At 36.9% G+C, this 72,089-nt stretch overlaps 1 protein-coding gene and 1 non-coding gene across 3 annotated transcripts; both read right to left on the minus strand.

Annotated features, from left to right (window-relative positions):
* Positions 1 to 26,263: 26,263 nt before the first annotated feature.
* Positions 26,264 to 41,578, minus strand: LOC145044284 (agamous-like MADS-box protein AGL27). Of its 2 annotated transcripts, none has more exons than XM_078993164.1 (7): positions 41,147 to 41,578; positions 27,355 to 27,445; positions 27,195 to 27,259; positions 27,029 to 27,122; positions 26,853 to 26,894; positions 26,710 to 26,751; positions 26,264 to 26,589 (listed from the first exon to the last, which is right to left on the minus strand). In XM_078993164.1, the coding sequence occupies exons 1-6, from the start codon at positions 41,335 to 41,337 to the stop codon at positions 26,731 to 26,733; spliced, it is 504 nt and encodes a 167-aa protein (XP_078849290.1). In that variant the 5' UTR covers positions 41,338 to 41,578; the 3' UTR covers positions 26,264 to 26,589; positions 26,710 to 26,730. The 2 variants fall into 2 exon arrangements, with proteins under 2 accessions (XP_078849290.1, XP_078849289.1); XM_078993163.1 differs by having other exon boundaries at positions 26,264 to 26,573; positions 41,147 to 41,577.
* Positions 41,579 to 61,572: 19,994 nt separating this feature from the next.
* On the minus strand, positions 61,573 to 61,679 carry LOC145044460 (small nucleolar RNA R71). Its single transcript, XR_013681410.1, has one exon. It is a non-coding gene; the product is annotated as a small nucleolar RNA R71 (small nucleolar RNA).
* Positions 61,680 to 72,089: the final 10,410 nt, after the last annotated feature.

Here is a 72,089-nt window from a genome sequence, read left to right on the forward strand (position 1 = left end):
GCAACCAACGAGTGCAGACTATGAAAGTTGTCGATATAATCAAATCAACGACTTTCCTTTGGTTTAGGCACAAAGGTGGGCACGAAGATCTCAACTGGTTCGACTCGAATGTCATCGTGTTTAAATTCTTCAATGTTTCTTTATTATAATTTTCTTTTGGTCCCATGTAATGTTTTTCTTCTCCTAGTATCTTGTTAGGGGCGGTTTCTTCTTTTAATATATTTCTTTCGTTTGCTGGTTCAAAAAAAATATTTTTACTATTTTAATATTTATTAATATAATTATTATATTAATAATATTATATTACAATTATCATCCCTAATAAATTAAAATAATTTTATCATTTATCAGCTTCTAATAAATTATATCACATGGTTTTTTCCTATTATTTCTATTTTCTTTTTCTCATGTTATTTTATTGTTTTTTTTTTCTTAAATTCTACATAATATTTAAATATAATAATAAATGCATTTTAATTTTATTAATAGATTTTTCTTCTAAATATTTGTTTAAATTTAAAAGAAAAAGAAAACTTTAATTTTAAGAATTCAATATTTTTCTAACTTTTTTTAATAAATTCAAACTTCAAATGTTTAGAATTTCATATTTAACTTATTCTAATAAATCTATATAATACATTGGTTTCACATTTATTATTATTATTATTATTATTATTATTATTATTATTATTATACTTTCTAATTTTGGTGTTCCTGATAGGTAAATTGATGCTAAAGTCAATACTGAAGACGATTAAGTTCCTGAAGAATCACTCAGATGATTCTATACTCACTAGAGAAGACAATGAAGCAAATTCATCATCAACCTCGAGAGTAAATGTCAAAAGAATACAAAATGCGACTGATTGTCAAGTGAACGAGGAGCACTTGATTTCTTCATCTTATAATGAAAGACAGAATTCGATTTATCAATCTCAAGTTGAGGGGGAGCTATTGGCTACTCAAGCTGGTGTTCAGGTGGAGCATCAGAAAACGAATCCATTAGTTGAGGGAGAGCCAAGTAGATTAAATCATGATGATGATGATGATGATGATTATGATCAAAGTAATGAATTCCTTGATACTAATGACAATATCTCTATTTCAAATGAATTATTAAAAGCAAAAGAAACATACGATGATGCACATTTGGAATTTGATTATGCATTTCCTCTGATGGAGAAATGGATGATGGATTATCCAAAAGAGTAAATTCTTGGTGCTCTAAGTTCCAGTGTTTTGACACGAGCACATATTCGAGCCAAAAATAAGGTTTTAAATGTTCATCAAGAATTTTGTATGCTTAATGTCTTTATTTACAAAATTGAACCAAAAATAGTCAAGAATGCATTAGAACATTCCGATTGGATTATTGCAATGCAGGCTGAACTGGTTGAATTTGAACGAAACAAGGTTTGGAGGTTGATTCCTAAACCTGATGATGTTTCGATAGTTTGTCTAAAATGGGGTTTTTTTTAAAAATAAAATGGACAAAGAAGGAAATATTGTTCGAAACAAACTAGATTAGTTGTAAAAGGTTGTTGTCAACAAGAGTGAATTGATTATAACGAAACATTTGCTCCTATCACAAGAATCAAGGCTATACGAATTTTATGGCTTATACAGCTCATAAGTATTTCGACGCCTACCATATGGATGTTAAGTGTGCATTCCTTAATGGTTTTTTTGAAGAAAATTTTTATGTTGAACAACTACTTGGTTTTGGCAATGATAAGTTTCCTAACCATTGCTATATTCTTGAGAAGGCGGTTTATGGGTTAAAACAAGCACCTCGTGCTTGGTATTAGACTCTTACCAATTTTTTTGAAAATAGTAGAATTTAAACAATGATCAGTTGATCCCACTTTATTTCGAAAGAAAGTAGGGGATCATCTAATGCTTGTTCAAATTTATGTCGATGACATTATATTTGGTTCAACTGATCCTTTGTTGTCAAAAAAGTTTAAGGAACTAATGAAGATTCAATTCGAGATGAGCATGGTGGGAAAGATAAATCATTTCTTGGGCTTAAATATTCGTCAAAGCATGAAAGGAATTTATATAAAACAAGAAAATTACACTCGAAAGCTGCTTGAAATATTTGGAATGATGAATTGCACGAAAACTAAAGTTCCTATGACAGTCGGAACTCGCTTAGGTCCTTCATTGGATAAGCCAGCTATTGATATCATAACATATAGAAGCATGATCGGTTTGTTTTTGTATTTAACTGCAAGTCGACCTGATATAATGTTTTATGTGTATAATTGTGTCAGGTATCAAGCAAATCCAAGAGAACCTCATCTTACTACAATGAAAAACATCTTTTGTTATCTAAGTAGTACAAAGACTCTTGGTCTGTGGCATTATTTGAAAACAAGATTCTTTATTCAAGCTTTCTCATATGCGGATCTAGGGGTTGTTAATTAGATTGAAAGAGCACAACAGAAGAATGTTAATTTCTAGACGGGAAACTTCTGAGTTGGCAATCAGAAAAGCAGACATGTGTATCAATTTCCACTGATGAGGTTGAATACATTGCTGTTGCAGTGTGTACATCTCAAGTTATCTGGATCCAAAGTCAACTACGTGACTATGCGATTAAAATGAAGAAAATTCTATTGTATTGCGATTCTCAAAGAGCAATTCTCATATGTCATAATCCAGTTCAACACTGGATAACTAAACATATTGCTCTTCGTTACCATTTCATCAAAGATCATGTTGAAGATGTGAATATTGAGGTATATTTTGTCAAAACAACTTATCAGCATGCTGGTATTTTTATAAAACCATTAGATGAAAAATCATTTTTAAGAATTTTAAATGGATTAGGAATGATGGAAGCTTGTTATGTTCCACATTCTACATAATTTGTCTTGGATTTAAAGTGTAAATATATTGTACTTACTTTTGATTGTTGGATTAACTTTTGATTGTTTATATAACTTTCAACTAGTTGGTATAACTTTCAAGTGTTTTACTAACTTTCGTTACTTTTTTATAGTAGTTCAGAAGTTACTGTTCACATTTAGCATTCGCATGCCTTTGCATTCAATTTTCCTTAGATCTATTCAGTGCCCATCTCGTGTATGGAGTTAGTCTTTTGATGGAAAATACATGTCTTTGTTGAGCATCTGTCTTTGGGATATTTCTTTGGAGATCAGAAAACAGTGGTTCGCATGCAGAGTATCTATTATCTCTAACAAACAACCAATGTTAGTAATATCATTTTTCTTGCTTGTGTCTTTTTGTCTATAAAATTCAAAAATCCAAAAAGATTTTTTTTTTTTTTTTTTACATTTACAAAATTAAAAATCAAAAAATATTTTTGTTATGTTTAACTTTTCATTTTAGAAAAATTGAAAACACAAAAATATTTTCCGTATTTTTTGGGGAGCTTATTATAACAACGTGTTATTCTTTCGCATGCCAAATGAGCAAATTAAAAAGGAACATGTATGATACAAAACTTTTGTCCTGGTTAGGTGTCCTTAGAAGAATGTTGCAACATGTTGTCCACAAGCCTCATAGACTATTTGTGTTCGAATCCTTAATGAAATTTTCACACAAAAGTTTCTTCCTAATTAGGTTGTATTCACCATAGTCAACGAGCTACCTTTCTCTTTTCATGTTGAGTAAAGACATTTCTTCTAAGTCAAATTTTCACAAAGATACAATGAGTCTTCGTATCAAATCTTTTCACCCAAAATTTATAACACGATCACACACAGTGTCACATGCCCAAGACATTTCTTGTCGAAACCAACTAGGATATATGTATATCACAAATTTGTGTTTATGATCCTAAATCATTTTACTTAAAACATCTCAACTTAAACAACAAACGGTGAACATTTTATGTTCAAGATTTTAACGGAACATTTGTTTCACTATACCACTTTCGATGTTCAAAATCTTATTTTCATTTTAATTGTGAGATCATAACGAAATGTATTCTTCCCAAGTTGTTTCTACCCAATATATATATAGTTTTTAAATATTCATGAAATGAGATTTCCATTTGAACATCTTTCTCTAGATTTCGTTACTTCAAAATTTTCAAAGCTTACTTGTTCTTGACTACACTGGTCATCTAAGTATTTTTGCACAATTATTTACACTTATGTCAAGTTGTAAATTTCTATGAAGATGAAACCACCCATGAACCTTATGTAAAATAATCCCTTCGATACTCCTCAATGAGTTTTCAATTGTAATTCATGGGAAACCATACAAGCAATTCATCATCTCTCTTGATGTCGAATGAAGCGTATCTTTTCCAGGGTTATATTTGCGTTTATATCAAAGATTCTTTGATATCACAATGCCAAAATTTTCCTTTTTTTATTCTGTCTTTTCCTTTGGAACACTTATGCACTAAAATCCTTGAGTTTTTTAGTATTACCGGCTCGAAACTTAGATTTTTCAAAGTCTGGAAAATGATTTCTCTTATCCTTCCCATATGTGAATGAGTCCAATCTTCGTAATAAAGGATGGTCCTATAGTTGTATTGAAAGTCATGACGGTTCATTTTTATTGGGAGATGCGGAATATATGTTGGATGGGACTGTAACACCGTAAATTTCAAAACAAATTTTTTCAAATTTTTATAAAACATAATTCATTTAATATTCAGAAAGCAACCACATTTAATTATCCAATTCATGTAAATACAAAATCCCAAGATCTCAAATCATAACTCCCATGCGTGTGTACTGATCAAGACGGCGCCTTCCCGCGATCGTCACTAGTACCTGAAACAAATAACGTCAAACACTGTAAGCACGAGTTCCCCAAGATACCACATATAACACATATTAGCCACTCGAGGCTATAACTCTGTGGGTCCGTGCACCCAAACTCTATGAACCCTCAGGTTCTAACTCTGTAAACATGCACAACATAAATCACATAGAAATAATGCGGTACAACATATAACATACATAGCATACAAATACTCTATCACATAACTTTGGCTACCTACTCAAGGTAAAGTATAGTGAGAAGACTCACCTCGCGTGTCTCGATAAGTCGTGAATCCTGAAATCACTAGTGCTCGATCTCCCGAGCTATAGTCCTCCTAAATCACAATACATCTCTAATTAATACTTTCCCAACTAAGGTTGACTACTCTTTAACAAGTCAACTTAGGTCAACGCTGGTCAACGGTCAACGGTCAAATTTGACCGGACTCGGCAAGTGCACTATAGCGACTCGGCGAGTCTGAGCGTATACACTGATTTCCCTGAAATCCTCCCTTGACACGTTGAGTATTCTCCTAACTCGACGAGTTCCACTGGCATGAGTTGTGGGGCCACCATGACTCAACTCGCCGAGTCTCAAGCACAACTCGGCGAGTCCAGCTTGACTCAATCCACCTGTCCACTCAGACTTCCCCCTGACTCACTGAGTCAACCCTCCCCAACTCGGCAAGACCACTCGATGTGTGGTCGGGCAACATTCATACTACTCGCCGAGTCTGTTCTACGGACTCGGCGAGTCCGTGCCATGCAATGACTCAAACTTGCTCATAAGGTCAGATCCAGTCCATTAACCCATAGATCCAGTCCTTCCAAGCTTATTTAGCATGTAAAGTCACTATCTTGATGCACATACAATCTCTATATGACCATATATGATGTTTTTATCTCAATTACTACAACTCAAGGTCATAAACTCCATTGCTATGCATAAAGCTTGATGAGTGAAGCTCTCTGGACCTCTATGGATCCAGATCCAGAGCCTCAACACAAGAGGGGAACTATTTGGCATCAAATCAACCCAATAATGTCCATAAGAAACCCTAAATCCCATTATACTTCACAAAACAGAAGATAAGCCGAAATCATACCTCTAGATCGATGATATAAGCTTCAAATCCACAGAATAGCAACCTCCTTTGCTTCCTCTTGCCTAGAATCTTCTCCTTCTTTGCTAAATGACACAAACAATGGTCAAGTATGCTTCCTTTCTCTCTCAAAACGTTCAAGCACTCAAGGGTTTCTCTCTAAGGGTTGGGTGAGCACAAATGACGGCCATAAGGCCCTTTAAATAGGTCTCAATCCCCGGAAATTAGGGTTTCACCACACAGCGTGGACTTGCCGAGTCCACCCTTGGACTCGTCGAGTCCGGATGCGAACCCGTGCCCAAATCCGCGATCCTACTCGGCAAGTTCGAGCTCCAACTCGCCGAGTCCACTCACAATTCCCAAAAATAAGCCAAAAATAAATACCTGGAAATTCGGGGCTGTTACAGGGACAGTTCATGATTTTCCCGAGGCTCGAGGCAAAAAGTGATCATCACTTTTATACATGACAATTTTCTATGGTGACGGTTGAGTAATCAATATTCCACGTGGCGATATATAATCGGGCAACGGTTTGAATTTAAACTTCATGACAGTTATTTAAGGAAACTGCTCATTCTAATTCCAATTTTATGCTCTCAAAATTTTCTCAAGAACCCTAATTGTGTTGTATTAGTGTCTAAGTCCATAACTATTTTGGTATGTACTTGACCCGATGGTGCATGGTCCTTTTGGGTTGCCTTCACCAAAGCAACTTGATATGATGAATTATGGAGAGAAAGGATTAAATATGATTTATTAATATATATTATGAGAATAATATATTAAAGGAGAAATCATATTGTTTAATTAATATTAGTCAAGAATTAATTGGTAATTAGTTTTGTGACTAAAAGAGATTAATTAAACTTAAGGGACTGGAATTGTAATTATAAGATAATTGTAATTTGGGCTATGGATTGCCTTATATTAAGGAGTGGACGAATTCTATGGGAAAGCCCATGAGGAAATCTTCCAAGGTCTTAAGGAAAGGAATCTATGGTTTGCTTAGGGCTTAAGCATCAAATTTAGGGTTTCCTTGTTAGATAACCCTAATAGCCTCACTATATATAGAACCCTTATGACCCAAAAACGTGGGTAAGCATCCTTCTAGGGTTTCACACGTTTTTGGGCAGCCTCCATCCTCTCTCCTCTTCATCCTCTTGCTCTTGGTGTTTGTGAACCATTAGAGGAGTGACATTTGTGACTCTAAGCTTTCTAAAGTCAATACAAGGAGGATTTGAGATTGTTATTGCTACATAACAATCAAGGTATGATCTTAAACCTATTCTCATGTTAATATGATTACTTGAATGCTAGAATTAGGGTTTATAGTCATGGATAACTTGCATGTACAATAGAGAAACCTAGATCCAAGCATTAGGGTTTGTATGAGCACATATGATGTTCTTATGACCAAAACCCGTCAGTGGTATCAGAGCCTAGATTGGTTTCTATTGTATTGATGCTTTGTATGATTGAAAAATTCAATTTTTGTGTTTTTGGGGGCTGGACTCGCTGAGTCCATAGATGAACTCGCCGAGTTCATGCTGACTCGACGAGTCCATACCTAACTTGGCGAGTCGGCTGGTCAGATGGTGGGAAAACCGGGATTTCTTGCTGTTTTTGCTTAAGGATAGTCGCCTTATCATATTAGATCAATATAAATCTGATTTTATGATATATTTGACTATATTCTTGATCTAATTAAAGATATTTATCAATTAATAAAATATTTGTTTCCTTTTGTGATAATTGATTAATTATTTTGATTAAATTGGTAAATTGTTTAGCAAGAAATCATTAAATAAATCAAATATGGATAATTATGTAATTAAATGTTAATTTAGATTATTTGTTATTTGATCCTTGTTGTTATGAAAAGTTTCATATTTTCCCCTTTAGGTTTTATAGTTTAAATTTGAACCCAAAAGTTTTGTTGTTTTTGAAATTTAAATAGTTGAAACCCTAATGTTTTAAAAAAAAAAGGTTTCAAAACTTGCCCTCAAGTTTTGGAATTTAAATTTTGATTAATATTTTAATTTTGATGTATATTTAAATTCTAAACCCTAATGTTTTGAAATGTTTCAAAACTTGCCCTCAAGTTTTGGAATTTAAAAGTTGATTAAAAGTTTAATTAGGAATGTTAAATTCTAAGACCCTAGTATTGTTTTGAAAAAGTTCAAATCACACCCTTATGGTTTTATTAATTAATTAAGGAGTATAATTAAAAGAGGTTTAATAAATCCATAATAGTTTTGGTTTAAAATTTAATCGAATTAAAGGTATAATTATTAAATTTGACTACTTAGTATTTTCAAAGTGTAAAATACACCCTATACTATACATTAAAAGTCTAACATTATATATATGTATGAGTAAAAGTCAGTCTTACCGTTAGTAGGCCTCATTCACGAAGCTGGTCTATAAGGGGTGTTTAAGGAAATTGCCTATAAAATGGCGATTGAATGGGTATCCACTCTTACCTACCGCACTCTTGACTAGTGGAGGGTCGTTAGCCGAACGGGTAGGATAGGACGAAACCTTCCATTATAAGTATAATGAAATACAAAAGTAACTAAATGTTTTACAAATTCCAAATCTTAGTTACTTAGGCAAAGTGAATTGATGCAATTCCATGAGATTACACTTTGTGCCCTTGCGAAGACGTTAGTGGAGCGTGTGTGGTTTACCAGCACACTAAATGGTTCTAAGCAAAGGTAGCAAAGTGTGACTCAATGTTTGTCATAGTTCGGTGGAGCGTGTGTGGTTTACTGGCACATCGAATAGGTGACTGTAACATGTGAGGGCACCATGTAAGTTTTCATGGTTATTCACACCCGCTTTGTGATCCTCGGCATCCCAGTCACAAACAAGAGGGGCATATCGAGATTTAAACATGCCATTGAAATGTTCAATGAATCTCTAAGGATCTAGGAGTTTTCACAGGTTTAAAACTTAAATTTCTTTTTCGTTTTCATGGTGGAAATTAGTGAATCGTCATTCACTTACCTTCAAATATTCTGCAATCAAGGTTACGACATCCCTCTCCCGAGTTGTAGAATATTGTGTTGGGTCCTAGCCTTAGTATCTCATTTGGGTGATTTACTAAGGACTCAATCAATCAACTAACTTGAATTCGTTTTCTCCCGTGTTGTAGATGTCAAAGTTCAACAACTATGGTCTTCCCAAATCCCGTGGAACAAGCATTCCACATGAAGATGGTATTCCACGATTCGATCAAGGAACAAGAAATCATGCTTCACTTCCTCCACCTCCTCCAATTGTTCTCCCTAACCCACAAGATCGAAGAATTGAAAGGTTCAATATTACTAAAGCCCTATTGGAAATGAAACATGAAGATGGTAAACCCGTGTGTGCCCACATTCTAGGAATGAAATCACACATTGATAGGTTGATAATGTTGGGTGTGTCATTGCCAGATGAGTTGGCTGTGAATTGGGTTTTGCAGTCACTTCCTGAATCATATAACGAGTTCAAAAGAAAGTATTATATGATGGATCATGACGACAACCTCATTGACCTAACTTACATGCTCATTGCTGCTGAAGCAGAAATGATTTGGCGAAGCAATGGAGCGTATTTGTTAGGAAAGTCAACCAACCATGCTTCCGAGGATGTTCTAGGAGAACCGACCTGCGTTTGCTGCCAAAAGAAAGGGCGTTGGATACAAGTCTGCCCAAAGAGCCTGAAGAGTCCAGAAGAAGGGAGAGTTAAAGTGTATGGCTGTGCTTCAGGTAAAATCCACTATCTAACTCCGTTAAGTTCCTATTCATTGATTCTTAATACATGATGTGATAAGATTGCATTTGAATGTTTTGCAGGATCGGTGAAAAGAAAGGAAGCTTGGTGAAAGAGCAAGATGAATCTAATCAGGAGGAATGGATCTTGATCGCATGGACTTGAAGATTAGATTTTGAGCTTAGGTAGTTATGATAGAGTTGTTAGAAATTTTCCTTTTGAAATACATAGTTTTCAATGGATTTTGCATTGTAAGGACAAATGTTTTCCACTGCTTTTATAAATAAAATAAATTTTTGTTTGACTTATTTATTTAGTTTTTTTATTTCCTTGCAATGAAATCGTTATGAGAATTGGTCTTTGCATATTTCTACAGCAAATGGATATGATTCTTATTTATGGTGTTTATGGAAAAGTCGAGAATTACCAAATAGGGAGAGTTTCTCATGGCCCAAGTTTCAATTGGACAGAAATTTGGAATCATGCAACTTGGTTGCACGAAGAATGAGAAATTTCATATTTGGAAATTAGACTAATTCATTGATAAAGTGTTAAGTGAGGGACTAGGAGATCGAGTACACAAAGTTGTGTGTTGTTCAAAGTCCACCATAAGAGTAACAAGATATTCGTCATGGTTTACTAAAAGTTTAGTAAATATGATTATACTCATAAGATTAAGTGTAATTCTGAATTGATTGAAAAAGTTTAAATCAATAGCAAAACGAATAAGAAGAATCAAGTAGGCAGAAAGATAAAAGTTTCTCCATTCTAAGAAGAAGGGAGAGTACCTTTTATGCTTTATGATAGGTCTTAATGATTAAGAACCATATCTCAGTTGATCCTCTAAGTGAGTCTTAGTACAATTGTATGTCTAAGAAGAGGAATAAAGAATTGAAGAAATGGTTAAATCAAAAAGTCAATCATACTGCGTTCCAATAATAAGTCTTAAAGTTAAGATTGTGGCAATAAGTGACAAGTATTAAGAAGGATTTTAACATTCATCAAATGTGGAAAGTTGTGATGTCTTGGATAAGACAAAGACCAACTAGGACCATTTTATGAAGTGTTATGATAAAAACTACACTAACTCTTGAATATTTGGTTGTCAAGAAATGTTTATTGACAAGAGAATCTTATATGTCAAGGAGTCAGTGGGAGTCTTAATGGTCTTGAAAGGTTTCAAGAAAAATCAAATAAACCTTATCGATCATCACTAGCACACGAGTTGAGGTTTAAAACCTATCGTGTTGACACTATTTTGTTTTCTATGCCATTCCAATTGAGTTAATTGTGCATATGAGTCCTATGAGTTCTCGTTTGAATGCATAAAAGGCAAGGACCTTGATCAATGGAAAGTATTTTGATAGGAAAAGGTGAACTGCCTAACTACTTGGAAGACATGGTGGGCAGCTGTGCTACCATAAGGCAAGAAATCAAGATTAAGAAAGTTCGGTCCATATGAGTTTGAATTTGTCGTAAACTTTGGTTTTAACAAATTCACATGGATAGGAACACATACACCGTTTAAATCTAAGTGTCATAAGGTTTCCTCCTTTATGAAAATGATTGTGAGGAAATGCTTTCACTAAGAAAGATTTTAAAAAGATTGTGATTGTAAAATTACATTCTCAAATTCGACTATGGTTACGGTATCCCTTTCCATGATTTGAGTTGTGAGGTTTGGCAATTAGTCTTAATTGTTTAGACACACATATGAACTATCTAAGGCAAAGGTGTATAAGTTCAAGAAGCTTTGATAAAAGATTATCAAAGCACTAAGTATTAGAAACATGGACTTAAGAAATTCAATAGGTATTGTTTTTCTGAAAGTTAAGATGTTTATAAATACATGTCGAAGCTAGTAGGAGCATAAGTGTTATGTTTTATAATAATCATCATGATAGTGGGAGCATAAATGTTATGATTGTATGATTATTAAGAAAGGTATTGCAAGTTGGAAATATTAATTATAGAAAACAAGAGTCATTTTTTGCAAAGTTGTAAGGATGGAATAGTTGTTTTGCTATAATTAAGGGAGAGAATATTATGCTTCATTTCAAATCTAAAGGCTTAGGTTGTGGAATGTTAATACATTTAGCCAAAAGTACATAGTGTGTTCTTAAAATTTCGATTATGATTACGGCATTCCTCTTCACAATTCGAATTTTGAGAACATAGCAAATAAAACATTATGGCAAAAGATTGATAAAGTATCAAATCTTTAAGTAAGACATTTTAGATTGTGTCCCATACGCTTCGGGTACAGGATCGATTGCAAATGCTATAATATTGGATCATTCTAAAATTTTCCAAATGTGTAGCGTATTTAGAGGGAAAAAGGACTAGAATCGGTTTTTGACCAAAATAATTAAACAACTATCAAAGGACAATCAAAAGTTCGCCTAGGATTGGTTGCTTGTGAGTAGTTGGAAGTATAGTATTGGATGGACCATATTGACATTATTATATAGATAAGATTCTATTGAGAATGAGTTGTCATATGTTAAGTATGGAAAGTTTTCCATATTGGGAATCGAATATTAAAAATCTATATCTAGATTAGAAACTTTTATGCAAAAGGATGTTCAAAGGAATGTACTTTGAGTGAGAGACATCACATCTATGGAATTCTCTTGTAACAATCTCCGATAGAGGACTTTGTAATTTCATTAGCACTAGTCATTGTGACTTTAGTGCAATGACATTACAAAAGGATCATTGCATAAAAAGTTAGAATCTAGCATATTCTATAAGTGGCAAGAATTTGATATTCTTACACTTATGAAAAAGGATTTGGAGTTGTGAAATGAGTATGATTGGAAATGTGTTCATTTGATCTATTTCACAAAGTAAGAACCATAGGTAAACATTGTGTGCATGCTGAGAGCATAGGACAAGTGTAATAATTCAAGTAAGAAGTTAATTACCCGAAACGAAAAATAATGAGTAATCGATATGGTGATAAATAAAAGGTGTTTTTATCTATGCTCAAATGGTTGAGGCCATGTGGGATTAGTATTATTCTTGTGTTTCACTTTGCATGTTTTGACTTCCTGAATAATTTAATTGATTAAGAACAGTCGAATTATTCGAACGGGCCACAGTCGTTCATATGTTGGAAGTAGGTATGAATGAAGACTGTCATGAATTGGTGTGTGGATAGTCTAAAGAGTGTTAGAAATAAGCAAATGTTTGTTGCAACGTTCATGAGTGCTTATGAATATGAATTTGAGCATTGGATCAAACCCACGCTCACTTGGATCACTCCATGGATTGTATCACGAGTGATTGGTGAGACGATAACATCTTATATTCTTGAAACCGAGATGTGTGAGTTGTATCTTGCAAATCGGTTACACATTGATAATATGTAAACGCACTAGTAACTTGGTGTCATAAAACATATTGTTGTGTGTGATTCGGTGAGTAAGTGCAAGCAAGAATTGAATCAAAGTTTATCCATTCCTTTTATCCCAAGTAGGATAAAAGCGATATCTTTGGGCCCCTCGATGATTTTGTGATGACAAACGTAAATGCTCGGCCGGGCTAGGGCTAATTTGATTTGTTCAATTAGTCAGTCGTTATAAATCGGGAATCGAGAAATAGTACAAAGAGAATGATTTGAAATCATTTCTTATACGATATCTAGAATGGAGAAACATATGATCCCTTATCTAAAGGACACGCGTATCTGATAGGATCAGAGTTGACAGCGGCTTTGGAAAGCTACGATTGCAGATCAGGATCTGAAGTCATACGCATAATAGTTATTAGACTTATCCAAGTGGGAGACTGTTGGATTAGTGTCTAAGTCCATAACTATTTTGGTATGTACTTGACCCGATGGTGCATGGTCCTTTTGGGTTGCCTTCACCAAAGCAACTTGATAGGATGAATTATGGAGAGAAAGGATTAAATATGATTTATTAATAGATATTATGAGAATAATATATTAAAGGAGAAATCATATTGTTTAATTAATATTAGTCAAGAATTAATTGGTAATTAGTTTTGTGACTAAAAGAGATTAATTAAACTTAAGGGACTGGAATTGTAATTATAAGATAATTGCAATTTGGGCTATGGATTGCCTTATATTAAGGAGTGGACGAATTCTATGGGAAAGCCCATGAGGAAATCGTCCAAGGCCTTAAGGAAAGGAATCTATGGGTTGCTTAGGGCTTAAGCGTCCAATTTAGGGTTTCCTTGTTAGATAAACCTAATAGCGTCACTATATATAGAACCCTTATGACCCAAAAACGTGGGTAAGCATCCTTCTAGGGTTTTACACATTTTTGGGCAGCCTCCATCCTCTCTCCTCTTCATCCTCTTGCTCTTGGTGTTTGTGAACCATTAGAGGAGTGACATTTGTGACTCTAAGCTTTCTAAAGTCAATACAAGGAGGAATTGAGATTGTTATTGCTACATAACAATAAAGGTATGATCTTAAACCTATTCTCATGTTAATATGATTACTTGAATGCTAGAATTAGGGTTTATAGTCTTGGATAACTTGCATGTACAATAGAGAAACCTAGATCCAAGCATTAGGGTTTGTATGAGCACATAGGATGTTCTTATGACCAAAACCCATCAAATTGTTCATTGCAAATTCTCTCACAAAAGTTCTCTCTCAGTTTAGTCAAATGGTTGTGGAGCAAAACATCATTGATCAATTTAATACCAATGACGAAGAGATTTCACAACTAATGATGAAGATTCAACACACCAATCTATGGCTTAACCCCTCTCTTGGTGTTTATCCTAAAGAACTACGAATGATAGAATTGGTTTTGAACAACTCTCTTCTTAATCATGCAATATCATCTTCATTTGCAATTCCAATGCAATGGTTGTCTTTAGCTTCTTCTACTGCCGTTTACAATAAAACCACCAAAGTTGTTATGTTTCAATTGATGTCCAATAAGATGAAGAAACTTACCAAGAAGCAATTTTCCCAAATTTTGAAGTTACCTTCTATAGGTATGTTTTGTGACGTTATAACTAAACAAGTCATCGATATGTTCAATGAGATGGATCATCAACCCACTTAATCAGTTATCAGTCACTTCAAGAAGTCAAGTTTGCCATGCATTTGGAGTTTTTTCTTTCGTAATATTCTACGGTGTTTAATAGGACAAAGTTCAGGGTTGGATAAGGCAAAACTTGAAGTTTACTCAATTATGGTTGGGTTGTATGATGGATTAAATGTTAACTATATATCCTTGTTATGGGAAGAATTTAGGAATTCGATATCTCATTCCAAACTAGCAACTAGAGTTTCGAGTGCTAGGTTTTGGGGAATGATTTTGAGGGAAGTGTATACTCAAGAAGATGTTATTTTTCCTACTAATGTTGATATAGTTGAGTTTCCATCAATGATAGTTCCTAAAATTTTGGTAGATGATGCTACGATTTTCCTAATGGTTGCTCGAATTTCTGATTCGATGCTCAAGTTAGTCAATCCTACTCATCAATTGTTGATTCAATATCAAAAATCAATAGATTCCACTCAAATGGTATTCTTCCACCAAAGGTTACATCTAAAGGTGTTGAAGGTTCATCAAAATCTTCTAAGGGTCATAAGAAAAAGAAACAAGATGTGAAGTCAAAGGAAGTAGAACAAGAAGTGGTTAAGGAGACCATACCCCCAAAGACAGGAAAAAGGGTACTTAAAAGAACAAAGAAACCTGCCAATAAATCATATGAATCTAAACCGACGAAACCTGATGAAGAGCCTACTGTCAAAACTGTTGAGCCACAAACTAAGAAAGTCGCTACGGAGATTCCTACTCCTATTGCAAAAACACTTACATAGGACGGTGAACCTACTATGAAAAATGGCATTTCAAAGAGGGTTAAGAAGATATAGTTTACAAGGAAAGGAGTTGTGGTTAGAGAGCTTTTGTCTCCTAGTTCTCCTGCATCAAGAAAAAGGAATACTTTAGATGTTGTGCAAAAATTAAAGAAACGAAAGCCAATTCTTGTTGAAGATAAAATAAAGGATGTTGTTATGGAATCTGATCATGATAGTGATGGCACCGATACAAAAATGGGAGGTTCATTTTATGTGTTACCACAAAAGGATACCTCTGTCAAATCGAATTTCGAGGAGACTAGTAATTCTAATGTCAATAAAAACATATCTAATATGGATGTAAACATCAATTCTGGTGCACAATAGAGTACAAAAATCCTTGAGAAGACGAATTTGCATACAAATTCCATTATAGAGGAGGTCGAAATTCTAGACATCCCTATAAACTTATCTGATAAGGACACAAATATCAATATCGATGAAGGGATGAAAACTATCAAAACAACCACAGTCAGTACAACAACAGAAACAGCTGTTGTTCCACCACCACAACCAACTTCTCCACCACCTACATCTGTTACTACAACTTCATCCACTACAAAATTTTCTCCTACTTTTGTCGGTGTAATGAAAGAACTAATTGCTACTCTTTTCTCATCTCAACCTACAGAACCCAAGAATACCATTCATGAAGTTGAAGCAGACGTTGATGATGTTAGGGTTTCGTTTTCTAAGTTGCAGTTCAACCCTGAAGAAGAAGAAATACCTAATAATTTAATCATATCGGGTAAAAAATTCAAGATACTTAATTCTAAAATGAATTATATTATTCAATTGTTAGCCAATACTGATGGCAAGAACTAATTTAGTGGAGTTGAAGTTGAATATCTTTTAAATTCTCAAGAGTTTTGGCTGAAAACCTTCATTGAAAATATTGATAAGAGATATGAAGAACGGATAACAAATCAATCTATAAATTTTGATCATGAAATTTCTAAACTACGTGATGTTGCGAAAGAGCATCATGAACTCTTTGAGAAACATGTTTCTGAAACGAAAGCTTCTCTTGAGCTCAAGGATAATAAGATTCGAACCTTGATGGCTAAAGAGGTTAAGAAGTTTGATGACAACTACAACTTGCTGTATAAAAATGTTGATGCCATAGCTAATGCTACAACTCGCTTGATAGAAGATATTACTGCCTTCAAGAAGGATTATTCCAAAGATCCCAAAGTCAAGATTAAGAAGGATGACAAAGTGTTTGAGAAAGCTGAAGAGTTTTTATCTGGTTTTAAAGAAATATTATCGAAGGTTGATCTTTCGACTCAATCTTCAATTTCTTAAGATTCCATTTCTGCCATGGTTTTGAACATTGAGTAAAGTATCAAAGCAGAGTTGGCTATAATCCTTAATTTGGTACTTCAACTACAAACAAATTCTCCACGTCATATGCATATCTTGTAAGGGGAGAAAGAGGTGTTGCTTCTTCTAAGGAATCTGGTGAAGAACAAGAGCAATTGTGGGGAAAGTTATGTCTATGAAAATTCCAACAACAATTCCAATGAAACCAATAATTACATCATAAAAAACAACCACTACAACAGGGAATATTTCTCAAGGGAATGTTAATCAGTCGAAAGTTCAAAAGAAAGGGATTTCGTGTAACATTCGAGACTTTAGTATGTTTCCTTTAACCCCATTTATGTAGAATTTATCTCATTTTAGTCCCTATCTCAGTACACGGGACGTACTCTATGAGTCCCTATCTCAGTACGCGGGATGTACTCTATGAGTAAGTTTGAAAATGTGATAAATGAAAGTGTTTATGCCTAGAACACTTATATATAAGGGGTGTGTATGGCTTGAGTTTCTAGAAGAGGGGATGTTTTCGGATTTAAGCCAACCGTAAACACCTTTGGAATTGAATTCTAACTGTGAACAAGGTTTTTGGACCATGAACTCTTTTGTGAATTAAACCAATCCGTAAACACTTTATGGTTTTAAGTTTCAAATTCTTGAACATCTTCCCTTTTTTACTTTAGACCATGAACCCTCTTCTTCTAGAATGCCTTGGCCATGAACTCCTTGATCTTTATTCCTTTAGGTCGTGAACATCTTCCAAGAACCATTCTTGGCCGTAAACACACACATGGTGTGTTTATTTATGGTTTAAACCATCATCTTTTGCCAAATGTTGGATTATACCTTCCTAACTTAGCTTAGGTTTCAATTCCTACTTCTTTGTTAGCTCTATAAACAAGCCCTAAGGCTATATAGAGGGCACCATGCAACAAGGATTGCAATGTGGATTACACTAGTACTTGGTTAGGGTTTAGACCATGCTAGGTCTAAAATTTGGAGTTGTGATAAGTTTGACTTCTGAGGGCATTTTGGTAATTTGGGAATTTATGGAATTGGACCAATGGTGGTAGTAGGTATTGGTGTTTGGAGCTGTGTTTTGGGAGTTTGATATTTTAGTTCCGCTCGACATTATGAGGTGAGTTGTCCTCACTATACTAATAGGTTCGAAGGCACCAATGCAGGCCCTTTTTGGATTATTATCCTGCGTATTGCATGATGATATGCTTAGTGACACCTTAGGTCGGTATCTTGGTATATAGGATGATGATATGTTAGTGACCTGTTAGGTCGGTATCCTGGTATATATGATGATGCCATGATTAGTGATATGTTCGATCAGTTTGACTGTTTGTGCATGCTACCTAGCTTATGATATTATGTGTTGCTTTTGTATGTGGGGTTGGGTTGAGGCGGACTTGCTTTGTGCTGGAGGCTATTAAACACAATGAAAACCGAATAGACTGTAGACCCATTAGGGCATATTAGTTAGACCGAAGTCCCGAAGAACGGTCCAGACAGGCTGAAGGCCCGGGTGGGTAGACCAGACATGTTGAAGGTTCTGAGAGTGGGCCAGATAGACTGCAGGCCTGATGAGGGCAATCCAGTTTACTGTAGAATCTATATGCATGCTGTTTATTTTCTATGATATGGTTATGATTTGTATGGTGTTGATATTTTTGGGGAACTCACTAATCTTCGGGCTTACAGTTTTGGATTTTGTTTCAGGTACTTCGGATGATCGTGGGAAGGCAAAGGCTTGATCGTGCACCTCCTCGCATTTTATGATTTGATTTCTAGAATACCTTGATATGATAATATTTTGAAAACATTTTGTAATAAATAATAAGTTTAGAATGTTTGAAAAAGGTTTAAATTTTCATGAATTGTTATAGATGTTACAAGTTGGTATCAAAGCCTTGGTTTGAGTGAATTAGAGGAACACTCATGTGAATCCAGCCTCAAACTATGGAAAATTTTTTTTTAATGATTTTCAAAATTCTAAAGGAGGATGCAGAGTGTACGATCAACCGGAGCCAGTAGGTAGACCCCACAATACCATAAGGATATTTGATATTGTGATATGTTAGGACAACATGCTATTTATAGGCTAGGGATCTTCAGGAATTGCATGATAGAATTGTCTAATTATATGATGCTTGATAGCCTAATATTTTCCTAATATGAAATTGACATCATTATTGTAGTTGCTTAGTGTATGCATCATAGTTGTACATAATTAAGATCTTATAGCCTGACAATGTTTGGTTTGACCTTATTTCATGTTCTTGTTTGATGAAGGGCTTAGGGTAAGATCGGATATTCAAAAGTCTATAGGCTCCAACGTTATGTACGATTAGCATACATGAGTGCTGCAAGGTTGGTGAAAGTTTCATGAATGAGTTGTGAGGGGTCAGCTAGCCAGTTATGAGATATTTATCCTTCCTCTAGAAGTGAGGATTGAGCACTCGACTATGTTTATGTATATTGTTAGGGCGTTGTGATGATACTTGATACAAATATGGGTATGTGTGGAAGGTAGTATGGACCCGTATTACTGAAAGCATAGGACCCATATGCGTATTAAGGAAATCACAACCCCTAGGGCTTTGTTGTGAGTTGGTTCCATGTCATTATTGTGGTTACGTGGTGATTTGTGATTGGATCCGGGTCAGGATCAGGAGTTGGCAGTCAGGGTGGACCAGAAGTGCCTGAGACTATTAGTCAGATAAGATCGGATGAGTTGGACGCCAGGATTTGGGAGATCCTACATGATGAGGTTGCTATACTATTCTAAGCACATCCGCCAAAGATGTTTGGGTCTATCAAGACTGTTATGGTCGGGTACTTTGATGAGCGCTATGCAGCCATTGCTGAGACGGCTGCCATTCCAGCCTCCGCAACTGTAGCAGTTTTTGGTTGTGGGACCAGTCAGGATTTTTAGTACCGGGACTTCGATAACACGAAGCCCCCGAATTTTAATGGGATTCAGGACCCGATCATAGCCATAAGGTGGCTATCTGATGTGGATGGATGCTTCTTCACATGCTCATATCCTACTGACCAAAAGGTCAGGTGTGCTATGAACCTGCCGAGGTCCGGAGAAAAGGACTGGTGGAGATTGATGACAAGGTTGTATATTGATGATCAAAGAGCTACAGTTACTTGGGATCATTTCAGGGAGATTTTCTGCGCTCGCTACATTCCACGGGTTGAGCGCGAGCTGCTGGCATAGGAGTTTTTGGATTTGAGGCAAGTTACAGAGTCGGTGATGGAGATCACTCGTATGTTCACTGAGAGGGCGATGTTTTTCCCGGAGTTTGCATCCGAGCAGGCTCAGATGACACATTATCTAAGCATGCTCAAGAATGACATCCGACAGTTTGTTGCTTCCTAGCGTTGTGATACATTGCTGTAGTTACAGAAGGTCGCTAGGCGGCGAGAGCTTGAGATTGAGTTACAGTTGCGGGAGCAGAGGCAGGCCCTGACACAATTGCAGCCGACACCTAAGTGGTCCAAGACCGCTTATACTAGGTTTGGGGGCCAGCGCGACCACACTTGTGGAAAGTACGGGACGGGCCATTCTGGAGTTTGTGGATCTAGTACTGCATGCCGCAAATGCGGAAAAGATGGGCAATTTGCGAGGGATTGTCGCTAGTCAACCCCGGTTCAGGATTTGAGGATCTGCTACCACTGCGACCAAGTTGGTCATGTGAAGACCAACTGTCCATCACTCGCTGCCCGATCGGGCCAGGCTCCAGCGCCGACTACACTGAGGATTACTGATGGGAGACTGGGTAGAGCAGAGCCCCCGAGGGCTCAAGGACACGCCTTCCAGCTTACAGCCGAGGATGGCAGGGCAGCACCGGATGTGGTGGCCGGTATGTTTCCATCCCTTTATCTTGATTATATTTGTTTTATGCTTATGTGTTTGTACCTATGTTAGGTACATTTTTAGCGAACTCCTTACCTGCCTACGGGAGAGCTTGAGTGTCTGTTGCGAGTCTCTATCGCCAATGAACACAGGGTTTCTGCTTCTTCGATATGTGGCAAAAAAACTCATCATTTATTAGAGTAGACTAATGAACTTTAATTTGTGAATTTTAAAATTAAAATGTAAGTTTATTAATAAAATTGATATTCATTTATTATTGTATTTATTGCAATTATTATATTAAAATATTATGTTGAATTTAATAACATAGACAAAACTTATAAAATGACATTTGAAAAAAAAAATTAATTCAAAATAACTACAAAATTACATTTAACAAATTGAATGAGAATGTAACATATAACAAAAAAAAACTTTTATTTATTAGAATATATTTAATTGATTTTTTCCCAAGAAATTATATTGACACCGTTTGTTTTATTTTGTTTTGTTTTGTTTTGATTTGATTTGTTTTCACTTGCACCTACTAGCGCGCAATTAAGCATAAAGCATAAAGTGTAGGCCGAAGAATGATATAAATAACCAACATGAATGCACTTATTTATGTCGAAAATGACAAGGAAATGATATTTCAAAAGGACAATATTTGTGTTTTGAATTATTTAGAAAACTAGATGAATGCCCGTGCGTTGCGCAAAAACATCTATATAGTTGAAGTTTTTGCAAATATATGTTGTTTTAAATATAACAATAACAATGTTATTAAATTTGATATAATAATTTGTATACTAAATTGATATATAATATATTGACTATTTTGAATTATAAGATAAAATATACATCTATTATAACTTCATAATCTCAATCGTTTGAATGACTTCTACTTACGAGTCACACATGAATAAAATTAAATATAATATATGGTTTAATGTTATTTATTATTGTTGTTATTGTTAATTAAATTTTAAAATTTATTTGTTTAATATTTTAATTTCTATCATTATAATTATTTAAAGAGTAAATTACTGAAATCGTCCCTGTGGTTTGGTCAAAATTTCACGTTTGGTCCTTAACTTTTTTTTTACACTCGGATCGTCCCTGTGGTTTAATTTTGTTGCGTTTTTTGTCCATGTGGTTTGATTTTGTTGCATTTTTCGTCCCTTACATACATAAATTTAGGGACCAAACATGCATTTTTTTACCAAACCATAGGGATGAAAAACGCAACAAAATCAAACCACAGGGACGATTCGAGTGCAAAAAAAAAAACAAGTTAGGGACCAAACGTGTAAGTTTGACCAAACCACAGGGACGATTTCAGTAATTTACTCTTATTTAAAACACCAAACATTACTTTTTGATTTTAAAGGTAATAATACAATCATTTATATAGAGTTATTTTTAACTATTGTTATTGTAGGTTATTTTAAACTATTTATTTGGAAACTTTTAACAATTATAAAAATAATTTTAGGAAATATTTTAGTTAAATTGATATTATAATTTAGTTTTTGCATTCATCACTACAATTTATAACTTTTAACTATTTACAAAATATTCTTTGATTTTTTAAGTGGAACTGAAATTTATATTTAAGTTGACATTGTAATGAATAGAAACACCTATATAGTTGAAGTCTGTAAAAATATATGTTTTTTTTTTTAAATATAACAATAACGTCGTTGTTAAATTTGATATAACAATTCGTATACTAAATTGATATAATATATTGATTATTTTGAATTATATGATAATATATACGTCTATGATAACTGCATAATCTCAATCATTTAAATGACGTCTACCCGCGAGTTACTCATGAGTAAAATAAAATATAATATATGGTTTAATGTAATTTATAGTTGTTGTTATTGTTAATTAATTTTATAAAATTTATTTTTTTAATGTTTTATTTTCTATCATTATAATTATTTAAAACATCAAACATTGTTTTTTTTATTTTATTTTAAAGATAACAATATAATCATTTATATAAAGTTATTTTTAACTATTGTTGACGTAATTTATTTTAAGCTACTTATTTGAAAACTTTTAACAATTATAAAAATATCTTTAGGAAATATTTTAGTTAAATTGATATTACAATTTAGTTTTTTCCATTTATTACTATAATATATCACTTTTAACTATTTACAAAATATATTTTGGCTTTTTAAATGGAACTCAAATTTATATTTAAGTTGACATTGTTATGTTATATTTAAGTTAACAATTTAAGTATTTTGTCCAAAGTATTCAAAAGTTGTAGTTTTAAATTGATAAGAGTTTACATATTGCAACATATTAAATCTAATAAATTAAGTATAATATGTTAAATGTTAAAGATATAACTTTATTAGTAGAAGTAAAGATATTATTTTAAAATTGAAATTTAGTTTATTAATGACTACACTTTAAGTTTGATATTTATTTAACCTTATTAACCAACTTATAATTATTATTAGAAAGAGACTACAATTTATCATTTTTAACTATTTACAAATACTCTTTGGGTTGTTTAAGTTAAAGTAAAATTTATATTTAAGTTGATCATGTAATGTTATATTTAAATTAATAATTTAAGTATTTTATACAAATTTTTCCAAAATTGTATCTTTAAAATTCTAATGGTTTACATCCAACAACATATTCAAATTAATAAATAAAATATAATATGTTAAAAGTTAAACAACATAACTTTATAAGTAGAAGTAAATATATTATTTTAATATTGAAAATTAGTTTATATATGATTACACTTTAGGTTTGATATTTATTTAACCTAATTAACCAAATTATAATTATTATTAGAAAGAAATTGAAAAGTCATGGAAGTTTCAAATAAATGTGGTGAAAGAAAAAATGCATGAAAGTTTCAAATGAATGTGGTGCTTGGAAAAATGTTTCCTTTATAAGTATATAATGATATAAGCTTTAATGGGTTAGCACCATCATTTCATGAAAAATTAGCTATCTTTTCTATTTTTTCTTCTTATTTAATTTCGTATTTATATAAAATGATGACATTTAGATATCACTATCCTAATTCTTAATCTTTTTTTTTTTTTAATTATTTAACTATTTTTTAGGGTAAATTACTCGAATGGTCCCTATGATTTAGGGTAATTTGCGCATTTGGTCCATAATTTATATTTTTAACTTGGAAGGTCCCTATTGTTTGTTTTTGTTACGCGCTTGGTCCCTATCATACATAAAAGACCAAGCGTGTAACAAAAACAAATATTAGGGACCAAGCGCGTAACAAAAACAAACAGTAGGGACCTTCCGAGTTAAAAAAATAAGTTAGGGACCAAACGCGCAAATTACCCCAAACCATAGGGACCATTCGTGTAATTTACTCTATTTTTTATTTTTAGTTTTAACACTTATTTTGACCTAATAAATAGAGGACTAATAGAAGGAAAAGAGAAAACTAACTGAGCAGTAACTTTTAATCATTTTATACAAAAGATTGCATTGTTATTATCAAGTAATATATCATGCAACCAAATTTAACCAACCGATTATCAATAAAAGATTGTCTAGAAAAACAAATACATGTCATCACAACCTCATACGTCTATCTATCTACACTATGTGGTTTAAGTGCTTAACTAATTATAAGCGAGCCGTGGGAACAAGTCAGTCGAGGTTCCAAACTGAGTTTAATAAATAAGTGATTAAATATAGAAAAGATAAATATCATCTAGTCTTTTAATCATATTCAGAATAATGACATGTAAACATCACTAGTTTTTTTCTTTTTTAATTTCATCTCTTAATTTTGACTTTTATTAAGAACATGTAACGAGTATGAAGATGTGTATGATATTTATCCTTCTACCTTTTGTTCTTTTCCTCTTCTTAAAAAGATATGTCAAAATCAAGAGAGTATATTAAGAAAGAACTTATCCATATATATATATATATATATATATATATATATATATATATATATATATATATATATATATATATATATATATATATATATATATATATATATATATATATATATATATATATATATATATATATATATATATATATATATATAGGGTTAAGTTCATTTGAGACCACCTATATTTTGTGAGACCGTGAGACATATTTTTTTATTTTTTATATTTTTTTAATTTTTTTTAGTTAATTCAAGTTCCGAAAATAATATTTAATTTTTTTTTTTGTATTTTTCCATTTATTTTGCATTTTAAAATTATTTTTTAGAATATGTACAATGTAATATTCTATTAGAATTTTTCACGTATTTTTAAAAAAAAAATGGATTATTTTTTATTTATTTTTTATTTTTTTTAGTTAATTAAAGTTCCGAAAATAATATTTAAAAAAAAAAATTTAGATTTTTCCATTTATTTTGCATTTTAAAATTATTTTTTAGAATATATACAGTGTAATATTCTATTAAAATATTTCACGTATTTTTAAAAAAAAATGAGATTTTTTTTAGTTAATTCAAGTTCCAAAAATAATATTTAAAAAAAAAAAGAATTTTTAGATTTTTCCATTTATTTTGCATTTTAAAATTATTTTTTAGAGTAAGTCAGTGTAATATTCTATTAGAATATTTCACGTATTTTTCAAAAAAAAAAAAAAAAAAACGGGATTTTTTTTTAATTTTTTTAGTTAATTCAAGTTCCGAAAATAATATTTAATTTTTAGATTTTTTTCCATTTATTTTGCATTTTAAAATTATTTTTAGATTTCATCTCACGGTCTCACAACATTAGAATGATCTCAAATGAACCTGAGCCTATATATATATATATATATATATATATATATATATATATATATATATATATATATATATATATATATATATATATATAATGTTCAATTCCAATTCCATCACCTAGTGCTTTGGCTCAATTTTTCTCCTTCCACGTATGACCTCCATCACAATTTATGTTTGAAACATAAAATAGAAAATATACATATATTATTGTCCGTAACATATCTACTATCTACTATAATAAATGAAGGTTTTTTTGTCACATGTCCTCTTCGTCTTCATTTGGATACATTTAATATGTAAGATAATATATATGTAAGGTATTTATTAAATTAAAATTTCACATTTAATATGTAAGATAATATATATGTAAGGTATTTATTAGAAATGATTTATATATGTAATGTGTTCAATATATTAAAGTGTCATTAATTTTAATAATTTAAAATTTTTCTTATTTTTCTTATAAATTCAAACATTTCAAATTGTTAAAATTTTATATTTAATTTTTTTTTAAATAAACTCATGTATTACATGGATCTTACACCTAGTTTGTAATATGTAACCTTTAACATTTGAACACTACAATAGTTTGTAATATGGAACCTTTAACATTTGAACACTTGTAGTGTTTGAGGGTAGGTCAAACAAGATTTGTTGTTTCTCTTTCTGTATTAACCAAGTGAATACGCATTCTATAAAAACCAATAAAGGGCAAATCAAAGTAGAGGGAGGGGGAGGTAAGCTCTCTTGCAGGGCATGCTATGATAGAGTGTCATCGTAGCTTTCAAAAAGAGGCCAACTGTTGAAGAAACCAATATAAGCTTGAAGTTTTTGGAAAAAAAAAAAAAAGTAATTCGGCATTAGAATAAAACATAAAGTCGAATGATACAGCAAGAGCACAAGCGTCTAGTGATGAATCAATAATATGCACAAAGTCTCCCCTTCTTTACTACTACATGCAGAGTATATATTATATTTTTTCCAAAGTTGTTTTATTGATTTTGCAGGGGTGGGTACTCAAAGATTAATCCTCCTTGAAGAGAGGGAGTGTTATAAGTAGTTGAGGTGAATTGGTCTTGTAGCAATGGCTACTTGCACCATCGTCGAAATATTCCTTCTTCTTTGCTGCTGATGCCACCTGTAATATATTGTAACTGTCACTGTAAGTCAACATCTAATCTCATTCTCATCACCTCTTCTTCCTCTTACTTTCTTTTTTCTCACATATCCAATCCAATCAAAAACAAATATAGAGCTCCATGTAATTGATTTACCTTCTGCTTCAATTCTTCCTTTTACTCTGTTAATTTCTTTTCCTATATTAACAATGTATGAAAAATTGTTTAGATTATTAGATTATATAACACGCAGACCACAGGGTATGTATGTATGTATGGAGGAAAAGTAAAGTACCTACCTGTACATGAAGGCTCGATATTCGCTCCATCATCAATTGTGTCTGCAAACAAACATTACTAATTATTATATATTGTCAATCTAAATACAGAACATTGTATTTGTACCACAACACAACAAAACAAAACTATATGTACAATTACAAGCTAGCACAATATCATAAACAGAAATAAGAACCTTTCTAGATCTCGTGTGCATAAGAGCAGCATTAAGTTCTTCCTCTAACTCTGTCATGTCACTCACAGATACCTTATTTCCTTCTTCATCAACCCTGTCAAGGTCTGGGTTTAACATATCCATAATATATATTGTGAGTGCATCGATCCATCATGATTTTTTTTACCTTCTCACTGATTCTAGAAGCTCTTTGCATGTTCGGAATCTTGTGCAGGTGTGGTTAGTTCCCTCCTGTGAGATGGAAAGTTTTAGCGTTAAGATCTGGTGAGATCTGATCAAAGATTCAACACAAAATTTAAATTATAGATAGTAAATTAATTACTTACCATATAATCTTGGGAAGCCCTTTCTTGGGTGCTTCTCTCTTCTTCTGTCCCAAGGATGCTTTTCTGATACCTAGAAAGGATAAGCTCCACACTGTAGAATTCCCATTTAAATAACATATCAGTCCATCCAATCAATTATATTGCCGCCTTCAAAAATGGAAAATTGCCCAATAAGTTATCCAACTTTTGTAACTATTCAAGGTGGCCAACTTTTTGGAAAAATAAAATTCTATTTAGAACTTTATATATATATATATATATATATATATATATATATATATATATATATATATATATATATATATATATATATATATATTCCAGGATTTTTTCAATTTAGGCAACCAACTCTCAACTTTTCAACCCTCATGAAATGAAAGTACAATTAAGTTAGCAAAAAGAACAGGTAATGCAATCAGTTATCTTATAAACATATATATCAAGGGATGTGGATGTTTTATTCAACATTCTGAACTTATAAACATAATAAACACTCTCAAAAACCTCATATGCTTTGTTGCAAGGCATAAGCTACAAGCATGGGGGGCTTAGAGGTTGGGGCAAAGTGGGCGGGCTCAATTTTTTTTATTATATATTTTTATTTAGAAATACAAAATTATAATAAAGATAAGGGCCCTTTTTTTTCTTGTTCGTCCTGGATCTTTAAGAATATTTTATTTTTCAGGACCGGTCCTGGCTACAAGCAACAAGAAATTGACAGGCATACATATCCAAGTATTTTGATACTACTGTTATGAAATAGCATGAGCTAGCTGATATAAGGGCATAAAAACACATGTCACGTGGTTCTAATGATGTTGTGAGGATATGAAAATGCATGGCATAGCATACCACAAGTTGAATTTTACAAAATTGGAAAGTATGGCTTTTTAGAAATCGAATTATTGTATGTCCATTGTTTTGTCTTAGGTTTCTATTTAAGCTCAAAATGGTGTTTTAACTTTTAATCAACTTAAAGACTTATGTAACATTGAATTGAATTTTTTGTGGAAATGTCCACGTTAAAGAAACTTAATCTATATATACAGAAAATCAGTGGCAGTCACATAACATGTTCTAGCGTTTTGCTAAGTATATATTTCACCAATAGTCTTTTGTACAAACTTTGAATGATTAGGGTGCGACTTCATTACCATCATAGGTGTAATAGGAAGTCTTTTAAATGTGAAAGACTTCTGAATACAAGTATTTCAATGATAATTTAATAGAAAGCTAGTAATTCTGACACGGTTGGAAGCAAAATCAAAGTTAAGATATATCCTCCTTAATAAATGAAGGTTTTTTTGCCACATGTCAACCCCTCATTAATTTTGACACTTGTCATTTTGTGGTATTTTTAAAATAAATATTATCCACTTGTTAATTTTTGGTTTGTTTCAATTTTTAAAATTAAATTCATATATTTATATATGTAAAGTATTAAATATCATATTAAATTGCAATAAATACGTTTTCATTTCTTATTTTAAAGTTGTACGTTAAACAATATTTTCCGTTTATATTTTCATTTAATATTTAATCTTTTTTAAATTAACCCGTGTAATACACGGGTCTCACACCTAGTATGTACTAAATAAATGTTTTACACGAAGAAGGATTTTAGTTGATACATTGACATGTTTTCATTGGCAAAAATGATGTTACGTTTATGTAGTAAAGACATGTTTTACGGCGTTCTATGATGGTAGCATGGGTTTTACACATGATGCCTAATTGCCAATGTGATCTTAATCAGGCGTGACGAAAGGAACCGTCAATTGATTTAAGTAGAATAAATTACTATCAGACTTAATTGATGGACTAATGAATTAAATAAATAATGGGCAACCCTTAATGGACTAATAATGGGTTCTAGCCTTCTAGGCAGAAAAAAAAAAGCTGGAAATCATTAATGAAAATTGATACCAAAGGGCTTGTAGCCCAGCAGTATCAGGTGGTGCCCTCCCTCTTTGAGGTCGATGGTTCAAGTCCCGTCGTGGATATAGGTGGAATAGGTGTTGTTAGCTTAGGAGTAGATTAAATTTAACTTTATTTAAGCTCATTTATGACCTTGGAACCTCTTCCTTACCAGCCTCCATTACCCTCAAGCGTCCCTCTAACCCTAGATATCTTTGAGAATGATATTTAAGCTTGAAAGTACAAATGGTAACCCTTTTTGGTTTGTTAGCAAGAAGAAGGAAGTAATGATCAAGCCTTGAATGTGAGAAAGCTTTTGGATCTTGCATCTAGATCATCTAGAGGAGATTTAGAAGGTAAAAAGCTCATATCTTGCTCATTCTTTTGTGAGTTTAAGTTAGGGTTTAGTAATGAGTCAATTTTTGGTCCATGGGTCCTCTCATGTGAGTTTGAGTAAGTCTAGAGGTTAGAAATGTTAGATCTGAACTCTTTTTCCATGTTAAAAGGAAAAAAAAAATGCTAACTTGATGGTTGTTATGGCATCATGCAAGAGTTTAAGGTCTTAAAGGAAGTCTTAAGGGCTAAAATGTGGTGTTGGGTACCCATATGGCATGCAAAACCATAAAGTTGCCAACTTTATGCCCTAAGACCTTAGAAATAACCAAGATATGGTTTTGGACGAAGTATCTTCGCGTACTAAGCACTTAATGGTTGTTGGTGCAAAAACAACTTGTACGCTGGGCGCCTGGGCGTACTTGTTTGTACACCGTGTGTACCGCCATAGGACCTAGTACGCTAAGTGTACTGAAGATGTACGTTGGGCGATGCTTTTAGTGGATTTTTGGCTTCCAATGGGTTCTTGAGCCATTTATACCCTATTTAACCTTGGGCTTGGACCTATTAGAGTTTGGGCCTTTGAGCTTGTTATTGGACCATAGGTGGTATCGTTGGGCCTTTTAGGTTTTGTGGTCCATTATTGCTTTAGACCTTGGGTGTTAGGTTCATTATTGAAGGAAAGACTTTTGGTCCTTATTGGAGAAGTTTGGGCTTAGGATTTTGGTCCTATGTCTCGAATTCACGATTTAATTCTAATTAGGGTATCTTGTGTATATTCAGAGACCATAAGGGTAGTCCATGGAATTCCAGGTAAAAACAACGACGGTAACCCATGACACTTAGATATCCGACCATGTGGGTAGCCCGTGACAACTTTATGTATGTTGCATAGTATTTTGTGGTTGTATATTATGTGATATTTTGGAAACTCACTAAGCTTTTGCTTATGGTTTATTTGGGTGTTTTTAGGTACTTCCAATACTAAGTGGAAGGGCCTCGCTTGATGGCACATCGTTCACTCTCAAGTACTTTTCGTATTTATCTATTTTGATACTATGATATTTGATACAATATGATGTAATGGATTTTTGGGGAAAAATTATGACTGCATTGTATTTTCAAAAATGAAAATTTTTTATCTGGTTTTTAGGCTGTTACAATTGGTATTAGAGCCTTGGTTTGAGGGATTCGGGCACACTCTCGGGTGTATCAGAACTCAAACCAAGGAAATAGTAATCCTTTTCAAAAGAAACAAACGACAAGTTTTTCTGAAAACAGTTTTCTTAAGTAAAAAGGAGAGCGTAATTCGCGAAATCGGCTGAGCTCAAGTAAGTGTTTCCTAATATATTAACCATGCTATGAATATATTTCTTGGAATCGATGTTCACTCTATTATTTGTTAAGTGTATGCTTTCAAAGTTATATATGTTCAGGATTACATAACTTTAGAATGATGAATTTTGCCTTATTTCCTATTCCTTGTTTGGTTGTGGTCTTAGGGTAAAAGCTTTATATGATTCTACTTATGCATAACTTGCATGCATAGGGTAACCTGTGGTGTTGATTGAGGTTTCTGGTTCTATGAGAATTGAGAAATCCTAGAAGAGTCTGTGATTTACGTATGTGTTGTGTTTTGTAGGTCATGTCTTATCTATGGTTGGGTGAATTAGAGGTATCAGGTATGGCCTTGAGGAAGGTATAGGTAGGTGTGGAAGGTAGTATTGGGCCCGTACTACTGAAAGTACATGACCTACACCCGAGACAAGGACAGACCTGGAAGCTCTTAGGAGTCCGGTGGGGAGGAATCCTTTCGAACGTCCTTATCAATTGTTTTATATGTTGTATTTTCAGTTGAGGATGGTGATGGCTACACGAGGAGGTTCAGGTTCGCATCAGGTTCAGGATCGGGTTCGAGCTCGGGTGCAGAGCCGATTTATGAGAGATTGCGCGAGTAACCGAGGTTACTCGTGGCATCCTTGACGCTACCCCGGTGATTTTCGGTTCCGTCAATGAGGGGATCATGGAGATTATAGAGGAGCGGCTCAGGTCTTTTTGAGCTAGATCAGTACGGGACATATTGGGAATCGAACTCCTACATCCTGGGAGTTCAAGGTGTGTGGTGCGCCTGATTTAGGGTTAAGGATCCCATCACTAGTCGTCGCTAGATCGCTGACATGGAGAATGTTCAACGCATGAGCTTTTGGCACAATGCGGCAAAGGTGGGATTCGCATCCTGTATGTTGAGGGACCAAGCGCAGGACTGGTGAAAGGAGGCTACCCGCAAGGCAGGGACGACATTTGTGGCTATGATGACATGGGAGCATTTTTTGTGATGGTGTGATCGGGAGTTTGCATTGGCCATAGTGGTGTCGGCGTGTAGCAGCTGGTGAGGGAGTTCCAAGACCTTCACCAAACCACAGAGAATGTAGCGGAGATCACTGTTAAGTTTAGGGAGAGGGCGTTGTCGTTTCCGTAGTATGCTGCAAATGAGGAGATGGGGAAGACGAGATATCATGATATGCTGAGAGATGATATCCAAGAGTTTGTGAGTTTCTTAGGATGCAAAACCCTGAATGACATGATTGAGAAGACCTGTGAGTGGGAAATCGAGTTAGAGCTCCGTATGAAGCAGAAGCTAGAGCAGGTTCAAACGGCGGTGGGTCAGGCTAAGAAGCCTAAGACCTCCAATCCTCCCAATAGAGGCCAACAGGGTCGGGGCCGATATGCTAAGTGCGGCAAGCCGCTAGTGGAACCTGTCGGGTTGTCGGGTAGCAGGGTAGCAGGCTCGGTATGTTATGGATGTGTCCAGCTGGGTTACATGAGCAGGGAGTGCCCCAAGAAGGGATTAATTTGTTTTCACTGCAACCAGACTAGCTATAAAAGGCCGGTTATCCGAGATTATCTGGTGAGGCAGTGGTGACGCCTGTGCCAGCCACCTTGAGGATTACTGATGGCCACCAGGGCAAGGCGGGGGCTCCTGTGGTGAAGAGTAGAGTGTTCCAGTTGACCACTAATGAGGCTTGTGCAGTGTCAGATTTCGTCACTGGTATTTGACTTATCTCTATCTTTATTGTTTTTATTATTATGCTTATGTTGTTGTGATCTTGTATAGGGACCTTTTTGGTCAATGGATTGTAGCTCATGTTCTTTTTTATTCGGGGGCTACTCGATCTTTTGTATCTCTTGCGCTCAAAAAAAAGTTTCAAGACGCTCCATGGATTTTGGAGTCCCCTCTGGAGGTGGAGATCACTGATGATCGTATTGTGAGCACTGCAAGGGTATTCCGCAGGAGTATCCTGAACATGTTCAACGAGAGGTTTCCTATCGATTTGGTGAGAGAGCTTCGCATGGGCCAGCTCTCAGTTCAACAGTAAGATTAAGAGGCTTCTTCAGGAGGATTGTTTTGGGTTTCTCGCTTATGTTTTGGATTCGAAGGAGGAGACCACGACAAATTTGTGCGGGGCACCTATTGTGCAGGAATTTCCCGATGTTTTTCTTGAGGAGCTGCCAGGAGTGCCTCCTAGAGTCAAGTTGAGTTCCTGATTGATTTGATGCCTGGTAAGGATCCGATAACCAAGGCTCCATATCGCCTAGCTCCGCCTGAGATGCAGGAGTTGTTTACGCAGTTGTAGGAGCTGCTAGACAAGGGTTTTATTTGTTCGAGCAGTTCCCCGTGGGGAGCACCGGTCATGTTCGCGAAAAAGAAGGATGGATCATATAGGATGTGTATTGATTATCAGGAACTGAACAAGCTGACGGTGAAGAAACGTTACCTGCTTCCAAGGATCAATGAATTATTTGATAAACTTCACGGTGCATCTTGATTTTCCAAGATCGATCTTCGGACAAGATATTATCAGATGAGGATCAAGGACGAGGATGTACAGAAGACGGCCTTCAGAACTCGTTATGGTCATTAAGAGTTCATGGTGATGCCATTCGGGCTCATTAATGCTCCAATAGCGTTAATGGATCTCATGAATCGGGTGTGGAGACCAATGTTGGAGCGGTCCGTGATTGTTTTTCTTGATGACATCCTGTTCTACTCTAAAACTAAAGAGCAACATGAGCAACATTTGAGGGAGGTATTAGAGACCTTGAGGAGGGAGTGGCTTTTTTTTCAAGTTTTCCAAATGCAAGTTTTGGTTACGTAATGTGCAATTTTTAGGGCACGTCATTAACCAGGGTGGTAGCTTGGTGGTCCCAGCCAAATTTAAGGTTGTGATGCTTTGCGAGGTTCCACAGAATGCATATGAGATTTGGAGTTTTTTGGGCCTCGTAGGGTATTATCAGAGGTTTATCTAGAAATTATCCATTATTGTAGTGCCTCTAACTCATTTAACTAAAAAGAATGTGACCTTTCGGAGTTCGGATCAGAAGTTGGCCTTTGAGACTTTGAGACAGAAATTGTGTGAGGCCCTGATTATTGCGTTACCCGAGGGATTGGATGATTTTGTGGTTTATTGCGACGCTTCTATTGCGGGTTTAGGAGTTGTCCGTATGCAGAGGGGGTATGTGATTGCTTACGCCTCGAGGTAGCGTAAGCCTCATGAGGTAAATTACCTCACTCATAATTGAGAATTAGGGGCAATGGTGTTTGCCCTCAAGATCTGGAGGCATTACTTTTATAGGGTTCGATGTACTATTTACATCGATCATAAGAATTTGAAGTATTTGACGGATCAGCCGAACTTGAATATGCAGCAGAGGAAGTGGTTAGACGTGGTAAAAGATTATGACTGCGAGATCTTGTACTGCCCTAGGAAGGCCAATGTGGAGGCCGATGCTTTGATCCGTAAGGCGATGTGTACTTCAATTAGAGATATTTGTTTGAGGATGACAGTTACCTCACCATTGATAGATATGATTAAGGAGACTCAGGTAGTAGGATTGAAAAAGGAAAATTAGAAGATTGAGCGGATTAAGGGGCAGATTATGTTGTTTGTCAGAGACAGTTGTATATTATTGACTCAGTGTGGTAGGGTTTGGGTTCCGACATTTGGTAGGGTGAGGTAGAAGATTTTGGAGGAGGCGCATAAGTCCAAGTTTTCTGTTTACCTGGGGCCACAAAGATGTACCAAGACCAGAGATTGAGCTACTGGTGGCCCTACATGAAGAGGAAAGTTGCTTTGTTTGTTGAACGGTGCTTGTTCTATAGGAAAGTCAAAGACGAGCATCAGAGGCCTCACAACAAGGTTCATCCGTTATCCATTCCTAAGTGGAAATGCAAGGAGATCACCATGGATTTTATCACAAGAGTACTCACTTTATTCAGATTGCTGAGAGTATATCTGTCGATAAATTAGTGGATATCTATGTTCGGGAGGTAGTATTCAGGCATGGAGTACTGGTATATGTGGTCTCGGACCGCGATGTTCAGTTCAGCTCCAGGTTTTAGAGGAAGTTTCATGAGGAGTTAGGCACTCAGCTACACTTTAGTACGACTTACCATCCCTAGACCGATGGACAGAGCGAGCGGACGATCCATACGCTCGAGGATATGCTTCGGGTGTGCGTTCTAGACTTTGGAGGGAGTTAGGATACTTACCTCCCACTAGCAGAGTTCTCCTACAACAACAGTTATCATGCTAGTATTGATCGACCCTCATTTGAGATGCTATATGGAAGGAGGTGTATGACTCTGATTTGTTGGGGGAGGTTCGTCATCGAGTCATGCGAAGCACCAAAGTGGTGCTTAAGACCACGAAGTTGATTCAGTAGGTGCACAACAAACTGTTAGTCGTGCAGAGTCGTCAAAAAAGCTATGCTGACCGACGCCGATCGTATCTCGATTTTCAGGTGGAAGATTTCATGTTACTGAAGATGTCACCTTGGAAAGGTGTCGTCTAATTCCAGAGGAGAGGCAAGTTGGGTCCTTAATTTATAGGTTCATTCAGGATTTCTGCGAGAGCTGGAAATGTTGCTTATCGGTTGTATCTTTCTAATAAGCTTAGTCAGATCCATAACACCTTCTATGTGTCTTAGTTGCGAAACTGTGTATCAGATGAGGCTGCAATTATTTTAGTGGATGATATTCAAGTGGATGAGAGCTTGAATTATGTTGAGAATCCCATTGCAGTTCTAGATAGAAAGACTAAAGCTCTTTGTAACAAAATGGTGAAGCTAGTGAAGGTGCAATCGTAGCATCGGAGGGGCTCCGAATGGACCTGAGAGCTAGAGGACAAGATGAGAGAGCATTAATGGGATTTATTTGTGTTGATAGACTTTGAAGACGAAATCTAATTCAAGTGGGGAAGAGTTGTAACATCCAAAAATCAAGGTATTTCGTTTAAGCACTTGAAGTATTTAAATCTTACAATTGAGGACCCTCCGTACGCTGGGTGTACATGTATATACGCTTAGCATACACAAGCGTATGCATCAGATGACTTAGGTTCATATGCGGGGCGTACGAGGCCGAAGACTAAAACCTAATTATCGGGCCTGAGCCCTATTTAAGCTCATTTATGACCTTGGACTCTCTTCCTTACCAGCCTTCATTACCCTCAAACGTCCTTAAAAACCTAGATATCTTTGAGAGTGATATTTAAGTTTGAAAGTGACCAGGGTAACCCTTTTTGTTTGTTAGCAACAAGAAGGAAGTGGTGATCAAGCCTTGAACGTGGTAAAGCTTTTTGATCCTGCATCTAGATCAACTAGAGGAGCTTTTGGAGGTAAAAAGCTCATGTCTTGCTCATTCCTTTGCTAGTTTAAGTTAGGATTTAGTAATGAGCACATTTTTTGTCAATGGGTCCTTTCATGTCAGTTTGATCAACTCTAGAGCTTAGAAATGTTAGATCTGAGCTCATTTTCCATATTAAAAGCATAAAAATGTTAGCTTGATGGTTTTTATGGCACCATGCAAGAGTTTAAAGTCTTAAAGGAAGTCTTAAGGGCTAAAATGTGGTGTTGGGTTCCCATATGGCATGCAAAAGCATAAAGTTGCCAACTTTATGCCCTAGGACCTTAGAAATGACAAAGATCTGGTTTTGGACGAAGTGTCTTCGCATATTAAGCACTTAATGGCTGTTGGTGCAAAAACAACTTGTACGCTGGGCATACTTGTTTGTACGTTGAGCGTACCGTCAGAGGACCTAATACGCTAAGTGTATTGAAGATGTACGTTAGGTGTACGCTTTCAGTGGATTTTGGTCTTCTGATGAGCTCTTGAGCCATTTGGGCCCTGTTTAATCTTGGCCTTGAACCTATTCAAGTTTGGGCCCTTGAACTTGTTATTGGACCATAGGTGGTATGTTTGGGCCTTTTGGGCTTTGTGGCTCATTATTAATTTGGACCTTTGATGTTAGACCTATTATTGAAGGAAAGACTTTTGGGCCTTATTAGAGGAGGTTGGACTTAGGTCTTGAATTCATGATTTAATTCTAATTAGGATATCTTGTGTATATTCAGTGTGAGATTACCATACCAGTAGCCAAGCAGTATTTTTATCAGCATTTTGAGGTAAGTATTATCACCATATCCATGGGTCGAAGGCACTAATGTCGGCCCAATACCTGATATGTGGATTGTTAGTTGTTATACATTGAATGTATGAAGACCCTGAGGGTAGCCCGTGGAACTTGTTTAAAGACCATAGGGGTAGCCCATGACACTTGAATATCAAACCATGGGCGTAGCCCATGATATTCCAGGTAAAGACCATGGGGGTAGCCCATGACACTTGGATATCAGACCATGGGTCCAGGTAAAGACCATGGGGGTAGCCCATGGCAACTTTATGTATGTTGCATGGAATTTTATGGATGTATGTTATGGGATATTTTGAGAACCTACCAAGCTCTTGCTTACGGTTTATTTGGGTGTTTTCTGGTACTAAGGGGAAGGGTCTGGCTTGATGGCGCAACATTCACCCTCCAGCACTTTCCGTATTTATCTATTGTGATACTCTGATATTTGATACAATATGATGTAATGGAATACAATCATAATTTGTCCCCAAAATTTTCAAACAATTTTTATGTTTATATGGAAAACACCATGACTAGTGTTATAGTGTACTCATTGGATACTCTCTAGTTTAAAAAATCACACAGTAGGTACAATTTGGGTACAATCATGAAATACCAACTTAGATCTAAGGTCGAGACATAGTCTAAGGTAAGTCGTATGGCTAACAACATAAGTGAATTTCCTTGTGCTTAGCTCACTAGCCGATAGTCGATGCTTACAGGTTACAATGTTAGACGAGGGGTCGAGAGTGTTGTCCTAGATTTTGGATGTTTTCACATATATTGTAGGATGCCATATTTGGTAAAGTCTTGCTAAACCTTTTAACCACCTATGCCCGACCAAAATGTACCTCGAATTATACATTAGCATTATCAATTAATAATTTTTTATTTATTACTTCTAAACATTTATCCTGATATCTAAAATACACAACCTCACTCCATGTATGTTATACAAAAAGTATGTGTTACTAAATGGTTTGTCATGATTCTTTTGTAGGACACTCAAATAATACCATAAACATAAGCCCTAGTAAATGATTCACCCCTCATAAGAGTTCACTTTTATCCTCATTTTCTTGAACAACGATCTCAATCTCCTACAATCGCTTGTGGTACTCCCCAATACTTTTCCATGTCCTTATAAAAGAATTTAGTCATCTTCCATGCAATCAATTGGGGTCAATTGAACATCACATGGAGTTAGAGAGCTATATATTGCAAATATAAAACTCCCACATCCATCAAAGGTAAGCATGCGATATAGTCGACACTCCACCATAGACTGTTAAAGTTAATGATGGATTTGGTTAACATTGCTTAATCTTGTCCCTCTAGGACATTAAGCATGTTAAGACATAAGTTTTCAACATTTCCCTTATACATGGCCAATAATAAGTTTCTTCAATCGACGCTATTGTCCTTATTTTCTTGAATAATGATCTCAATCTCCTACAATCACTTGTGGTACTCCCTAATACTTTGCCATGTTGTTATAAAAGAATTTAGCCATCTTCCATGCAATCGATTGGGGTCAATTCAACTTCATATGGAGTTAGAGAGCTATATATTGCTAATATAAAACTCCCACATCCATCAAAGGTAAGCATGTGATACAGTCAGCACTCCCATCCATTGCTCTGATTCACTTTGAAAGAGGTTGTACATGTAAAGCATTTTCGAATGAACCATCAATGACTTCCTAATATATTTTACAATTTTTATAGTTTGAGCTTATTCCCTTTTGCAAATCATATGGATAGGTCTGGCTTTATGCAAGTTGCTCTACCATTATTTTCTTAAGAAAAAGGAAAAAACAAGTTCTATATGATGAATAATGCATTAATGTAAGAATCTCCTAATATACTTTCTTTTGATAGTTTTGTATGTTGGTAACTTATGGTTTGGTTAATGTTTACATTTCCGTAGTTTGATATTTTGGTAGTTTGGTATGTTGGTACGTTGGTAGTTTTGTTTATATATGTTGATATAAGTATATTAATATACATATTTATTTTTTAGTCGGATTGTTTTGAGAGTATGCTTAGAGACCCGATACATAGAGATATATAGACTAGTCGAGTAAATTCGATCGTTCTCGACACAAAAAATTATGGAGGTAACTAGGGAAACTAGGATGGCGAGTCGGACTAGCTTTATTTTATGTTTGATGTATGTTTTAAGTTTATGTAACAAACAACTATGAATTTTATACTAAGTGTGTTATATTGATATTATCATTATTATGTTTTTCCTCATTACTGTATTTGCCACTCTTTTATGCATTTTAATAGCAGTTTTTATGCATTTGTAGCTACTGTAATTAAAAAAAAAACAATAATAGCGACGACAACAACAACACTAAGGTCAGTCGATGTGGATCGGGGAAGAGGTGTGAGAAAGGCAATTGCACCCCGTCACACAATACCACCACTGTTATTCAAGAGGTACGGGGTGCGGGGAAAGGATGAGGGGAGGCTACCATGCCCTCTCTTTCTTTGTGTGATTGGTCAAGGTTTTTTTTTTCTTTTTTTGTAATATATATATATATATATATATATATATATATATATATATATATATATATATATATATATATATATGGGTAAAGTGAATATACCTAACAACTTTATATTTGCATCATATTATGTAATTTTGTATCATATTTGCATTGGAATCACCCAAAGTTCTTAAAATTCAACATCATAACTTGATTGCTTCCAAAAATTTTGGACTTTCACCATTATCTTCCTTCAAATGACGTCTTTCTATCGGAGACCCCCTGGTGGACTTCATATACTACCATTACAAATCAAATGGTGTAGGAAGAATATAATGGTAAATATTTGAATATCTTTGAAGTAAATCAAGTTAAGGGTTGAAGTTTAAGAACCTTAGATGATTACAATGGAAATATAATGCAAAACAATGTAGTATAATATGGTTAGGTACCTAAACTTATATAAGGTTGTTAGATATATTCACTTTACCCTATATATATATATATACACACACACACACACACACACACACACTAAAATTTATAAAAAAAATATTAAAATTCATGATTTTTAATTCCCTACAAATAAGTATAATATTTATATAAAAAAATATTTTTTAAAATAAAAAAAAAATTAAAGATTATGAAAGGTGATCATTTCGTGTCTTTTGTCTTTTGGTGAATTAAAAGAGAGTGACCGAGATCGTAAAGGGAAAGGTAACGATGTTTATACCCTATGACCTCATAAAGGCGACATCACCATCGACGATAAGGGCATTAGTCGCGAAAGCTTTTAGCAGTGACACACGAGCAATAACAATGATGCAATAGCAGCCAGCTTTAGGGTCTCTAGCCATGTCGACCATATGGACTTGATTTCTTGCTCGAACACGTCATCTAAACTTTGAATTATAAAAAGGCCTTTAATTATGAAAGTTCATATCAACTAATTCCAATACATATTCTATTAAATACCTACCAATTTCTAATAAAAAAACGTGCCTAAACCCATGAAACAGAATTAGTAAGTACTACAACAAGCATACAAGAACAAATGCAATACCTATGGTATAAGGTGAGCATAAAGGATTTACCCTGAAAAAATAATGAAAATAGCGTGACGATAGGCGATAGCCTGGCTTCAAAATAGAAAGAAAATTATGAAGCTGTTACGGAAATTCGAGTCGAACATATCACGTCTCCATTAATATCACCACAGACGACACTCAGATAGAAGAGTTTTTCAGTTCACCAACCCCATGTCAATATCCCTTATGAATTAATCGGATGATCGATTGAAACCTACTATATTAATCTCAATAATCCGAACTCGCCACAAATTAGACATGACTGGAAATAATGAAGTCATCAAGTACATCGCTACCTGCTAATATTATATATGTACCTAATACCTTCCACGTGAAATCGCTTATTGTGCACATTTAGATCGCATATATGTCGTAAAATTTTATGCAGATAACCAACATATATATAAGCACACGTGTACAGAGCAGAAAGCGCAAGAATATCATCAAACAAAAGTCAAAACACAAAACGATATATGACTCACCTGGTCGTACTGCCGCTGCAATATTCATAGAGCTTGCCACGAGAGGAGAAGACGACGACCGCGACGTCGATATCGCAGAGAACGGAAAGATGCCGGGCTTTCTTGTTCAACCCTGATCTCCGCTTTGAAAACGTCACTTGTCTACTATTCTTATCTTCGATTCGCTTCATCTCCAACTTCCTCCGTCCCATCTTAATTATATCCCCTCTCCAAATCAACACCCAGACCTAACTTTTCCACTTCCGATGTCTATGCCCTATCTCTATACCTCTCTCTACATTATATCCTTGAGAAGTGGCGCCTCGTCAATCGTCAATGGAAGCAGAATCTTCCTTAATTACCCCTTCCCTACAATTCTTTATTTACCCTAAAAGGAAAAAAGAAAAAGTACGTGCCCTATGGTGAGTGACTGTTCGTACGATTGATCGTTTGTTCTAACCTCTTGGAGTGACCGACTCTGGCTTTGATTTTTCCTTTTAATGAAAATTATTATATATTTTATCTCTTTTGAACGTATCAACAAGAAACAAGGAATCCAACATTGGTAAAATACTTTTACACAAAGCTTCATAAATGGCCCTTATAGTTATTTGAAATTTGGGTTTAAATTTTCACTTTCATTTTTACTTATTTACTTATTTACTTATTTTTGTCTTTAAGATGTTCCACATGGTTTAAATTTTTTCCATAGACCGTCTTTCATTGTGACTATCACCTCCTATCCACATATGTTAATATGTCATAACATATTAAAAGTATGTAGAAGTAAAATCGTCGTTTACAAACCACAGGACAACTCAAAAAGTTTTAAATAAATAAACTCAACCTTCCCCAACCCTTTCCACCCCTAAACCGTGAGCAACACCAGCACAGTTAGCCACCACAACCATCGTCTCCCTCACCTCTCTCATTATGTTTATATTTATAATGTTTTAGATTTTGTAGGATCTAGCATATCAATTTGAGTTTAATAAGAGGAGCAACATAGCAAGTTAAACAACCTACGACATCTTATAACATAACATGACCTTATTGATAAATGTTAGAAAATTGGGGTATGGAAAGACTTGGAAATCCTGAGAATCGTGTTAAACACTTTCAGATTAAAATATTTGGGTGGTACTCCCAACCTTTAATCGGATAAGACTCATAAGAGTTTCTAGAATGGAGAATATGAAGTTATGATTTCGTGATTGTTCTTGTACCAGGAAAAAATTATGACCAAAGAATGATTAAGTATATCATTTGTCTGAAAACTGTTAAGGCAGTTTTCTTTGTCCAAAACTACTCCAACTGTCAAAACAGTTTCTAACAGTCACAAACTATCTCTAAAACCGTATCATTAAAAAAGGTTAAAACGAAGTCAAAAACCGGGTTCATTTATAGAAAAGTCAGATTAAAACCAGCTCGATCCCAGCCAGGGGCTCTGCCCCTTGGACCCCGCTCCCAGGGGCGCTGCCCCCGGACCCCCGTTCATTTAGGGGCTTCGCCCCTAAATGACAGTTTACTTTAAATATTGAATAAACTCAAACAAGTGTGCACTCTGCACCTTCCTTACTTGTTTAATATTCATCAAGATTGATTTTTGGTCAGCAAGTCAATCCATTACACTTAAATACACATTGATGATACAAAATCACTAACAATAAATATATGTTTCTATGGTTGGTATGTTTACAAAGTTAATCTGCATCTTTAAGACACGGATTAACCTCTTTGTTTGCAACTTGGAAAATAATTTAGATCCCATCATTAAATTTAATCTACGAGTTATTTAAAAAAGTACAATAATAAAAAAAATCCGAACATCAGAAACCTTATCTCTTAGTATCCAAGTTACACATAGAGGATGTAACATTGTAACATATTCCAAAAATCAAAGAAATTTAAAATTTTCAAAATCAACCCTGAGCCAGTATTGTTTTAAAAAGCTTTATTTCAAAATTAGAGTTTTTCCAAGACCCAATGACATAAAACAGGAAGTTGTGCACGATCACGCCTTTGTTTTCCATCGATCCTCTGAAGTACCTGAAAACATAAATTAAAACTGTAAGTCAAAGCTTAGTGAGTTCCCCAAAAGTACCAACACACCAGTAACAAACAAGCATACAAATATGAGCAGTCAGTCTGACTAAACCGCCTCACATGACTTACAACTTATCTAGACTGCTCTTCGAGCCTTCAGTATGTCCGGACAACCTTGTAGGGCTTATAGCCTATCCAGACCATTCTACGGGCCACTGGCCTGATTGGACCGCCTTGTAGGGCCTACAGCTTATCCGTTCATCCCCGAGTGTCTTGGCCTACATTACAAAGCAGGACCGCCTCAATCCAACACAATATGTCGACATATGTAACAAATAACCATAACACAGAAGTAGCAGATACAAATAATCATATAGATCTACTAATCAGCTACAAACTAGCATAATACTATCCTAACCAGGATAAATAGTCTAGTAGGCCGGCATTGGGTCTTCGACCCACAATACCGTGAGAAAGACTCACTTATCAGTCTGAATGCAGTATAAATAAATCCATACTCTGAAAACCGGCTCTACTCGACTCCTAAATATCAAAACATTTCCCATTCTAAATTAATAACATTTTCCCAAAATACCCTTTATCAAAATTGGCCAAAATCAATAAATTAACCAAGTCAACCATACTGAGTCAACCCAACCAAGTCAGTCGAATCAGCACAGGCCTCGTACACGGGGCGTACTCATGGTTCGAAGCATCGAGTCTCAACTTGCGTACGCATAGTGTACCACTTGGTACACCCAGCGTACACATGGGTTTTCTTCTTAACCACTTAAGACCTTAATACTTCGACTTTTTTCGTCCAAATGCAAATCCAAGGCCAAAATACCACTAAGAGTTATAAAGTTTCCAACTTTATGACTTTGCATGCCATTTAAGTGCTTAATACATACAATCCTAACTTCTTAACACCTAAAGACCTTCTAGAACATGCATGGAGATGAACTAGGCATCAAGATCTCATTTTTATGACTCAAGACCCCTTATTGGGTCTGCAAGAACAACTTAGTTGATTGAGAGCATGCCATTCTCAAGAATCACAAAGGTTGGGACCATAAATGTCCTAAATGGAGGAATATATAGATCTACAAGAAAAGATGATCAAGCTAAGTGCTTTTTACCTCCTGAAGGTTGCTAGCAAGGTGAGAATCCCAAATCAAAACTCCTTCTAAGCTCCAATATCTTTCTACCACCTTCTTTTTCTTCTTCATGAACACCACCAAAGCACACAAATGAGCTCAAGATGCACTTTTCTTACTTAGGGTTAGCTAGAGGGACGATTTTTTAGGTGGAGGTTAATGAGGGTAAAAGTCTTGGGGTAATAAGGATGTTTAAATAGAGTCTAAACCCTAAATTTTAGGGTTTGAAACCTTCATACGTACTCCATACGTATGTGGTGTACGCCCAACATACCAAGCTCTTCGCATGAACACCACACATATAAAGCATACGCCCAATGTACTAAGTCTCAGCTCTAAATTACCAAAACAATCTTTTTCATGCACATGGGCCAAAATGAAATATTTCTTCATACATAGGGTTAAAATTGAAATTACCTCGTCAACCGAGTCAATCCTTTGGTCAGCACACTTTGCCAATTTGGCACTTTTGGCCCTTTAACTTTTTAAAAATGTTACTATTTTCAGTTCTATATTTCTAAACTTCATATCAAATAATTATATGGTTATTCCTTGATAATTTAACTATATAAGCCATATTTCATTTATTTACTTTATTAATTTAAGAACCTTGTCTTAAATTTTAGGATGTTACAGCTACTATGCTTAAAATCCAAAAATCCAATACCTTGTTGACTTCCCAACATACAAAACTATTCTAAAACACAATCAATATGACTCCACTTCACAACTCGAACCGAACGAACCTTCTGGCCCTGAATTATCTTGTTGATACCACTAGAAAACAGAATCCCTGAGTATTCATTGCTACCAGAAAGATCTTTGATATGAAAACAAGGGTAGCTCCCAGTACATAAATCACACCCCAATAACCAAATATTTGCATATTCATTCTATTCGGGATCTTCCGATTCTATGGTGACCTTCTACTAATCTGGGATGTAGAATCCCTAACCATCCACTGATACTGACAATCTCACGCTTGATCACACCATGAGACTATGCCCAAGACTCTAACTGATAAAGGCTACCCTAACCTAACTACCAAATGGATTCGGTCTGTTGATCACAGATTCTTCCTACTCTAATAGTGATCTAACACCTTAATTAACTAAGTCAATTACAATCGGTCTCCATTCTCAGGAGCCACGCACTTACTGCTTCACAATTAACCGTTACACTATTTAGTCCTCTAGGATGCTCAAGCTTGTAAATCAATCTGATCTCACCATCATTCCATCCCTGGTCTGGAGGCTTAGTGTAACGCCCGAGTTTCAGGGCTAAGAATTTTTGACAATGTAATAGTCTAGGTCAACTATTGTAACTCTTTTTAAATTAATAAAGATGAAATATTTGAGTATTATGTGAATTATGTGTATTTATATGCTTATTATTTAATTATAAATGTATAATTAATAAAAAATAAAAATAAGCATCAAAATTAAAGTATGAGATAAGCCCGATATCATTATATAAAGTTGTATTGGTCGAAACAAGGATTCCAAGGATATAGAGAACACCAAAATCCGAGTTATAATGAAGAAGTTATGGCTCGCCGAAGTTTTACGGTAAAACCGGCACGGTACCGGGAGACGTAAATAGTGAATTTACGATGAAGGAATTTTTAGCCTTAGTGATTTAAACCAAAGTTGTAGTATATGTTAAACCAAGAACATCCATAAAAAGAACGCCCAAATCTGACTTCGTATGAGGAAGTTATGGTTTTTCTAAGATTCGGCTTAGCAGTGCACGACCCGAAACTCGAATTTTAGTTCGAGCAGTTTTTGGCTTACGCGACCTAAATGAGAGTTAAATATCTCATTAATAGGAAATCAAAGGTTAAAAGACAGATGAAAACAGAGTCCGTATGTAGAAGTTATGAATTTTACGCGGACGTTTAACAGTATAATCTCCTTGTACTGTTAAATTTATTATCGGTCGAGAACTAGCCAACGGAGTCAAAATGAAAGTTGTAGACCTTATTATTACCTACGTGTGGATATAAATAACATCAAAAATGGAGGTCGTATGTGAAAGTTACGGATTTTAGAAGTCGGAAGTGTGTTATGCGAAAATGGGTGATGTGGCACAATCTTGGCTATTGCTTTCTCCCCAAGGCTTGCCACCAGATGGTGACATGTGGCACCAAGTTCAGCCACATTTCACCCTATAAATACCACCTCTCCCACCCTCATTTTCTTCACATCTTTCCCATTCTTTCTTCTCTTTACTCTCTCTCTCTCTCTCTATCTATCTATCTCTAGAACCTCTCTCTAGCCCCGAAACCCCCCAAAAAGCCTAGGGAGCCTCCCTAGCACGAGGCGAAAGCCCCGGAGTGCTCGACGGCTCCGAGAAGAATAGCTTTTTGGCTCGAGAACGCTGCTCCAAGCAAAGCCTAGTTTTCTATAAAACCCGCTGTAAGTGAGCTACGCCTATGCTATTTTTAATATAGCTTTTATTTAATTATAGTAACGTTATTAGGAACTTATAATAAATATTTGGGCTATTATTATGGGTTATATAAGTATTTTTTTAACGCTTATATAATAGTAATAATAGCTAGACTATTAATTAGTTTCGAAGAATAATAGACTAAACTCTAGTGGTAATAATACTAGGTTTCGGCGAAGGAAATTATTTTTAAGAAGCGAAGCGCTGTCTGAGTTCGGAATCACCACCTTTTCAAGTGAGTGCATAGTTACTTTCATCTTACACATAGATATAAATTATTTTATATAAATTATGTGCTATGTGTGCATATTATCTGAATACTTGCTATCTATGCTGGATGAACGTTTTTATACATGTTTTCAATGATTTAAATTGTATATGTGTTTTATATCTACGAAAATGTTGGGGTAAAACATGGGTAGATGTAATAGGTGATGTGTGATAAAATGATGAGATGCCTCGATGTTGTTGTTGTTGATCCAGTCATCTAGCGGAGTACAAATGACGACCATGGACTCTTCTAGACAGTTTAGTGGAACGCTGGCAGGCTCGCAACCTATAGGTGTTTGTGAACGATGTGTTCACCGGTGTACTCCATCCTCCTCATGGTTGCCTTTAGGACATTTATTGCTAAGGAACCCACTTAGGATAGGTCCCTTATGATAAGTGTTTAGGGAAGTAATGTGAGGATAACGGGAACGGGTAATCGGGTTATTGTTGGTAGATAAAATTAATAAACTTATTTATTGTGGGTTGAAAACCCTATGTGCTCACCAGGCTCCCAAGCCTGACCCACTCAGTTTTATGTATTACAGGTAGTGGCGCTCGAGCATAGTTGTGATGTGTTGGGATGAGGGATTACGGATATAGGCTTATAGATATGAAATAATGTATTAAGGCTTATATTGTATTGTTTATACTTATGTACTATATCGAACATGACATCCCGAGTCTTTTAATGAAATACATTTCTAAGGAAATGCTTTCGATAACTCTTTATCATATTATTGTTTTGGGACAAATTCCGCAACTCTTTTACTAAAAGGTTACTCTGATTTTGAAATAAAGTATAAACAAAACCGGTCTTTTCTGGCCTTGATTTTGGGGATGTCACACTTAGGACCATCACTTCCTGCCATATGCATATCCTCGAATGTATGAGTGGTCTGCTACCCAAGTTAACCTAACCCGTTGGACTCTACCCATAAGTTTCACCCATATTATCATAGTCAACCCGACATCTCCCACTGATCTCACTTAATCTACATAATTTATTGGGCCTTGGCCCAGGGTCTCACCCATTCTAACATAACCAAATGGGCCTCACCCGTGGGTGTCACCCACCAGAGGGCTATACAAGCCTACAATACCGACACAAATCCTATATTCCTCATTCCCAACAAGGAGTGCTTAACCAACAATACCGGTCTGACTTGACCCAAGCATGCGTTGTGATCATCCTACAATCCAACAACCATTCCTGCAATGGTATATCTCATTTTGGTGAATGTTACGACTTCATCATAGACTTATTAAACTTCCACAATAGCTTATCGACCTTATGTATGCTATGGTTATCTCGTAGTCTTACAACACTTACACAAAGACCTATCATCCTTGTGAATGCTACGGCTAACTGTAGTCTTACAACACTCCCATAATAGCCATGGGCCCAACCTATGGTCTTGCTCTCCATCTACCATACAAAACCATAATCAATCATGAGTCTAAATCGCATACGAGTATAGCCCAATCAAGTGTCCATGTTGTGTTTTGAACCCTAATACCTTTATTAGACAATAACATGCATAGAGGCTCCTCAACTTTAACCAGTTCACATATTCTCCACGTGTCACTACTGATGTGTCACATATTCGGGCTAATTGCCCTGAAACCCCATTCCTAGAAAACCTCAATCCAAACCGCAACCAGAACTGGTTCTCCACTTGACTAGGGTATGGAACTCTTCCTTGCTCTGTACTTGGATTTATTCCCATCAATTCAAAAAGGTTCTCCTCCACTTGGATTCAATTGTGCTCTTCCAACCTCGCAATTGATAACGTCTATTTTATGGATATATATTTATGATGTTTTCTTATTATTTTATACTATATTTTTATGTTATTTAGAACTAAAAGATACTTAATATGCTTTTAAATATTCAATTACAGTAAAAATGGGAGCTAGAATGCAAAAGGAAGAGAATGGAGCTGAAAAGATGCAAAAATGATATTCCTGGCAGATTGACCCCTCTTTAGTGTTTCGGGTATATCTGATGACTCATAAGTCCAATTGGTGAGATTCAAAATGTTCTGAAAACTACACGAAATTTCCTACGACTTATGTGATAGGGAATTATTTCTAATTCCTCACTTATCTTATCCAAAATCGGCCTTGAAGATGAAGCATAAAAGCTGGGCGGAAATTCCCTCCAAGTTACTTATTCCCCAAGTATCACTTACCTTATTTTTATTTGCTTAATCCCTAAGCCACCATTAGTTTCCTTATTCCAATCCAACTCTAATATTCCATATTAATTCCATCTCCCTTCAACTATAAATACTCCATATCATTCCACCATTTTCATAATCTATGATATTCCGCTTCGACTTGTGCGACAAGAAAACTTCATAGCTGCCGTTTTGAGGATCTAGAAGGCGGCCGGAAGGCCGTTAAGCTAACAGGAGCATAGATCGGAAGGATTAGAGAGACGATATGTGTCGGTAATCATGTGGTTTGTTAACGTGACCATGCTTAGCATTCCACTGTGATACTATTATGTGTTTACTTTCTGATTTAGGTGTAAAAACCTTTTACTTTGTGTTTATAATTGAATGAAACCTTAATTATTGGATTAATTGCTATTTTGGATTGTTTGTTTATGTTTAATTTATCTTGCCAAGCTTGTTAAAAGATCCTTACATGTTAATGATAATTATTTGTTGTTAATTGTCAAGTGAATTGAGTTGTATGAACATCTGCTTGATTGCTTGTCTCTTATGATTTTGATGACCATCAAGATTATATGTCTAGGAATAACGAATGTGAAACTAGGATTAACTCAGAAATAAGTAAGTTAATGTATGAGCCTTGTGTGATAAACCATCAACAAGAGGTTAATTGAATTAGTAATTTGATTAACTATTATTACAAGTATTGCTTGATACAAACTGAACACTAGGAAGCATGTTAGTTTAATCAACGGATCATTGTTTGAATTAACTTGTTTGCTAAAGGATTAGTAATAGTGAACGCGAATCTAATCATTTTAGGAATCGGTGAACATGAATAAATGAATTTGTGTATGCAATTGTCTATGCTTTTAAGGTGTAATTTATCTAAACCAAAGTACCTGAAGAGATTTGTTTCCCTGTTAGTTTATCGAGATTTGTTAATTAGTTGTTCGTTTGAGATTTAATAAACCATTTCTTTACTGCTTTTATGTATCTTGTGTAACCTATAATCAAATATTTTAAATTAATTTACTACCGTTCGCCTTGTGTTCGACACCCTTGCTTATCAAAGCTATACTATACTCGATCGGGTTCACTGCCTGTAAGGTGTGGTTTAGATGTGATAAATTAGGAATTATAAATAAAAAAGGTAGTGCATTAAAAATTCACATCAGCAATCAATGGACTTTCGAACCATTTCGTCACCTCACTACACCACTACTATCATCCCGAGCTTACAAGAACTAAGATTCCAAGACCATACAAGCTAGGGTACCCACACCCCACACCAGATTAACACATCGCTACCCAAGTAGGAAGACCTTGATACACCCAAAACAATCTCCCGAGATATAATTCCAAATCTTTAAGCCATCTCTATTGATGACAAACAACTATAAGCCTTTGATTGGAACAGACGTACCACCAATCCAACAACCAATTTTCCAAAAAAAAAATAACACATTCGGAACATCTCCAACAGTTACAATTTAAATTCTCTTGACAATCCCATCATTTGAACAAACCCATGTTACCAAAGCATCACTTACTTAGTACAGCTCTTACCCTATTAGCAAAAGTAATCGAATCAAAAAGCCTATCAACAATCAGCTGATATCTATCATTAATGACATAAGCACTTCTAAACTTTGACTTCGTTTTCCCAGTAGGGGACAACCAACTTCCATAGGATCTCTTCCTAAAATCTTCTTATGTGAGGACCACACTCACAATCCTAAAAAAACATAAACCCAAAATTAACTCCCTTGAACTCACATTCTGACCAATTCCTTAGTCTCCTTAACCATGAAAGATCTCAAGCATCTCGAATTCAAATACTCAAATTAACTCACACTACAACTCTCTCTGGTCCACTATATTGAATCTAACATATTGATCGGGCTGTTGATCCTCCAACAGAATACTCTGTTCGCTTCCACCAAAGCTCGCACTAACAACGACTGACGTCTTCACAAAAAATCATCCAGTTACACTCCAATCATGACTCTCAGCATGCAAAATTGCATATGACTATCCTTTGATAATAATAATAACCAGGCGATCATGAAGCAACTACGATTCTTAGGTGGGGACTAGTTAAACCGAATATATTGTATTACATATAAGAATGTATGATACAAAAGCATATATATAATAAGGCATGAAGAAAAAATGAAACATACCCATGATAGCATTTGGTAGAACTCGAATCTCCTCAGCCTGCAACTGACATGCTTGGCTCCTCCTCACGGGGCCCTCTGCCCTGCCATCACGGTCATTAGTAATCCTTACTGTAATTAGAGCAAGTAATTTCACTGCTCCACTTATCAAACTTGGACAATCAGCTTTCTTGTGGCCCACCTGATTTTAGTGAAAACACATCAGAAATGGTCCTCGAGGACTATCCCTGCTGAAATGATCATCCTGGCCACAAATGAAACAACCCCTTCCTTTTTGATGATATCCCCCTCATGAGTCCCCCCCCCCCACACTTGGCACAATGGCCCTGGCCCTGATGGCATACCAAATACAAATCCTGGGTCTTGGGCCTCTTCGACTGGCCTATGTAGCCTAAATCGGCTTCGACCCAAGGTTCAGTCGAAGTTGCAACTCAATCTCCTGTTCTCAGCCTCTAGCAATCATGTCATTCAGGTTTTGGCACCCTCACAAGCTCACAAAATCTCTGATGACATCCCTTAATATGTCATGATACCCCACCTTCTTCATTTCATCATCCACATCATACTGCAGAACCAACAAAGCCCGCTCTCGAAACTTGGTAGTGATATGTCGTAGTCTCTATAGTTTGGATAAGGTCTAGAAACTCCCTTGCCAACTGTTTCACCTCAATCGCTGGTGAAAACTCCTCCTAGAATCTCGTAACAAACTCCTCCCAAGACATGTTCACCATAGCCACATATCCTAATGCACGACTGACCTCCTCCCAGCAATCACGGGCTTGGTCTCTCAAAAGGCAGGATACCTATCTTGTTTTCACCCCCTTAAGTCAGAAGCTCGTCCTATGATCATTCTCTATTCCAGTAATCCATTAATGGCTATGAATGGGGTCCTTATCTCCAAGGTACTTTAGGGATCCACGGGCCTTGAACTCCCGAAAAGAGGGAGTTCGTGCTCCGAACTTTCCTACAACGGTCTCAGCCCAAAAGGCCACGAGTTTCTCATCTAGAGGCTCCATAATTGCAGTGCAGAACGTGTCCTGATGCTCAAACATAATCTATACAATCCCTTCCTTGACCGTACCGAAGATCACAGGAGTCAGCTCCAAAATACTACGGGTGATTTCTGACAAGATTAACTCATGAATGTGCTCGTCAATTGGCTCAGTACCATCACCTAATCCTGAACATGAACTTGAACCTCCTCCAGGCGTGCTCATCACCATTCTAAAAATAAATCATACAAATGATCAGATCATAACCAAAGAATCCTCTTCCCACACGCTTCTTAGATTCTCCGTGACTTTCCTTGATTCGATTACGGATATTGTGCTTTCAATACTATGGGCCAAATACTACCTTCCACACATATCTATACTTTTCTCAAGAATCATATAGATACCTCTAAGTTACCTTCCCCAGCTGATACTCCAAATACTCGCTAAATAGTGCATCCAAACCCACTAAACACTTCCTAGGCTCTTCTAGGTTCCTCACCCGACCCTATTATCAGCTACAGAAGAACTCCCACCAATGTCAGCTAACTACTTCATGAATATAATTACATGTAACAAAGCTTAGATAATTATTTGACTAAAAGATTCAATCCTAAAATGGTTAGACTCAAACAATAGTTGCGTAATAGGGCCAAGTCCACTTTGAGATTATTCAACCTTTACAGCATGTGACTTATCATATTCATGAAATAATTAACTCACTTCAATATGAGTCCCACAAAGCACAAAGCAAGTAACATTTGGGCATCAAAAATTCTAACCAATGCATCACCTAATCATACATTTCTATCTAGTCATCAGATATCCATATAAACATGCAACTCTAAAAACTCAAACAACAGGAATACAAAGGCATATCTCTTAGCATTCTATCATGTAATCCTGAGTAGATCCATATCCCTAATCTTTCACAAGATTACCAATTCCTCAGTTTGACTTCAGTAGTACCCAAGAGTGTTCCCGAATCCCTCAAACCAAGTCTCTAATACAAACTTGAAACATACCAAAAATTTCAGAGTAAAATTTTCATTTTTAAAAGAATAAGCCATACAATTAAGTTGTTCCAAAACCAATCAAAGTGATTACATCATGTAAACATCAAAGTAAAAATCACAAGTATTCAGTGCGAAAACTCTGGGGGATACAGTGCAGTCATGTCGTACCCTTCCCTTTAGAACCAAAAGTACCTGAAACCATAAATATGAAACCATAAGCACAAAGCTTAGTGACTTCCCAAAAATACCACATACAACATATACGTATATAACAACATGTAGCTATGTCAGGTCCGTATCAACCCCCGGGACTGTATCAACCCCGAGTCTATAAGGACTCAATATAACAACATGTAACTGTGTCGGGTCTATTGGGTCTTGTATACTACAACATCCTGTGGTTCACATACAACCCTAAATGCTTTGGATCTATGTTTTCTCTAATTATACATACAATATTGTTTCCAAACCATGAAGCCTACAACTAGCATACAATTGAGATAAACAACATATAATTGAGTTATAGAATTACCTCTTTTTTGTAGCTTGTAATTTTGGCCTTTAAGAACTTAGCACCTCAAATGTGATGCTTCAGATGGTTCACAAACACCATGAACAAATGGAGGGCTTTTGAGAGAGAATATGGAGCACTAAAATTCGGCTATGCTTCTCTAAGAAAACATGTTTAACCAATTTTAACCAAAGAGGTGTCATATATATATATATATATATATATATATATATATATATATATATATATATATAGTGTAGCAATCCAAGAGTCATGAGTAAACCCTAATCCATACACTTCGGTTATGATCCATATTTCATGTGGGCTAACTCTTCATGAATACTTACATAAACTTAGCCCACCATGGATCAATATCCCAAACAATATATATATATATATATATATATATATATATATATATATATATATATATATATATATATATATATATATATATATATATATATATCACTGTTTTTCATAATGAGTCACCTTTAATTTAATTAGTCTCTTTTGATCACTAAATTAATTCCAAATTAATTCTTGATCAATACTAATTAAATAACATGATTTCATATTAATATATTAGAACTTATAATATATTAATAAATCATAAATAACCTCTTCTCAAAAATCCATCCTATTAAATTGCTTTGGTGAAGGCAACCCAAATAGACCATGCTACTCTCAGGTCAAGTACATACCAATTATAGTTATGGGCTTAGACACCTAATCCAACAGTCTCCCACTTGGATAAGTCTAATAATTATTATTGCAAGTATGACTTAAAACCTGACTAGCAATTGTAGCTCTTAAAATCCGTTGTCAAACTCTGACCTAGTCAATGATGCACCCATTAGATAAGGGATCATATATTCCTCCATTCTACAAGATATCATATGGATTGAGACATGGATTATAATCATTCTCTCTGTCCATCTGTTGTTTCCCGATTTATTACAACCGACTAATTAAACAAATCAAATCAGTCCAGGTGGCCAAGCGCTTAGGGTTGTCATCACTAAATCATCGAGGGGCCCATAGATATCACTTTTATCCCACGTGGGCTTCTTACACCACGTCGTGGATTTCATCCAATTTGAAGAATTGAAAGAGCCTTCTATTCGCGTTTTGATCTAAGGTCACGGCGTGGTATTTTCTATCAGGACGTGAATCATTTCATACTTTCCCACATTTTTCTACATATTTGCACCTACTTTGAAGAATTGAAGTTTCGAGTCATGTTCGTGGTTTATCTACATATTCATCCAGTTCTACACCAACTTTATATTTTCGAGAGGTCTGTGTTCGAGAAGAACGTTTTCCACGCTTTTGGAGATGCTCGCACCCCTATCCCAGGGGAGTCTGTTCCTTTTTCTCCCTTTTTCTTAATTTTGATTTATTCTATGCATACAATGAGGGCATTGTATGAAATAAGTTTGGGGTAGTCGTAGAAAAAGTAAATTACTAGGGAATTTGAAAATTGAAATCTTTTAATAATTAAATCTAGTAATAATAATTTGAATTGTAGTTGCTGGTGTTATATGGGATGATCCGATAAAAGTTCAAATGTTTAGTTGAGCCAATACACGTTATAGTGCATTTGTGGCCTCCCTTATTTTAGTGAAATCATGGAACAAAAACATAACCCCGCTTGGTTTGAGGGATGCAATATGTTTAGCATCGTGTACCAGAAATGTATCCAGGAAAATTATTATCTTTAACCAATAAAGGTTGAAGTTGAGCACCCATGCTTAAGAATGTAGGATTTGAGTGAAAAAAAAGTGAGGTACATGTAAAAAAAAAAAAAAAAAAAAAAGAGAATTGCAAGAAAAGTTTGAAGAATTTTGGAGCAACTAAAGTGAAGATCAAAATATCAAAATTCCGAAGAAATTCAAAAAGTTGAAGATACCAGAAATCAAATCAAACAAGGTGGTGAATTCAAAGTAAAGATTAAATTATAAAGGAAGTGAAGAATTCAAAAGAGCTCCATAGTGGTATCATAAATTGTAATTCTAGATTACGTATGCTTGGCTTGCTCAACCAAAAATACCTTGAAGTTAGGAGGTTTTCTGAGGATGGATTCGGAGGGATGCATAAAATGAGCATTGTTCGGAAGAAGTGGGCGAGTGTTTATGAAGATTGTGAGTATTTAAAGTATGGGGGTACTTTAGGAAAATTTTAGACACAAATGCATGCGTTGAGGTCTTGGCATAATGGCTGAGCTTGAATCGGATTGTCCTATGTGATGTTAGTAATAAAAGGTTAAGTTTAGATTTTCTTGAGGGCAAGCAAAGCCTAAGTGTGGGGTATTTTGATATTGCCATATTTATACCTATTTTTAGGCAATATCTAAGTACATTTTTATTAATAAGTTGATAATATGTTTAGAATAATGATACATATGACCTTAAATTGTTATTTTCAGTCAATTATAAGTATTTTCGAAGAGAGGGACCAAAAGCGACAATTTATAAAACATGGGAGACTTGGAATACAAGAGATGAATAAATCCACGAAAATTACTAAACCCACGACGTGGCATGAGTATTCTAGAAGATAAAGATCGCGTAAAGAAAGAGTCCTTGCCCGATACGGATTGCTTAGGGATCACGACGTGGCCAAGCTAGCCACGACGTGGCGCGATATTTTTGAGGATATTTAAGCAATCTCGGTTATTACGAATATAGACTTTTGTTGGCCAGAGAAAGGGACTCCAGAAGGCGATTTTCAGCAGAAGAAAAGTCCTGGGAAGAAGCTTTCAACACCAAAAGAGTGAAGGTTTATAATTTAGGTTACTTATTTGTTACTTAGGAACATGTTTCAATATACTTTGATTTATGTTAGTGTGTTAGTTGCTATTATGAGCAGCTGAATCTAGCTACTCTTGTTTAGCTAGATGAAGCTTCCAACTTATGAATAACTTAATTTTTATGGATTTATTTAGTTGGTGAATTGCTTATGTTGGATTTATAGTTACCTAGCGTGCTTGTGTTTGTTTCTCTAGTTGCTTGATTCCATGTTCTGTGTAGCTTAGTGATCATTAACTGCATGAACTTGTTTACCTAATGATTTAGTGAACATTAAATTATTAGAGATAGGATTGACCAATCTTAGTTAGTAATTAGAGTAAATAAACTTAGCTGTGTTAGAGAACGTGGATTGTGACTATAATTGCGTTTTCATAATAATTCTTAAATAGCATATTCATATTCATAATTAGCTCTGTGTTTAATTGTGTGTGACCATACATAATTTGACATGAATTAATTAATTATTGGTAAAGTTAGACTTAAATTACTAATACAATTACAACCAACTTGATAATCCATAACTATTAGCTAGTCATAAGGACGAAGTGGATTCGAACTAGACAAGAGTGTTTTTACTTAATTGACTGAATTTGAGTTAAGTTTGTCTGATCTTGTAAAATCAGATAAAACCCCTTTCTAAACTCGTTAATAATTAGGTTAATTTGATAGCAAGTATATTAATTAGTAACATCGTTCCCTGTGATCGACACCCGACTTACCCAAGCTATACTGTAATCTGACTAGGTACACTGTCTATAAGTGCATAATTAGTTTAAGTTTGTTAGGTTATAAATATTAAAATTAGTGGGTACTTTGGTGCACATCAAGTTTTTGGCGCCGTTACCGAGGAACGGCTTAGTTTATTAACTTATTTATTTGCATTAAATTAAACGATCCTTCTTGTGGGGTAAAACCCACAAAAAGTTAATTTTTCAGCAAAGTTTAATTTTTTTTTTATTTTATTTTAGTCACAGAGTCCACGACGTGGCCAGATAAGTGCCACGACGTGGACACTTGGAATTTTAGATTTTCTTTTTTAGTTTTTAGTTAATTTTTCTATTTTAGTTCAGTTTTACGTTTTGTTTATTTAGTTAATCTGCAGGAGTTCATGACCAGAGGCTCAAACACACCCTTGGTGCCACCACTTGAAGATACCGAGTCTGCAATTCACAAGAAAAAGACGCCCTTACAAGAATTCAAATCAGTGTTTTCAAAGAAATCAGGGAAGAAGACTGGGGAGTCAAGTTCATCCTCGAAGAGCAAAAGAAAGCTTGAACACTTGGATCAAATACCCTTCCAAACCGAATCCGAGTACGATACCGAGCCCGCATTTGAAGAACACACGAGCGAACCCGAGAACGAGCCAAGGCAGGAGATGGAAAATATTGAGGAAATGTCCATGGGAGCTTACAGAAAGAGAATTCGAGAAGATGTTGGTCCAGGCTTAGTACAACCGACAATCCCTGCCACTGCCACATTCGAGCTAAAGGGATGTAATGACCAAAAATTTCAACAAATTTTAACTTTTCAAAAACAACCCATTTTAATAATGTTATTAGAAAAGGTTTTCAATACATTTATTATTAGAGTATTCTCAGAACCATATCATAAATAATAAACACGAGGAGCGGTACGATCACGCCTTTGCCTTGCCACGGTCTCCTGAAGAACCTGAAAAACATTAAACCATAACTATAAGCCCGAAAGCTTAGTGAGATACCCCCAAAATACCAACCACATATACCATACACATAACATGCTATATCACAACAAATCGCAGAACAACCATGCATATCGGGTCTACTGTGTGACTGGTCCGCCGTGTCGGGCCTTCAGTCCACCTGGTCCGCCGTGTCTGGTCGTGAGGTCCTAATATTCTTCTGGTTGAGTCATGAATCGGCGAGTCAATGGAGGACTCTGTGAGTTGAGTGCGAGGGGACTCAGAGTTACGAGACTCAGCAAGTCTCGGGGTGACTCGGCGAGTTGAGTCGCGGATTGGGGAAGTTCTAAGCATGGGGACTCGACAAGTAATTGGGTTGACTCGGCGAGTAGATTCAGTCAGGAGGTTGACTTTGACTTTGACTTTGACCAAGGGTTGACCAGTTGACTTCCAGAGGTAATTTGGTAATTATTGGTATTTATTGAATTCAGTCTTTTGGGTATTAACAGTGGTGGAGTTCGGGTCGGAGGTTGCAGCAGCGTGATCTTATCCTTTTCAGTTAGCAGTTGCGAGGTGAGTTATCCTCACTATATCAACAGGGTCTAAGGCACCAAGGCCGGCCGTTTATCGGATTGTAATCCGGGTGTTGTTATGTTGTTGTTTTACTATGTTTGCATCCTGGTAGTTAGGATGATATTCGTTAGAGACCTGGTTAAGGTTGGTATCCTAGTATATAGGTTGATGCTATGCTAGTGACCTGGCTAGGTCGGTATCATGCTTAGAGTATGTTGTGTTACGTGATCTGCTAGATCGGTTTGATTGAATATGAATTGTTATATGATTGTATGTTTATGTGCACATGTTTTTTTTGACTGGGGTTGGGTTGAGGCGGGACCTGCTTTGTGCTGTAGGCCAACATACCCAGGGCGGACCGGTTATTCCGAAGGCCCAGCGAGCGGTCCGGATAGGCTGTAGGCCCCACGAGGGCGAACCAGACGTGCCGAGGCTTGGAGAGTGGACCAGGCCGATTGAAGGCTCTATGCGGGCGGACCAGTCATATTGTAGACTCAGAGAGTGGACCAGGTGGGTTGAAGGCCCGGTGCGGGCGGACCAACCATACTGTGTAACACTCTAAAAATTCAAGCCAATTTAAACTTTTCAAAAACAACCCGAGTGGTTGGTCCGCCCGCACCGGGCCTTCAATCCACCTGGTCCACTCTCTGAGTCTACAGTATGACTGGTCCGCCCGCACCGGCCTTCAGTCAGCCTGGTCCACTCTCTGAGCCTCGACACGTCTGGTCCGCCCTCGTGGGGCCTACAGCCTATCCGGACCACTCGCTGGGCCTTCGGAATAACCGGTCCGCCCTGGGTATGTTGGCCTACAGCACAAAGCAGGTCCCGCCTCAACCCAACCCCAGTCAAAAAAAACATGTGCACATAAACATACAATCATATAACAATTCATATTCAATCAAACCGATCTAGCAGATCACGTAACACAACATACTCTAAGCAGGATACCGACCTAGCCAGGTCACTAGCATAGCATCAACCTATATACTAGGATACCAACCTTAACCAGGTCTCTAACGAATATCATCCTAACTACCAGGATGCAAACATAGTAAAACAACAACATAACAACAATACCCGAATTCCAATCCGATAAAGGGTCGGCCTTGGTGCCTTAGACCCTGTTGATATAGTGAGGATAACTCACCTCACAACTGTTGACTGGAAAGATAAGACCGAAATGCTCCGACCACTGACACGATCTCCACCACTGGCTAGCATCAACACTGAACTCAAAACAAAAGCCAACAATTACCAAAATGCCCTTAGAAGTCAACTGGTCAACTCTTGGTCAAAGTCAACCTTCTGGCTAACTCTACTTGCCGAGTCAGGCCGATGACTCGCCGAGTCCTCCAACACTGAAAAGGACCCATTTCAACTCACTGAGTCATCCCTTGACTCACCGATTCTTAGGTTAACCAGGAAAGGCTAAGACCTCAAGATCAGTCTCGCCAAGTCCAAGAATAGACTCGCTGAGTCCAAGGCTATCTTCAACCAACTCGCCGAGTTGTTCTTCCAACTTGTTGAGTTCCTGCCCACCTTCAACCAACTCGCCGAGTACACCCTTGTGACTCGCCGAGTACCACTAGCTCTTAACCCATACAGAAGCCTTCCAGGCCATGCAATCGATCCAAAACGTAGATCTACCCTTCTACAACCCTTCCATCACGTAAAGTGGAAAACTTTACATGAATCCAAAGAGATATAGGCATTTTACACTCTAGGGCTAGGGTTTGGGACAAGATGGATTCACCAAACACTCAATAATAGGGACTTTAATGCACTCTAGACCTTCTCCATTCCATTTATGAGGTAGCAACCTCATATCTAACCTTCAAACTCTAAATACCATAAGCTAAACTTCCCACACATCCCAAAATGATGAATCTAGATGAATAGCAGACCAAAAACGAGATAATACCTCAAAAGGAAGCCCTAAAAGCAAGGAAATCCGAATCTAAGCAAAGCCCTTTGCTCCAAGCCTCCTAAATCTCTAAGATCTTCCTCCAAATCTCTTCTCCAAGGCTTAAATGCACTCAAATCCTTCACAATCACGCTTCTAGGGTTTTCTGGACTTCAAGGGAAGGTAAGGAGGCTGGGGAGAGGGTATAATGTCCTTTATATAGGGCTCATCCCCCGAAATTAGGGTTTTCTTCACTTAGCGCCGACTCGTCGAGTCCAGCCTTGGACTCGCCGAGTTGGCCACTTAACACGCGACCTGAGTCACGACCCTACTCGCCGAGTCCACCCATGGACTCGCCGAGTTCCCTTCATATTTACACTTTGAACCCTGAACTTGCACTCCTGGACTCAGGATGTTACAAGGGACATATCCTTTCTTCACTAAAGGATATCCCATTCTATGGAAAGGATCATGAGGATGCATTCAAACACTTAGATGAAGTAAATGACATTGCCGATTACTTCAATGTCCCAAATATTAACAGAGACAACATTTTGCTAAGGATGCCCCCCTTTACTTTCAAAGGAGCTGCTAAGGATTGGTTAAAATCACTTTCACCCGGTATTATAACTACTTGGGCTCAAATGCGTGAGCAGTTTTTAGATCAATATTGTCCACCATCCAAGATTTCTAAACTCAAAAAGGCAATAGCCAATTTTGAGCAAAACCCAGGAGAGTCACTTTACGAAGCTTGGGACCGTTACAAAGGGTTGTTAAGGAATTGTCCTCAACATGACCTTAACATTCAATAGGAGGTATCAATATTTTATGATGGGGTAAACGTGATGACAAGACAACTCCTTGATTCTCAAGGAACACTTACAAGGAAAAATCCTGTCGAAGTCAAGGAATTATTTGAAGAATTCGCGAAACACTCTCGTGAATACCACAACCCTAGGTAGGAAGGAATTAAAGGCGGAGGAGGAGCCTAAACTGAAGAAATAGCAGCCATGATGGCTATGCTAAATAATATGTGCCGGAGGTTGACACAAATGGATGACTCAATTCATGCCATAAGAGTGGGTTGCGAGAGGTGTAGTGGTCCGCACTTGACAAAGGACTGCAATTTAGATGAGTTTGGGAACATAAAACCCCAAGTGTGCTACTCGGGTGGGGATAAGTTTGATGAAGACTGGAGGAAACCAAAGAAGGAGTGGCTGCCATATGAAGAGTATAAGAAACAAAAAGAAGAGAATTACAGACAGACAGGTCGAGGCTTCTATCAAAAGGAGCAGCCACCAACCGAGAAGAAACCCGATCTAAGACCATGTTGATGAAGTTTATGGAAGCCTCGGAAAAGAGACACGATGCTACTGATTCTGCTATTAATGAACAACAAGCTTTACTAAATAATTAGCAAGCCTCCCTCAATAACCTTGAAGTACAACTTGGTCAACTAGCTACTTTGGTTCATGAGAAGTTGTCCCCGAAAAATCCCTAAATAAAGACCCAATCTCATGTAATGGCCATAGATACTGAAGAAGAGGTCATCTCTGAGTTCTTAGAGGCACTAGAAGAAGAACAACAACAGCCCAATCCAAAGTTGAAGATGCCCAAGCTCGAAAATCAAGATGCTGCTGAATATCAGAATTCACGACGTGAACCATATCAGTTCACGATGTGGGCCCATCAGGAACGGAAAATTTTTGAAGTTGGTTCGGTTTATCAGTTGTCCTTGTCGTTTCCTTCCCGAGCTGACCTTAGTCCACTAGAAAGAGAGCATATGGAGTTTGTTAAGCACGTGAAGGGTATCCCGATTAATACTCCCTTTGTCGAGTCCTTATCCAAAATTCCCGAGTATCAAAAATTACTGCAAGATCTGATAGACACTCGTAACCAATTAAAGAAATATTCTAAGGTGATTCTAAGTGAGCAAAGCTCAAAAGCTGTGTTGGGAGAGATACCAGAGAAGATGGGGGATCCTGGACGCCTCACTCTTCCGTGTGAATTTGGTAACAAAATGAAGGTTAATGCTTTAGCCGATTCTGGGGATAGCATTAATTTGATGCCTTATTCATTTTATCAAAAGTTAGAAGTTTAGAAGATGAAGGCTACAAGAATGACTATTCACATGGCGAACCATTTAGTGACACAACCCCGGGGCATCGTGGAGGATATTTTAGTAAAAATTGGAAAATTTATTTTTCCAATAGATTTTGTAGTATTGGATATGAAGGAAGACCCTGATGTTCCAATTATCCTTGTTCGTCCATTGCTTAACACTGCTGGAGCTCTTGTTGATATTCGAGAGTCTAAGCTCACCTTGATGGTTGGAGATGAAAAAGAAGTTTTTGGGATAGAAGATGGCTTCCAAAGGAATCTTGTTAAAGAAGAGGTGTTCACAATCAATGAAGATAATGAACTAGAAGAACTGGAAAAGCTTATGGAAGAAGAAATCAAGGCAGTTCATCAAGTCAAAAGAACAAAACCAAGAGTATCTGTTCCATATTTGGTTGAAGTCATTGCTTACAAGAGTCCACCTTCTTGGGTAAGCGAGGAAGATGAGATGACAAGTGATGAAGAGGAGGTTACTTTATGGGTGACAAAGCCATTAGTGAAAGAGGAGAAGGATGCTACGGAGTGCAGGGAGGAAATAAAAGGGACCAAACGCAATCTTGATGAAGAAGAGGTCAAAGCTAAAAAGGAGAATTCAAAGAAGGCGTACAAAAGACGAGTCCAAGCTTACAAGAGGCGTTTCAAGGAACAAAAGGTCCAGCTGGGGATGAACTCTTCAGAAGATTCAACGTAGGAGGCACGGAGTCCAGCTCAAGACTCCAAGAAAAAGAAGCACTTCTCAGGAGGCAACCCGAGCTAGGTTTACATTTTCTTTTCTTTTAATTTTTGAGTTTTAATTAGGAAAGATATCAACTCATCGTCTAATAACTAATACTTAGTAAGAATTAGTTGTGGGGAGCTTTAATTAATAAATAAAATACAAAGTAATCAATTAAAAAAAATGTTATTTAACTCATTTTTTTTTGACATCAGGCGTAATCAACGTCGTGGCTTGTCAATGCCACATCGTGGTTAAAGAGCAATTACGGGGATAAGATGAAGAAATTTTTTTTAACAGATTATAATCTTTCACAGTCCACGACGTGGCAAAGCTTGCCACGATGTGGCCTTTAAAAAGTCACCAGGGGGGACCATTTATTAAACCCTTTGACCGCACATTCCCCATTTGGTATGTATTTTATCCATTAATTGTAGTTATTACTTACAATTTTTACATTTTCATGATTAGGGTTTATGTGAATAATGAGATTCACGAAATTGGTTGAAATTAGTTGTTGATTTTAGGTTGCATGTCCTTTGAATAGCAATAGGAACAAACCCCAAGTATTGTTTTTGGTTAAAATCATATATAGAGTGATCGATCTAGACCCATGTCCCGATTGCGGTCCACGACGTGGCGTGCTTGGCCACGTCGTGACTCCTGGGTAAACAAGTTAATTTTTTTTTAATGTTTTGGGTGTTTGCTGCTTTGGTTTAATTTTATTTGCAAAAATGGGACCTCGAAGGGCTGTTCCACAGGAGGAAAATCCGATTGATGTGGTGAGTATTCATCCCTTATATCGGTTTCCACAAAACATTCATCCCTTATATAGGTTAATATGATAGCAAGTATATTAATTAGTAACACTGTTCCCTGTGATCGACACCCGACTTACCCAAGCTATATTGTAATCTGACTAGGTACACTGCCTATAAGTGCATAGTTAGTTTAAGTTTGTTAGGTTATAAATATTAAAATTAGTGGGTACTTTCGTGCACATCAAGCTTCAATACCTACTTCCAAAGTATGATCGACTGTGGATGGTTTGAATAACCTAGTTATTCGGAAATTCAAAACATGCAAAGTGAATCACAAAAATAATCGAACCCAATATGGTCTCAGAACTTATGAATAAAAATAAAAAAACCTTTTATTTAATCACCATATTGTTACAAATTATTCATTGTATAATGTTTCGATTAATCAACTTACTACTAGAAGTAAAACAATAGTTATCCCATGCTCCAAAGATGCACACTATGTTTGTCTATGGTCCTTTCTTTATGAAATAGATCAATTGAACACATCTTCAATGAAACTCATTTCGCAATTCCAAATCCTTACCTTAAATGTAAGAATTCCAAATTCTTTCCATTTACTATAATCTTTTAGATTCTAAACTTATATGCAATGAGCTGCTTGTAATGACTATGCCAAAAAGTCACACAGACTTGGCAACACACATTAATAAGTATTCCAATGGAGAGCAATTCCATGGAAACGAAGTCTCGCATTCAAAGTAAATTCCTTTGAACATCCTTCTTGCATTAAGTTTTCTAATCTTACACAAATATAAAGAATAACTTCCACTTATGGAAACATTTTGTAACAGCCCGAAATCCAGGTTAGCTTTATGGCCCTTCTATTTTGGAGAGTTGGCATTTTAGTCCCTTGAAGTTGAAAAGATGAATTGGTGAGTACGTTGGGCTCGCACGCTTAATTTTTACGCGTGTTCATCCAGGTACGCTGGGTGTACCCAAGGTTACGTCGGGCGTAACCGGCCCAGATGCAAAACCCTAATTTGTGGCCTTGCACTATCAAAGGAGCATGTAGTCCTTTTCCCTAGCCACCATACACCCTTGAGAGAGCCCTTGAAGAGATGAGATTCGTGCTTTAGCTTGTGTGTGAGTTTTTGAGCTTGAAGTTGTCTTTTCAAGGTGAAGAAGGAGAAGAATGAGCCATTGTTCGAGCTAGAAGTTGAAGAACAAGTGTAGATCCGAGTTCTATAGTGGTTAGAGATCCTTACTGAGGTAAAAAGCTCAAAGCTTTCCTTGTTCTTCATAAGTTTTGCTTGTTGGACCATTTTTAGGGTTTTTGGTTCAAAGTTGGAGACTTTATGTGCAAAGAGTCTCCATAAGCTTAGATTTGACCTTTTCTAGTGTAAAATGTGTTGAGGAGTCATAAAAATCGAGTCTTGGATGTGGATCTTATGGCATGCATGATTTATAGTCTCATTATGGAAAGAGGAAAGGTGTTTTGAGCACAAAGTGAACTTTGCAGCCATGCAAAGGCTTAAAGGTTCCAACTTTATGGTTTAAGACATATTAAAGGGGTCAGATCTGAAGTTTGGATGCAAGTCTTAACCGTTTAAGACCTTGATGTGCTGAACAAAGAAACTAGGCATTATGCTGGGCGTAATCCCAGTACGTGCCGTGTAAGGGGTTGCGTACCCCGTTTCTGGAATGCAAGAGTACGCCCCGCTTACAGGAGCTGGTACACCCCGCGTACTACTTGTTGTTGACTTTTGTTGACTTTTAGGGTTTTAGTCAACATGTGGACTTTTGGGTTAGGGAGGGGTAAAATGGTCTTTTACCCTTCTGTGGAATTTTCGACGGAATATAGTATAGCCTTGAGAGCCATTAATGATTTAGAATGATTATTTGATGTGATTAGGCGAGGTTAGGTTGAGGTTACGAGATTCAGAAATATCGAGCACGTGAGACTTAGACATCATACGAGGTGAGTCTTCTCACTATACTGTACCTGGAAGGGTACCTATGTGTGACCAGAAGGTCTGGTATGCTATAAGATCTCTCACTGATAGCAAGGAAGTGAGCGCTCTTCGTCAACCGATCTACAATCACCCAAATTGCATCGATACTCCTCGCGGTCCTCGGCAACTTGGTGATGAAATCCATAAAAATCTGCTCCTACTTCCAGTGGGGAATCTCCAACGGCTGCAACTTGCCGTGTGGTCTCTGGTGTTCGGCCTTGACCTTACGACAAGTCAAACACCTCTCAACGAACCATTCGACATCCCTCTTCATACAGGGCCACCAATAGTCTCTCTTCAGGTCCAAATACATCTTAGTGGCCCCGGGATGGATCGAGAATCTCGACCGATGGGCCTCCTCCATGAAAAGGGTACGTGCGCTGCCTGTGTATGGCACCCAAATACGACCCTGAAAGGTCATTAGCCCTCGGCTATTGGTAACAAACTCAGATACCTGACCCACTACCTGTTCCTTCTTGCGATTCTCCGACCTCACAGCCTCTGCCTGGGCTTCATGAATGGTGTCTAGTACCAGAGTCATCACTATCATCCTCATACACACGTCTCGAATCGGAGTACACTTCACTCTTCGGCTCAGGGCGTTGGCTACAACGCTAGCCTTGCTCGGGTGATATAGGATCTCACAATCATAATCCTTCACCACGTCCAACCATATCCTCTGATGCATATTCAGGTTGGGCTGATCCATCAAATACTTCAAACTCTTGTGGTCGGTGTATATGGTACACTGAACCCCATACAAGTAATGGCGCCAAATCTTGAGAGTGAACACCACCGCCCCCAGCTCCAAATCATGGGTGGGATACGTCGTCTCATGAGGCTTCAGCTGCCTCGATGCGTATGTTATCACGTGCCCTCTCTGCATAAGCACCGCACCCAAACTCGATATCGACGCAACGCAGTACACCACGAAATCCTCCACTCCCTCGGGAAGGGATAACACCGGGGCTTCGCATAACCTCTGCCGAAGAGTCTCAAATGAGGTCTACTGCTCAGGACCCCAAGAGAAAACAACACCCTTCCGGGTTAATCTGGTGAGTGGCACTACGATCTTGGAGAAATCCTTAATGAATCTCTAATAATAACTAGCCAACCCCAAGAAACTCCTGATCTCGGTGGCAGATTTTGGCACCTCCTAACTCATCACCGCCTCAACCTTTCCCGGATCGACCAATATCCCATTCTGATTGATGAGATGTCCTAAGAACTGAACCTCTCGTAACCAGAAATCACACTTGGAGAATTTGGCATATCGCCTCTCCGATCTCAATACTCCGAGGATCTCCCTCAAATGCTCCTCGTGCTGCTCTCAGGATCTAGAATACACCAGGATGTCATCGATAAATACGATCACCGATCGATCCAACATCGGCCTGCATACCCTGTTCATGAGATCCATGAACATTGCTGGTGCATTGGTGAGGCCGAAAGGCATCACCACAAACTCATAGTGCCCATATCGTGTTCTGAACGCAGTCTTCTGGATATCCTCATCTCGCACCCTCATCTAATGATATCCAGATCTCAAATCTATCTTGGAGAACCAAGATGCGCCCTGCAACTAATCGAACAGATCGTCGATCCTCGGCAATGGATAACGGTTCTTGATCGTCAACTTGTTCAATTCTCGGTAATCTATACACATCCGGTGTGAACCATCCTTCTTCTTGACGAAGAGGATCGGCGCTCCCCATGGTAAGATACTAGGTCGTATAAACCCCTTCCTCAGCAGCTCCTGAAGTTGCGAGGATAACTCCTACATCTCTGGCGGCGCAAGGCGATACGATGCCTTGGCAATTGGCGCGGCCCCCGGAACCAGGTCAATACGAAACTCCACCTGCCTCTCCGGTGGTACCCCAGACAACTCATCCAGGAAAACATTCGGGAACTCCCACACAATCAGAACCTCATCGACTGATCTCGATCTCCCCTAGATGGCTCGAGCATCCATCACATAAGCTACAAATCTCATACAGCCCTGTTGTAGACTCTACCTCGCTCTGGCAGATGAGCAAAATGCCGAACCCGATCGAGTACCCTCACCATACACTGTAAGCTCTACCCCCACTAGAGTTCCGAATGGTCAACAACTGTCGCTTGCGGTTGATAACCGCCCCGAATCTACTCAACCAGTCCATGCCTACAATGACACAGACATCCCCCATAGCAATCAGAATCAAGTCTATCGGAAACTCCACCCCGAAGAACTCAAGTACACACCCACAGATCACATCAGTAGTATACACCGCTCGCTCATCTGCTATGGAAACTCATAGAGGTCGAATCAGCGCCTCTCTCTGAATACTGATATGCTGAATAAAAGCTAAAGATACAAAGGACCAACTCGCACCCGAGTCAAACAATACCAAGGCAGGTCCAGAACTCACAAGAAAAGTACCTACGCATATCATAAAATAAGCATAATAACATAATCTCAGCAAAAATAAATGGAAGAATACATACCAGCCACGATGTCAGGCGTTGCGCGGACCTCCTCTGCAGTCAACTGGAAGGCTCTCCCCTAGCCTTCGGTGCTTCAACCTTTGCTGGCCGAGTCACAGTAACTCTAGCAGCATGTGCAGATCCCTGCGCTGATCTCTGAAGCTGGGGCACTCGGCCTTCCGGTGGCCAATCTGGTTGCAATGAAAGCAAACCGAGAACCCCTTAGGGAAATCCCTCGCATAGTGACCTTCCTTCCCACACTTGTAACACACCCCCATCCTGCATACTAGGGCTATCAAATCGGGCAGTCGTGTTGTGTTTTTGTCTGACACGACACGACACGACAATTTTTTGTACAACATGAACACGACACGACACGATGTCGTGTTTTTTTTCATTAACACGAAAACGAACCAATTAAAACACGACAACACGACACGACACGACAAAGATAATATTACATAACTATTAGTGTATTTCGTTCATACTTAAAGATATATAACACGATAAAAATGACAAACACGAAAAACCCGACAACCATATGCTTAATCGTCTCAATTTCGTGTTGATTTATGAACACGAATACGACACGACACGACATCGTGTTTTTTAATCTTGACACGAACACGACACGAACCCGAATTCGAATTTTGATTTCGTCCTGATTTCGTTTCGTTTTGTGTATTTTTTCGTGTTGTGTCATAAATTGACACCCCTACTGCACACCCCATCATGGCTCTTGCTGCACTTCCCACAAGTGCGGCCCTTCGGACCACCAGACCTCAAATCAGTGGGCTTCTCCTGCTTGGCGGCTGGCTACGACTGCGTCGGTCGCCGATCACCCCTCTGAGACTCAGCCTCTTCCCTCTCCTGAGTCTCTAGCTCGATCTCCCTCTTCCGGGCATTTTCCTGGAGCTCAGCAAATGTCCGGTAAGTTGAGTTCACCACGAAATCATGGATATCCCTCCTCAGTATGCTCAGATAACGGCTCATACGAGCCTGCTCGGTATACACCTGCTCAGGGCAAAAACAACGCCCACTCATGGAACATCCTCGTAATCACTGTCACCGAATCAATCCCCTGCTTGAGGGTCAGAAACTCCTGGGCTAGACGTTCCCTCTCAACCGGGGGAACATACTCATCACGGAACAGCACAATAAACCTCTCCCAGGTCACTGCAGTCAGTTTTGCCATCGAAAAGTCCGCCGTCACAAACTTCCACTAATCCTTCACCCCCAAGTGAAGTTGGTTCAGCGCGAACCGAACCTTCAAGTGTTCCAGACACGAACACGTATAGAAACATCCCTCGATGTCTGAAATCCACCTCATCACAGCGATCGGATCCTGCGTACCATCGAACTTTGGTGGTTTCGTGTTGCTAAACTCTCGGTACAGCAACGAATCACCACCCTGGGGTCTCGCATCAGCAACAGCTACAGTGTCTACGGCAATAGTAGCATCAGTAAAAGCAGCATAACGCTCATCAAACATCTCAATAAATGCGGTCTTAATAGACCCAAACATCTCGGGAATCTCCGCCCGAATAGCCGCAACTACCTCCTCCTGAATGTTCCTCCAAATCTCCTCATCACTGGTAGCACTATCCCCATCATGTCGTCTCGTAACCACCATGATGTCTCTGAAATAAAATCACAAAACAATCATAGACTCAATCGAGATCACTCACACTCGATCACTCACCCTACTTGATTCTTTGGTTTCCTAAGGAATCTTACTCGTACTGATTACCAATCCGATGTTTCCAGTAGTACGGGCCCTATACTACCTTCCACATCGTATCAGTACTCACTCCCAATCTTCTTCCCAGAATTCCAAATCACAAGCATACCACATACAGGCTATACCCTAATCAGCCTCTCATAAGCTCCTCACTACTACCAACTCACTCATAAGTACTCTCTTAGTAGCATAAATCTCCTAGGCTAAGGCATCACAAATCAGGCCACTCTAGTCCTATCATGATTACCTAGCCCACTCAAGCATGTATAACTCATCACATAATATCTCATAATATAAAATGTAAGGGTATTTTGGGAAATCACCATTCGGGTGCTTGCTGATTGTACACACTGCTTCTTTCCATCTTTTTCATATTCCTTTACTTTTAGAAAAATTGTTTGTGTTATAAAAAAATTCTCAAATCCTCAGTTTGAGTTCAAATACACCCGAAGGTGAATCTGAATCCCTCAAACCAAGACTCTGATACAAACTTGTAACACCGATTTTTTAAAACAAATTTTTTTCAAATTTTATAATTCATAATAAAAATCAAAATGTATCTCAAATCATAAACATCCATCTCAAAATATAAGTATCCAAAAACATCTCCCCAGAATCTCATCAAAATACTCCAACAATGTGTACAATCAAGCTGGCACCTTCCCGCGATCCTCGTTGGTACCTGAAACACATTTCACACAACACGGTAAGCATAAATGCTTAGTGAGTTCCCCAAAATACCACATACAGCACATACGCCACTCAAGGCTACAATATGACCCTCCGGTCGATGTGTCTCAGCGGAACCCTCCGGTTCCGTATCGTTGGGCCCTCCGACCCGGTCTGTCTCGTTGGACCCTTCGGCCTGGTCTATACCATTGGACCATCCGATCCAGTCTATATCACATAGCATACATATATCACAAACACATATACACAAATAGCACATAACATATAAGACCCTCCGGTCTGCTCATGGTTACCACACTAGGTATTGTATTGTGAGAAGACTCACCTCAGGAATGTCTCAGAAAATCACAACTTGGTATCTTTGAACCTCGAAACAATGACCTAACCCCGCATAATCACATAAAGTAATTATTTCAATCATTAACGGCTCTCAAGGCTACACTACACCCCTTTCTACAATCCACAGAAGGGTAAAAGACCATTTTACCCCTTCCTTATCCAAAAGTACAATTATTGACCAAAAACCTAAAAGTCAACGGTCAACCTTGACCAGACTCGTCGAGTTGTCTCAAAGACTTGGCGAGTCCAGTCGTGAACTCTACTCCTCTGATTCTCTTTTGACTCACCGAGTCAATCACTTAACTCGGCGGGTCACTCTCTAGACTCACAGTCTCGGGACAACTCGACTCGAATCGTCGAGTCTGTT

Source organism: Lactuca saligna, chromosome 4, assembly GCF_052625555.1.
Source record: "Lactuca saligna cultivar CGN05327 chromosome 4, ASM5262555v1, whole genome shotgun sequence".
Classification (NCBI taxonomy): Eukaryota; Viridiplantae; Streptophyta; class Magnoliopsida; order Asterales; family Asteraceae; genus Lactuca; species Lactuca saligna.

Bases quoted from the DNA above. Each gene is read 5' to 3' on its own strand.
- LOC145044284 (XM_078993164.1), bottom strand. From the start codon at position 41,337: ATGGGACGGAGGAAGTTGGAGATGAAGCGAATCGAAGATAAGAATAGT. The intron at 26,895-27,028 runs GTTCTTATTTCT...GTTTGTTTGCAG, and splicing joins TGCACACGAGATCTAGAAAG to ACACAATTGATGATGGAGCG. The intron at 26,752-26,852 runs GTAGGTACTTTA...TTGTTAATATAG, and splicing joins TATCGAGCCTTCATGTACAG to GAAAAGAAATTAACAGAGTA.